A 72089-nucleotide genomic window follows, 5' to 3' on the forward strand; every position below is an offset into this window, starting at 1 on the left:
TGTTCCACAACTTGCGTATCAGAGTTTGTGGGCAGAAGTCCATGGGCTCTCCTGAAAACCTGACCCTAGGAGATCATTTTTACAGGACACTGACAGTGGGAAATTTGCAGTCCCCCATACAGATAAGCTGCATCTACACTACGAAGTTTGGCTACAGAAGAGACATTCTGTCGACAAAACTAGGGAGCATCCACACTACAAATGCGTTCTGTCTAGAATCTGTTAACAGAACACAACCTTTTTCCCAGCAGAGTTCTGTCTTGAAAGTTTGAGGCATATCGCCTCTGTAGGCAGAAGAATAGTGTAGATGCTCTGGGGGGCCCTCTGTTGACAGAGAGGGCTTCCAGTTCACCTGGCAGTCCTGTTTGCAGAGCTTCCAGTTGGCTGTTTTGTCAACAGAGGGCTGGGCAGTCTGGCTGCTCTCTGTTGACAGAGGGTGTCAACCAGGGGAGCCCCTATTAGGTGTGGGCGTGTTCTGCAGACAGAACTTCTGTTGGCAAAACTCTGTTGACAGTGACTTCTGGAGACAGGATTCTTTAGTGTAGACCCAGCTATACAGAGACATTTTGTGCTAAAGGCCTGTTTACCTAGGTATTTATATGATGTTCATCACCATGACACTAAATATAAAAGAACAGATGCTGTTTTATAGGCACAGGTCTTGAAACTGACTAAGAATGTCAGGGATCTGACAAACCAATTATAGAGGCGCTTCAGCTGAATCAGTGCTTGAAGAAGAAACTTTTTTTTTTAAATCCTCTTTTGCAATCCTTGCTTGTTTGACAGGCTCAAGCTAAATTACATCACTTCCTAAAAGCAATCAAACATCTTCTTAAGAAATTTAGCTCAGACACACCGGCAGGAAACAGGAAACGTACGTGTTCCTGTAAAACAAGGAGAAACTAGAACTGAACATCATGTCTAATCAGAAAAAACATCACTTACAGACACAAAACTTCATGCTGGTTTTTGTCCTGTTTTTCATTGCAAGATCTGTCAGTTATGGTAAGTAATAGAGTGCCTTTCATGTTCTGAGGGAGAACTATGCAAACATGTTTTATGCCTAAAGCTACAGAACTCTGTTAGAGGGTAACACCCTGAAAACCTAATCTGTGAAGGAGGTTTGTGAAAACTTGCATTGTTTGTTTTAGCTCTGTTTAACTTTGCAGCTCTCTCTTTCTGGTTTGTCTTTTGTTTAGTAGAGATCAGCTTGAGCTGCAAAATATGTATCCAGACAAAACCTTAGATGTTTTTAGGTATGGGAGTTTGGTTAACACCCATCTTATTTTCTATTACGATTTCCATCATTTGGTGCATTTGGTCTGTAAAAGTCCTATGTCCTTCACGACAGCATTTAATAGACAAAAAAATGAACCCTGATTACATTCATAGTTTTCAGTTGAAAATTTCAATTATCCATAATGAACAATTAATGTTAAGCAAAATAATTGAAGGATGATTCATAGTATTTGAAATACTTTATTATGTATTGCAGGCTTAGTTAATTTTTGAACAAAAATCACTAAAATGTTATATATATGATTCAGAGAGGTAGCCATGTTAATCTGTATCTTCGAGAACAGCAAGAAGTCCTGTGGCACCTTACAGACTGACAGATATTTTGGAGCATAAGCTTTCGTGGACAAAGACCTGCTTCGTCAGATGTTAGTCTCTAAGGTGCCACAGGACTTCTTGTTGTTCTCTGTATATATGATTGTTTCATTTCATTTGTATTTTGCACAAGAAACGGAGACAGTAACTGGACAATGTTGGTAGCTGTTTAAAAGAAAACTTATAAACTATTTTACTTATGTGCTTTTGGGTGTGAAACAAACCAACCACTGGTCAACTGCTTTAGTATATGGTTATACCCTGAGATACACCCATCTGGGTTACGAGAATTTGACTTTACGAGGAGTTTCACTTAATACCCCTACTTTGGCTTCTGAGGCATTTCTTCGCATTTATGAGGACTGATTTGGATTTCATGCACCTCAGTGGGACGCAGCCACCCTGCAGCAGGAGAAAGGCCGCAGCTCCAGGCAACGGCTGCCCGCAGCTGCTGCCCACCTGGCACATCTCTCCGCAGTGCCCGGCGGCAGTTTTCTGGAGCCCCAGGCCAGCCGCAGTGGGCGCCCACCTCCAGAACTGGGAGAGGAGGGGACAGCACCCATCTGCGGAGCCACCGCCCCAGGCACCTCAGCCCGCCCCCGCCTTTACCTTGGCACTGCTGTGGCTGGTCTGGGTCTCTGCCTCGGCATTGCAGCAGCGGCACGCCCTGGCCTTGCCAGTGGCCGCAGGCTCCCTGCACTCCTGGCAGTGTGGGCCGGGGCCGGGCGGAGCCTGGCAGCTCTGGTAGGCGAGCACTGAGGGGATGGAGTCGGCCACATCGGTCTTGACGAAGAGGCCATGCAGGGGGGTGGCGGTGCCCTGCGAGAGGGTGGTGGTCTGGTGCAGGGAGGTAGACTCATCCAAGTCCTGGAAGTAGATCACACCACTCCGTCAGACATGGATACTGGGTGCATAGCCCATCCTGGCCCCACCGCTGCCACTTGCCCTCCTGGGTGGCTAGGGGGCCGCCGCCACCCGCCCTGAGCAGCTGTGCCTCGGGTGCCGCTCGCCACCTGCGGCATTCCGTCCCATTTAGCACCTGGCTCACCCGCCACTGCCACCGCTGGCACGGCCTCTCTGCTGCGCAGCCCCGCACGAGCAAGGCATCACCCCTCGCCAGCCGGGGGTCCCCCTGTGCCTGCCTAGCTCCCCAGGCGGCCAGCCCCTGGCACCGCCCCCTCCCCACTTAACCTAAGCTGCGCTCAGGCCGGGCTGCCTCCCCGTGCCTTGCGCTGCCCTGCCCACCCCCTTGTACCAGCCCCGCTTCTGCAGCCGCAGGCAGCTACCTGGCTTTGCACCCCGCTCCCAGGCGCTCTTCGATTTCCATTACCCTCACAGCCCTGTCTCTGCACCTGGGACAGCCCCCGAACGCAGGTAAACCGCCATATTATAGAGTAATTAATGAAGGGGAAATGCCTTGTTAAGTTGTGTTATGATAACTAATGTTAACTATTTAACTAATTATTGACGTAATTGTGTTTATTTTAATGGGATTTGGTGGTGTTTTAGCATAAATGGGTGTAAATTTTGAGGCTCAGGAACACATGAAGTTTTTTTCACATTGAAATTAAAGGTAATTACGTTTTCAACTTACGAGAATTCACCCTAAGAGGGGTTTTTCAGGAACAAATTACCCTCCTAAGGCAGGGGAAGACTGAAAAATGACATTGTTAACTGCTTTCAAATTGCTGGATCAAGCAGTAGTTCTGCAGGCCTGGGGGATAAATGATAGTCATTCTGGTATTGCTACCTCACCTTTATTATATTTATAATAATCTTTGTGAAAGTGGATTTTTAAAAAAGTGTTATAACTGTGTTGTAAGTCTGGGTTATTGGCCCTGTCCTTTTTGCAAACCTTAGCAGCAGTTAAAGATAATGACTTTACACGCAAGTGCTATGACTGAATATAACATGGTTTGGTTTTGCTTGTATATATGGAAAAAAATCATGTTAGAGCCATGCTAAGGACACATATTCCAGCCATCAGACTTGTGTTATAACCCAAGTCGTTAGAAAAAAGTGCCCCTGTCCACAGTTATCAATGAAATTGTGCTAGAACAATCTCTTTCTAACTTTGGTCTAGTAGTAATTATCGCGGAGGGCAATGCTGTTAAGCAATGTGTGTGCACTTGGGGAAACTGAGGCACGACACAAATTTTAAATTTTTCTTGATTTTTTGCCCCCGAGACACCTAACCACACCCTTAGAGATTCTGGTAGAGTGTCTCACTGGATTTTATCCCGCAACCCAGCACGGTGTACACGGTGGTCACTCACAATGGGGTTTACAGGGTTGTGGTAGGATCCGCAGAAAAATGGTACTGAACACTGTCTGTCCTGAAAGAACAAATGAGTCCCTTTAAAGGTGCAACCACAAGAGGAATTTATTAAGGGGAGAGGAATTACACACGAGGATAAACCTAAATTGACTGACTACAGGTTTTCCCTTTCCTCTAGTAGTTTTTTAGCACGGAGTTTGTCTATTTATGACACCAGCCCTTGGATTATGTAAAACTACAATGAGAAGCACCCTCAAAATGTCCCACTACTTACAGCGAATCACAGGAATCCCATGACGTCTTCGCTGAGTGCTGCAAAGGGAAAGTAGTCAAAGCACAACATTACACAATCTTCTTCTATAGAGGTGCCAGTTAATGGCAAAGAATAAGAAACAACCTGCTGCAGGGAGTTATTCCCTCACAGGCAGGGGGGAGAGCCATGAGGCTCTCAACCCTAATTCCGGAATCACCTCTTATGATGATCCGGGCGCTCAACCTCCCTCTCGAACAGGGGGGAGCAGATGGAATGGGACCGCCTCCTACGACAGTTCCCGAGGTTTGGGGTCTCCTCTTACAACGACTCCCTTAAGGATCACCTCTTACGATGATTCCTGAGGTTTGGGGTCACCTCTTACGATGACTCCCCAGATTGGACTGCCAGTTAAACAGCTAGCCCAAGGTAAGAAACACCTTTCACGATAGTTTCCAAATACAATATCCGTCCCTATTATGGGCCAGTCAAATTAATCCTTGCCTCTTATTGGCAAAGTAAATTATGCTTTTAGAAAACTCTGTTGAAGGTATCTCGGGCTGGCTATAAATAGTGCCCCCTGTGCTTTACATGGGCTAGTAGAAACAAAGGGTTACACAGTTTGAATTGTTTTAGCAGAACTGGGGCAGTCCCAGCCTACCACCTATAATGCGTTGCTGCTATTGGTTAGCACATCCAGCAGTAAGCAAAAATACAACAACACGTGTAAAATACACACATTAACCAGGTCATTACAAGTACATTTGATTGTTACCTCTCCTTCCTTAGCCCTGTTTCCAGGTGCTGGGCCTGCAATTGCTTCTTTCAGGAGCTAGGAAAGTACGGCTGCACAGGTGCGTTTTTACAGCGCCGCGCTAGGCCTGACAGGAAAGAGGATTGAAGAAAAGAACCAGGAGGAAAAGAACCAACTTGAGATACAAAAACCTCCTGTAACAAATTTGCAAATAAGCAAGCAAATTTGTAGTGATTTCAGAACGGCCTTAGTTCTCCCGACTGGCCACGGCAATGGTCGAGGAGGAGAAGGGCAGGACCGCTGCTGCGGTTTGTCCCTGTCACAGGGCGCGCGCTCGTTAGGCGGCGTCACCTGCTGGAACAAACCCTCCAGGAAAAACTGGAGCCTTCAAAATGGTGGCAATCAGGAGCTCTTCTTTGTCCCTCGATGACTATGGGCACAAAGTCCGAGTTCCTGAAGGCATCCTCTTCGGGTCTTCGACATCCCTCGGCGGCTAGGGTATGACTACTGACACGAAGCTTGTCACCTTCTTTTCTTCTTTCTTCTTCAGCTCTTTAGTGATTTCAGCTCAGTCCAGGTCCAGGTCCCCAGAAGGAGTGAGAGCAAGGGCCTCAAGCTCCTAACTTTATAGGGCCTGTAAGGACCTGTTTGAAGTCCATGCTGAATTTTGGTTGCCATAGCAACCGAGGAAAGCTATATGTTACATATTTAGTAGGTATCCAAAACCAACCAACTAACTATTAGGATTTCAAACTGTAACTTATACATATTAACTGCCCCTCATAAATATTTACACCAACTGTCATTTTCTAACTGTCATTCTTGTTTACTTCATTCTAGACAGTTCTATATGGCGTTTTTCAAAGGGGATTTTTACAGTAGACTTTTATAAAGTGCTTCTATGGGCCTGACAGGGAAAAAAGTCATGAATTAATCAACACAGATGTTAAAATGCTCAGTTCCTAAGGCTTTTGGTTAAGATGTGGGGAGAAACACACAGACACCACAGCCCATGGCCAGGGACATATCAATCACCTCAGGTGAGGATATTTCAACAGTAATAAAGAACCTGGTGGGCTCTCAAAGGTCTCACCTTTTTGAGGATCCTTTACAACACAGTGGGTCTTAAAGATTATGAAAGCACAATTATGTGTAGCAGTGTAGATAGGATTATGTTATCAATAACATTTCCAAACTATGTTAGAGTCTTGCAAAGTCCAAATCTCATGAGTTGAATCCAGGTTAAAAGAAAATTTGATGCCAAGTACACTACAAGACAAAGCTGTAACAAACCCTGGGGAAAACTGTATTGTAACCCATCCCCGCACCACAGCCAGCTTTATAATGCAGATAAAGATTAGAACCAGGCTGTCCAGCTGTTACCTGAAGCGTTCAATGTATTTTTCTACTGCACTGAATCTTTAAAAAGTTACAGAAAAGACTTCCCCACTTACTGAGCTACGCCACAAGAACCTTACTCAGCCATAGAAATAACAATATTCAACAGTGCTTCATGTAGAGGATGTCAAGAACCGGAAGTGATAGAATTTGTGTGAAGTTCTCATGTTATTATTGCATTTAGCCATAATTCAAGAGGACCTCTCAATTCCAGAGCTAAATCTGATGTAGATACCCTATAAATTGCTGAAAAGAGCTCTTAGGTGAAGTCACATACATAACTAGGACCACTAGGGGATTTTTGTTCCTGACCTCTTATCTTCCTTATAAAGATGAATTTCAAAGTGGATCTGAACCCATGTCAACATTAATAAACACAAAAGGTTTGTTTTAATCTATAAGGAAGCTTAGTATAATTGCTGAAAATGTGAGTAAAATCAGATGTCTTTTCAGTCATATGAAGCTGTCTCCCTTTCATCCATTTGGTGACCAAATGTATGTGTTTATAAGTTTTTAGCAAAGTTATAAACCAAGAAATGAGGGTTTGCTAGGAGTCTTTCAAGTGGCATTGTGCAGTAAGTGCTTTGCTGCATCATCTCCTTTTCAAATACAGGTTGAATCTCTCTAATCCAGAACTCTGTCATCTGGCAAACTCCATAGGCTGGCATGATTTTTGTTAGCCGAACAACCGCTTATCATGAGTGTGGCCAAGTTTCCCATGGTCCCGTAAAGTTTATTTACAGACACCATTCCTTAGTCTCACTGCTCTGTGTTGTTTTTAGATGTAAGCCGTGGAAGTGTTGGTAATGTGCTACAAAATATTGACATCTTATTTTCCGGCAAATTCTCTCATCTGGCATGGGTCAGGTCTCAAGGGTGTCGGACGAGGGAGGGTCAACCTAATGCAATACTCTGAAAAGTGGCCACATAAAAATAGCACCCATTTTACTCAACAGATTCAATCTTTGTTGTATTCAGGCAGATATTTTCATTGGATTCACAAACAAGTTGTTATTGCTGTTTACTCCTGCATTAGAGAGCTATCTCAGAGCGAGAGAGGAAAAAGGATCCTTCTGACACAGCAGCTAGACTGTATATCAAATTCCTGTCAGCGACCCCTGTGCAGTGTTAGTGAGGGTATTTTATGAATTTTCTAGTGATGAACGCTTTAGCACATTTGGTCTTAAACACAGAGTTCCTCTTCACTGATGCCTTTCAAGAGAGATGATTCACATCACAAATTGGTGAGTGCAATGGAATTGCATGAAGTACCATTGAGGACAAAATTGGACGACTGTAAGGCTAGACAGGTGTAACTAAGTTCATAAATTGGTCTGCAGAACTTTTATTTCTGTTTATGACAAATGACCCCAGCTTGACTCCTTGATAGTGAGCTGAATGCGTAAGACTGGCTGTAGAAATGTCAGTTAGGTTGTCTGTACCAGAGATGAAGCCGTCCCATCATCTAGAAATAACCTAAGATATATTTCCCTTATGATTCACTCCTATCTGGACAAAACTTTTCATAAGCACCCATTTTTTACAGGATGTTTTCTGTTGGTTTACCCCCTCAAGTGTGAGGCTGTTTTACTCAGCCAGGACAACATAGCTATTAGCCAAGCTGGTTATTTGTTGCTTTAAAGATTCCTACGCGTCATATTGGAGGCATGTTTCAGCATGTTACCTAGACAAGCCTTGCCAATTTTAGAGAATGGCACTCCCTAATTCAACAGTTAAATGTAATTAGAGTAAGAGAGAAATGATGTAGGAAAAGGTTATTAGGCAGGAAGAAACATTTGAGCAAACTGGAGCTCCCTCCCAACAGTGTTTGATAATAAGAAGTCCAGTAGAAAACAAAGATCCTGCATAATGCCACCTGGAGAAAGTTTTAAAAGACTCTTACAAATATTGGGGTATGTTAACAAAGCCAGTTTGCCCAAATGTTTCTTTCAGTATATGTAATATTGTAGCTCTAAATTGTGGATTTTTTGATTTTTATAAAAAAGTTTGGGAAAACACAAAATTCCCTTTAAAAAGAACGCCAATTAGTCCATCAGTTGGAACTGTATTTTTTTTCTTTTCTTTTGTGCTTAGGCACAACACTGTAAATGTAAAACATTCTCTTCCAGGGACTTTTTAAAAGAATAATCTAGGCCTGTTCTGGTAATTTTATAGTAGAATGTATTCTTTAGAAACAGGAAGCTGATTGCATGGGTTTGTCCTCTCCAAATTAAAAAGAGAAGTCCCTCGTTCACCTGCTTACTTTATCAAGAAAGCAAACCACTCAGGGCAGGAAATGCAGCATGCATTGTGTTCAGTTATGGCAACAAAATATCATTTGTGTAGATAAATGTGGTCTAATTTGCCTGGTCAGTGATGATAAAGTGTCAGTCAAGATTCACCAGTTCATCCACAGCTTTGAAAAGGAAAAGACACTAAGGAAGACTTCAGACTGTATTGTACGTGTCTGCAAATGACGCTGCTTGTCCTTTTCAAAATTTGAATGAAGAACTTCATTCACTTGCTAGCAAAACAAGTAGTAATAAAAGTCCTATTGTGAAATGTAAAGCCATTTTTCAGTGGCTGCTTAATCTTACTAAATTATAAAGGGCGCAATCCAGATACTCTTACTCATGCTGTGCAATATTGTATTCTGTGAGGAATCACATTATTTTTTGTGGATTAAGATGCTGCTCACTGTGTGTCAGGATATCTGAGTCTGGCCCAAAGAGAGGAACTAATAGCACTCATCTGAGTCCCACAAAATGAATGCTAGTTCTGTGCAAGCTTATGGGCTCAGGGCTGCCGATGAATTTCAACACTGATCTGTCTCTCCCTCCCACTGAATAAACAGCTGTGTTGTACTGTGCAGTGACTGTGTGATATTGACTGTGAGATCATCACAGTCATCATCTATTATTTGAGACTTCAGGATATGTCTTCACTGCAGGAAAGATCAATCCTACTGCAGTTAATCTTCCAGGATTTTGATTTTGTGCACCTAGTAGGGACATGCTAAATTGAACTTATAGGGTGCCTGCACAGGCACTGGTAACTCATGCATCTTAATACTTCCAGTACTCACTGGTACTCATTAGAAGTAAGGGAAATTGATGGGCATGCACTCCTGCTGACCTCCCTTAGTGGAGACAGGGCAGAAGCCTGAATTCAGGTTTGTCGATTCCAGCTATGTAATTAATGTAGCTGGACTTGTGTACCTTATTTAGACCTTCCACTGTAGTGTAGACCTGCCCCAGTCAACTCTGGCAGCAGTTAAAATGTCATTTCTAAATGCAACAGTTACAGGAGAAAACAATATGCTGGAATCAGTATTGTATAACTGACAACTGAACTGCTGAAGTATATATTTAATTCTCCCAAATGAAATCACATAGGAAAAAGAAAGTGGGGATAGAATCATAGACTCAAAGGCTGGAGGAAACTTTGAGAGGTCATCAAGTCCAGTTCCCTATGCTCATGGCCAGACCAAGCACTATCTAGTTCATCCCTGACAGGTGTTTGTCTAACCTGCTCTTAAAAATCTCCAGTGATAGAGATTCCACAACTTCCCTACACAATTTATTCCAGTGGTTAACAATCCTGACAGGAATTTTTTCCTAATGTCCAATCTAAACCTTCTGTGCTGCAATTTAAACTTATTGCTTCTTGTCCTATCACCATAAGTGCAGGAGAATAATTTTCTCCCTCCTCCTCGTAACAACCTTTTAGATACTTGAACCCTGTTATCATGTCCTCTCCCCTCCAAACCCAGTCTTCTATTTCCCAGACTATACAAACCCAGTTCTCTCAATCTTCCCTCATAGGTCATGTTTTCTAGATCTCTAATCATATTTGTTGGTCTTTGAGCTTTTTCCAATTTGCCCACATCTCCACTGAAATGCGGTGCCCATAACTGGGCACACTGTTCCAGCTGATGCCTAATCAGTGCAGAGTGGAAGAATTACTTCTCATGTCTTGCTTACAACACTCCCAGAATGATGGCTTGTTGTTTTGCTTTTGTGCATTTGTTTGTGTTTGTTTGCAACAAAGTCACACTGACTCATATTTAGCAGTGGTCCACTATGATAGATGCTGTTTTGTCTCTAGAATTATAGGAAGTGAACAGATGTACATTCACCCTCAGGTATCTGGAATTCTCTTTGGCTGAAGACTGGGAAGGGGAATATTACTTAACAAACAGACAAGTGATCTGAAATCTGTTGTATAGTTTGGACACACCAAATAAAGAGCTGAAAAGACATTAGAGCAGCCTCTCTGGGACATCAAATGCAAGATGCATCTGATAGTTTAGCAGTGTGATTAGTGAAATGTTACTATTTGTTCTTGCTTTGAAGTATAAATCATGCGTCAGATATTTGAAAAGCTTTTATAAATTATTTGCTCCAAAAACCAGAAGCCTAAACTATTCCCCACCCATGCACACGCCTTTCCCTCTTGTACTGTTTTTAGCCGTGGCCTTCTTGCTATCGGTGCGTTAAGCAGAGGAAGTGAATTTATTCCAAGGGAAGGATGATTAGAGGAGGGATAATTAAGCAAATGCAGGTAAATGGTTCTATGTCACTGAGTTTATCTGTTACGTCTGTATTATACTTAGCTGTGCAAAAGTCGGCAGTATGCATGGCTGTTCTGGTATGTTGACACATCATACTAGATGATCATGATGGCTGTCAAATGGAATTTCTGCCAACACTGGTGGTAACTAGAAACAATTTATGAGGAGGTGAATCAGGAAGAACTAGGTTGGAATAACTAATAGTGCAGTACAGTAATTCCTGTACCAGTGGCTCCTCTTGATGGTGTTTAAGCAGAACCAGGTATATAATGGGTTATGAATGCACGCAAAAATAAGAGAATACATGTAAGAAGTTACATGAAGCGTATTACCTACAAATGTGGCATAGACTGGTTTGCTGCTGAATGCAGATGGAAACAATAAAATATAGAAGTTAAATTTTATGAACTAATATTTTGTAACATGCTTTGAAGAAGACTGGTTAGAAGTTGCTGCTGTGTTTGAAATGAAATAGTCTGACAATTTATTTTTAATACTAAACATTTGCACTGATAATTTTTAGTAAAGGATAAAATGACCATGTACACAGGCGATGAATATAGAATAAATGCCTAGACAGAGAAATCATCACTACCATAACAATTGAATAAGCAAATTATGTTAATAATTAAAAATGCTGCTGCCTAGGTTATAGCTTCAAGAGATGTTTATCTCATTTCAAACATCTAGTAATAAGGAGAAACAATGTGGTCCAGTAGATTAAGAATGAGCTAGATATCTCAAGTTCTAATCCTGGCTTGCTCACTGTGAGCCTGGGCAAGTCACTTCATTTGCCTCCCTTTACCTCCTCATTTGAACAATTATACAATTGTTCCTCTTGCAGCCCTGTAATGATGATTAATGTGTTGATAAAACAATTAATGTGTGAAGTACTATTGGCCCCATCCAGTGGAGGTTCTGAGTGCCTCTACCATGGGGGCTGAGAATCTTTAGCTCTCATTTACCTCAGTGGAAGCTAAGGAGGATCAGCACCTTGCAGAAAGGTATTTAGCGCTGCACAGATTCAAATCCACAAAGTTATTAAAACAGCCTTGTTGTTTTATCCTCATATATTCAGTACAATGAAAGCCACGTAACATATGGGACTGTCTAAAATAGCTGACAACACTGAGCAGTCACCATTTCAGCTCATTTAGCAAGGGAGGTTTAGGTTGGACATTAGGAAAAATTTTCTAACTCTCAGGGTGGTTAAGTAGTGGAATAAATTGTCTAGGGAGATTGTAAAATATTCATCATTGGAGATATTTTAGAACAGGTTGGATAAATATCAAACAAAGATGATACAGACGGTGCTTAGTCCTGCCATGCAGGCAGGGACTGGACTTGATGACCTCTTGAGGTCTCTTCCAGTTTTAGTCTTCTGTGATTTTATGCTGGAAGTTATTAAAGTCTTGATCCATGGAAACGTACAAAGGATTCATTTCTGCACCTTTTACTCAGACACAAGCTCCTGTTCACATCAACAGGAGGTTTTGCCCCACAGGAGTACACTATAGGGCCCACAGCCTGTATGTGTTCAAGTGAAAAACATCACAACAGTTAGGAAAATCTGTCTGGGGGAGCCTTGAATAATCCTGCTCACCCACAACAGGCAGGAAGATTTCCCACATCATTATGACCAATGTAATAAACTGTAGCCCCCAAAAGAAAAAAACCCTATGGCATTTGAAATAAAGGTAACCAGAACTGTAACAAACACCTCCGTGAAGCCTCTGTGAGCTCCATGCCAGTCTCAAGCCTGGATGAAGAAGGAGGGTTGGTCAGATGAGTGTCGATGCGCTGACTGTCAAACAACAATACGAATCAAATCTGATGCCAGTACAACTAAATGATAAAAGATGCCGGCTCGGACGTTGCACAGATAAACAAGGTCTGTAACACCAGTCGAGTAATTGGGCTTGGGTGGATAAGTTGGCTACTGAAAAAAAATTATGGCTATCACATATGCTATCAATTGGAGCATGGAACATCTGAACACTATGGGCAACTGGAAAATTAGAACTGCTTCGGAAGGAGATGGAAAGATACCAATGTGGTACACTTGGACTGGCGGAGATGCGTTAGATGGCATCAGGAGAGATGTGCGGTTGTGAAGTCATTTGGTCAGGAAACAAAAGGAAACATGAAGCAGGAGTCAGATTCCTTCTTAGCAAAAGAGCTAGAAGAGCATTATTAGGATACAAACCGGTGAGTGAGTCATGAGGCTGTCTATTCTAGAGAAATAAGTCAATTTCAGATACACAGTTCTAGCTACGGCATTTGTGTAGCTAGAATCAACATATTGGAATCGACTTACTTCCACAGGGAAGATTGAGCCTATGTAGTCTCACGTCAATGCCCTTGCCCCTTGTGATAGCGTGGCATACAGGAGTTGATGGCTGAGCCCAGAGAGGTTGATTTTGCTGCATCTTCACCAGATGTGCAAAATCGAACTCCAGAAGATCGACTGCCAGCCTGTCAATCTTCCAGTAAGTACAGATAAGCTCTCAGAGAGCCAGACTGGTTGAGTGGATGGAGGGTATGAAAGAGGATAAATTTAGGCCTCAGTCCGGGGAGAAGAGGAAATGGCAGCGTGGCGTGTGAGAGAATTTATGTTGTGTCAGAGCAAGTGGGTTGTGAATGTGGTTGTCTGGGAACGGTGGTTACATATATTGCTCATAAGAAGAACAAATCAGCAGAATTTTGTCTGGATCATAAGTTTTCTCGAAAAATTGGCAAGGCTGGTTTGGTTATGTACGAAGTGCCCATCACTGTGATCAGTCAATCTGTAGACAGTCAAATGTGGTTTAAAAAGCCCCCCAACAGAATGAGTACAGGAAAAATAAAGAGGCAATTTTAAAACCATATACTTTGATTATTTTGATTACCCAGTTAAAATGGAAAAATGTTTAGCTGTTTATATTTGTTTGGCAGGCTCTGAAACAGAAGACACCTCAGGAGCTGGTGCACTAGTTACAGTGTCAACATCCAGACCAGAGAGATCTGCAGAATATTTTACAACTGCAGGTGACCATGATCTGAAACCTGCCATCACACCAACAGGAACTGAGATAAATTCCGAAACAGAATATAACACAAGTATTGAGTTAGATCACATGAATGGAGACGGAGCCTCATACGGGGAAGGTGTACAGGCTACCTTAATGTTTGGCATTCCTGTGGTGATAATAGTCCTACTAATTCTGCTGATTATTTTCTTTGTGATACATCATACAAGGAAAAAGTCCAAGCAAGGTAAAATTTAGTGCTTTTTTCCTTAATCTTTAGAAGGCTCTTTTTTTAGAAAATATTGGATGTGACCAGGAAGGGATTTCAGGGAATGGAATTCAATGTTTATGATGTATTTATCTAGTGAGATTTAAATATTCATATGCAGAAATGGAATGTATTATGAAACTCTAGATTTTTGTTTTCCTCTCTAAATCGAAGCACAATATGTACAGACTGCACCTTCCAAAACCAGAATCATCTCAGACGACAGCATCCAGGGTCTGGCAGAACCACAGGTGTTCCTGGAACAGAAAGCCCCAGACTGGGAGGTGGGCCAGTGGCTGAAAGCCCCGTTGGGCAGAAGCCCAATGACAGGTGGGCCAGAGGCCCTGCACATGGGAAGCCCAGTGGGACTTGTGTCCCTGGGGCCAGTGTTGGCAATATGGATGGTGTCTCAGGCCAGGGCTGGGGCCAGAGCTGGCATTCATGGGGCTGGAACTGGCATCTGCAGGGCTGGGGCTGGTGACAGCCTGGCCAGTGCTGCCAGAAGGGTTACCACCAGGGCTGGAGATTAGAGGGGCTGGAGGCAGGGGGGCCAGTGAGAGTGGAATCAGGAGCTGGTGGGCAGGGAGGGGCAGTAAGGAGGGATGGAGGCAGGGGACCCCCCCGGACTAGCAAATTCCCTCACTTGTGACCAGTCAGGCCCCGAGGCTGCTGGATCAAGGAGGTGCAACCTGTGCACTATATCCCATTTAAATGGATCGAGTTCTGCTTCTTAGCACCTTCTGCTTCTCTCTCACATCCATGACAGGGCTATAGTAAGAGCCTCTGGCATCTCAGTCCCACAGTAACAGATAAGGGCCATGAGAACTATTTGACCATGAATGTGTTTTCTTGTTCTTTTCTTATGCTTACGGTTGAGGGGACTTCTCTGATAAACAATTTACTTCCTTCATTACTGACAGAGAGAAACTAACGGAGAATACAAGCAAAATCTTGATCAGAGGAAATTTATCTTAGCATTTCAAAGGAACCTCTCACAGAGCCCTTGTAATATGATTGCTATTAGGCAACCACATGTTCAGATCAAACTGCTTAAGAATCATGTGATCAGGGTAACTGTATTCTGCTGTCAGAAGATGCAATTTCAGGAAGCTACATGCAGCCTGTCTCAATAACTTTGCTGTGTGAAACAACAGGAAACTGAACAGAGAAAGGGCCTCAAAGACATAGTGAGGTAGAACTTTTGAAGGAGGTATGCTGATATATCTTGGAATATAATTTTGTGTTATGCAAAGTATGTTGGCTTGCAAAAAAGAAATCATAAATAAACATGTAAGACCAAACTTTCAGTGTGCCTCTGAAAGTGCCCCTCCACTAGTGTTGGATACATTGCTTACGCACACCAGATGGGTAAAGATGCTTCTGCCTGGCTGCTCATATGTGGGGGGAGGTTTTCTTATAAATATGGGGGTAGAATTTCAGAGACCCACTGGAAATTAGATCCTAAAGATGACAGTTCTGAGTTCCTGCTCACTTTTGCTTGGAAGCAATACATTGGGTGTCTTAGCTTACCCACTGCTTCTGACATGACTCAATGACAGACAGCCAAGATGAGTGCACTGGAGTGGATTGGAGGCTTTGGGGTCTTCAGGCAGGGCTGAATTTCAAATGAACTGATTTGACCCATAAAATAATTGTACAGTGTGGCTATAACATCCAGCCTTTCATTCTCTTTATTACATGCTAGGACTCATAAAGCAAGCTGAGGCCCAGAAAATGAGTTTATCTCTCTGTAGAGTGGCCTGCTGTGCCACCACCTGACTTCTCTCACACATTCTCTCTCCGATATAGCTATCTGTATATGCACATTTCTCTTTTGTTCTTCCCAGTTCTAGTATTCTAGTAACAGAGAGGGAGCCGTGCTAGTCTATACACTATCAAAACAAAAAGCAGTCAAGTAGCACTTTAAAGACTAGCAAAATAGCTAAAGCTCACCTAATAAACTATTTTGCTAGTCTTTAAAGTGCTACTTGACTGCTTTTCTAGTATTCTGTAATAATTCATCCTACCCTCAGTCCTTTGTCATTGCCTGTCTGACATGTGGTTTCCCATCCAGCTTTCTAGCAACTATTTCCTGTGCTCTCTGTAACTTAGCACTCCAAGATTTCAAGCTTCTTCACTCTTTCTGCCAGTGTGGAAACCAGCTCCTAAGATCTTCTTTCGTAAATAGGTGCACTGCATGTGGTCTGTGTCAAAACTTGCAATAAACCAATTTTATACCAGTTGTTACTTTTCCAGGATATTCCTTTCCTTCCGGGAACCAGTTAGGTTCTAGGAACACTGTGTTTGCCCAGAATGTTACCCGCCACTGCACTGATCTGTATCTTAGCTTTACTGCAGCTACCGATGCTCAAGCCAAGCAGATCACTCTAGTGCTAACTGCCTTATTTAGTTATTATGTATGTTAATAACTAGCAAAAGTTGCTGGTGATCAGCTACTCTTAGTACAGGGATGGGCATAATGGCCCAGTCTGGCTCCTTGTCTTCCATGCCCCGCACACTGCTCAAAGGGGCTTTCTGCGCTGGGTCATGTCTTCTCTGAATGCTGTGTCAGTGGGGGGAGGAGCATTGTGGGGAAACCAGCCCAAGGGAGCTGCGTGGGCCATGCTTGTGGCCCAGGCAGCACACAAACTAGCCCCCCAGCAGGGGCACATGGTGCACAGAGAACACATGGCCCCTGCAGCTGGCCGCTCTGAGCAACGTGTGGGGGTGTGGAAGTTGGGAGCCTGTCTGAGGGTCCCACTGAGCTGCTGGCCAGGCACCACCTAAGAAGGCCAGTGTCTCTCAGCCAGAGCCTGTCTTTGGCACCCCAGTCCCTCTCTCCCCCCCAACTCTCTTCTCACCCTCCTGCACCTTTGCCCCAGGTCACAACCCAAACCCTCTGCTCTCCCACTCCTGGGCCCATACCCCCACAACCCTGCACCCCAATCCCCTGTTCCTGATCACTACCCAGATCCCTGCACTCCCTCCTGCATCGCTGCCCCAGCTTGTAACCTCTCCCAGACCCTGAACCTCATCCCACACCCTTCCTCCAGGTAAGAGTCCTCTCCTGCACCATACCTCTTCTGGACCCAGTGCCCCCTCTCCTCCACCCCAATCCCCTGTCCCAGGTCACACTCCTTCTGCACCCAGCTTCCATCCCAGACCCTGCAACTCCTCCATTAATATCATAGAAGAGTGCAGCCCTTGACCACTTGCCAATTCTTGGAATGGCCTCCTATCAAAAATTATTGTCCACCCCTATCTTAATACAGGAGATAAAAATCTTGATTAAAAGCAGTCAGTACCTATGTAAACTAGACTACATAGTTAATGGAAAAAATATTGAAATTTAAGCTAAATGATAACCAGTTATATATTTAAAATTGTCAGGTATTTAAAATAAAGCAGCTAAAGAATTTTTCTAGCTATTTGGGACATCAGTGAAGAGAAAATGAAAAGTTAAAGACAAGTTTTCAAAAGTTTCAACTTTATACCTTATTTTATTTCAGGTGAACTGGGAAGTGAAAATGTCAAAAGGTAACATTTACAGACGTTGCTCTTTGTTTTGGCTTTTTGTTGTTGTTGTTATTAAAGTAGACCATGTTAATTTTTATGGCCTTATTTTTGTGCTTGTAAACATAATGCATATCCTGCACATCCTTGAGGAGTTTATATTTTGCAATTTCAACTCTCTTACCCTTTCTCATTAATTATCACAAGAGGAGGATTAAGTACCCTAAGTCACATCAAATAATAACCATTGTTGTATTTTGTGGTTATATATTATAGAGTTCAGTGCTTCCTGATAACACGTGCAGGCTCCCCTGGTGACTCTAGCTGCTCCTGTGGGACTGCTACTCTTTGGCTGCTACTGTGGGACATCTGGTCCTTCAGCACATAGCCTGCAGACAGCAGAGGGAGGTGGCACTGAACAGTGTATATCAGCTTCTGTTGGATTTATTTCAGCCACAGAGGCTGAACTCCGGAAGATTGATCACAGTGCAGCAATCTTCCCAGAAGTATAGACAAGCCCTAAGAGAAATCACTGTTTACTCATAGCCCATAGCACAGTTTACTCAGTAGACTGCTTCCAGGATCATCTTCTTGGATCATCACTATGATTATATCACCATCCTTTGCACCCTTCCATTGGCTCCTTATCAGCTACTGCATCAAACACAAGTCCCTTCACCATTTATACTCCACGGTATCTTTCAGAAATAAGCTGCTGGCCTCCCCCTTTGCTCTGACATGAATGGCAGCCTCCTGTGTGGCCTTTGATCCAGCCTGCTGCCTACAGCCCCAGCCCTTGTTTTGGGTACAAGCTCCCATTGGTTGTCTTACTTTAAATATGGATGCCATAGGACACAATTGTACTTAACAGGGACAGGCTTCCTAGCTCTGTTCATAAGTTCTATCTGCTCAGAATAAGCTTTATGCCATGCTGAGTTAATTTGCAATTTTGCTTGCTCATTATTACATGGCATGGAAGGCTTCCCTACATGTACTGACTAGGCCAGGTCCAGTAAAAACAAGCAAGGCTGCAAAGTAGTTTTCATTGATTTAATAGTTGTTTTCTTGTCATTTATTTTACTGAGATCCTTCCAAATGCAAAGTGCTATAAGTTATTAACATGGATTTATGGCTGCGGAAAAGATTCCCTTTAATTCATGCTAAAACTACAAAATAAAGTTAACGGTAATCTGTCAACCATCAGGCTGGCTCTAAAAATTGTCAGTAAAAGAAAGAGTAAAATTAGTAGCCTGTAGGTATGACCTTTCCTTTTTAGGTCATTGTTGAAACCAGCCTCTGGGTTGAAATAACATTTCTAACTTGGGGCTCTATCTTGCTTCCATTGAAGCAATGGGATTTTCACCATGGACTTTAAGGAGTATGATCAGACCCTTTGTTTTCTAATTTTAAATCCATGGCCTCTAGTTAAGATTCTATTTGTTCTTTTTGTGACTTAAGATTATTTGTTTCCTAACTCCGATGCTTTTTCAGAAAGCAAACTCACTAAACCAGCACAGGTGTCCTATAATTAAGGCCCAGAATTATATAAGATTGATACAAAGCTGTTCTCTTACATGTGTATTTGTGTGAAACCCATTGTCTAACCCATCTTTTGTTTCCTGGATCAAGTCCTATTTTTGAAGAAGATACGCCCTCGGTTATGGAAATAGAAATGGAAGAGCTTGATAAATGGATGAATAGCATGAACAAAAATGGTACGTGGTAATCCCTCCACGCCTCCATCATTTCTCTCTCTGTCTGAGATAGCCTCCATGAATAGAAAAATACCAGAGAGCTATTTTATATTTGTGTTACTAATTTTCCTAAAACATGTCTAGTCCTGATCTGAAGCCTATAATGCTATAATAGTAGCACAAGCAAATGCCAGTGATATCTTTGGCTGGCTGGATACTTATATTTAATCAACTGGGATACTACAGTTATTATTCCATAAAGGTTTCAGTTTTCAGTAGATGCTTTTATTAAACACGTCATGTGTTTATATTTTTAAATAAAAATTGTTTTTTAGGGATGCATACATGTCACTTTAAAATATCAAGCTCTTTCAGTATTCACGGTGTCTGTACGAGTGTGCTGCTGATTGTGCCATTCTAAGGCCTGGTCTACACACGGGCAGAAAGTCGATCCCAGGTGCATTGATTCTAGCTACACTAATGGTGTAGCTAGAATTGTGTATCAGAATCAACTTTCTGGTCTTGTGTAGATCAGGATTCTTAGGCTCACACCACCATGCCTTGCTCCGTGCGATAGCCTGGAGTACCAGGGTCGATGGCCGAGCCCAGAGAGATCAGTTTTGCTGTGTCTTCACACACGTGACAAAATCAAACTCCAGAAGCTTGATTGCAAGTGCAGCAATCTTCCCATAAGTATAGACACACCCTAAGAGAAATCACTGTTAACTGATAGCCCACAGCACTGCTTACTCAGTACACTGCTTCCAGGATCATCATCTTGGATCATCACTACGATTATATCACCACTCTTTGCAACCCATCCATTGGCTCCTTATCAGCTACTGCACCAAACACAAGCCCCTTCACCATATATACTCCACCGTATCTTTCAGAAATAAGCTGCTGGCCTCCACCTTTGCTCTGACATGAATGGCAGCCTCAGCAGTGACCCACTTCTTCTGAAAACACCACTCTACTTTCTCTTGTGCTGCCCCACTGCATGAAAAGAGTTCCCAGTCAAAATTCTCAGTTATTAATCCACCTTCATGTCAAGTCTCAAAATTCACCTCTTCCTTAATGCATAAGGTTAATGGCAACCTGATTACAGTTACAAAACTGGGAGGCAAGACCAAATCAATGTCTGAGATGCCTATATACAAATGCAAGAAGTATGGGAAATAAACAAGAAGAATTGGAAGTACTAATAAATGAATACAACTATGATATTGTTGGCATCACAGAAACTTGGTGGCATAATACTCATGATTGGAATGTTGGTATTGAAGGGTACAGCCTGCTTAGGAAGGACAGGCAGGGAAAGAAGGGAGGAGGTGTTGCCTTGTATATTAAAAATGTACACACCTGGACAGAGGTGGAGATGGACGTAGGAGATGGATGGGTTGAAAGTCTCTGAGTTAGATTCACAGGAGTTAAAAACAAGGATGAGGTCCTACTAGGCGTCTACTACAGGCCCCCTAGCCAGGTGGAAGAGGCTTTCTTTAAACAGCTAACAAAATCATCCAGGGCCCAGAATTTGGTGGTGATGGGGAACTTCAACTATCCAGGTATATGTTGGGAAACCAATACAGCAGGGGACAGACTGTCCAATAAATTCTTGGATGGCATTGCAGACAACGTTTTATTCCAAAAGGTTGAAAAAAGCTACCGGGGGGGAAGCTGTTCTAGATTTAATTTTAACAAATAGGTAGGAAATTATTGAGAATTTGAAAGTGGAAGGATGCTTGGGTGAAAGCAATCATGAAATCATAGAGTTCACAATTCTAAGGAAGGGTAGAAGGGAAAACAGTACAATAGAGATAATGGATTTCAGGAAGGCAGATTTTGGTAAACTCAGACAGCTGGTAGGTAAGGTCCAATGGGAAGCTAAACTGAGGGGAAAAACGGCTGAGGAGAGTTGGCAGTTTTTCAAAGGGACATTATTAAAGGTCCAAAAGCAAGCTATCCCGCCACGTAGGAAAGATAGAAAACATGGCAAAAGACTGCCTTGGCTTAACCAGGAGATCTTGCATGATCTCAAAATAAAAAAGGAATCGTATAAGAAATGGAAACTAGGACAAATTACAAAGGATGAATATAGGCAAACAACACGAGCGTGCAGGAGCAAGATTAGAAAGGCTAAGGCACAAAATGAGCTCAAGATAGCTACAAGCATAAAGGGAAACAAGAAGGCTTTTTACAAATACATTGGTAACAAGAGGAAGACCAAGGAGAGGGTAGGGCCATTGGTCAGTGAGGAGGGAGGAACAGTAACAGGGAATTTGGAAATGGCAGAGATGTTTAATGATTTCTTTGCTTCGGTCTTCACTGAGAAATCTGAAGGAATGCCTGACATAGAGAATGCTAGTGAAAAAGGGGTAGGTTTAGAAGTTGAAATATGAAAAGAACAAATTAAAATTTACTTAGAAAAATTAGATGCCTGTAAATCACCAGGGCCTGATGAAATGCATCCTAGAATCCTCAAGGAGCTGATAGAAGAGGTATCTGAGCCTTTAGCAATCATTTTTGGAAAATCATTAGAGACGGGAGAGATTCCAGAAGACTGGAAAAGGGCAAATATAGTACCCATTTATAAAAAGGGGAACAAGATAACCCGGGAAACTACAGGCCAGTCAGCTTAACTTCTGTGCCGGGAAAGATAATGGAGGAGGTCATTAAAGAAATCATCTGCAAGCAATTGGAAGGTGGTAAGGTGATAGGGAACAGCCAGCATGGTTTTGTTAAAAACAGATCACATCAAACCAATCTAATAGCCTTCTTTGATAGAATAACGAGCCTTGTGGATAAGGGAGAAGCGGTGGACGTGATATACCTAGACTTCAGTAAAGCATTTGACACGTTCTCACATAATATACTTATCAATAAGCTACTCAAATACAACTTAGATGGGGCTACTATAAGGTGGGTGAACAACTGGCTGGATAACTGTACCCAGAGAGTAGTTATTAATGGCTCTCAATCCTGCTGGAAAAGTATAACTAGTAGGGTTCCGCAGGGGTCTGTTTTGGGACCGGTTCTGTTCAATATCTTCATTAACGATTTAGATATTGACATAGAAAGTACACTTATTAAGTTTGCAGATGATACCAAGCTGGGAGGGGTTGCAACTTCTTTGGAGGATAGGGTCATAATTCAAAAGGATCTGGATAAACTGGAGAAATGGGCTGAGGTAAACAGGATGAAGTTTAATAAGGACAAATGCAAAGTGCTCCACTCAGGAAGGAACAATCAGTGTCACACATACAGAATGGGAAAGGACTGCCTAGGAATGAGTACAGCAGAAAGGGATCTAGGGGTTATAGTGGACCACAAGTTAAATATGAGTCAACAGTGTGATGCTGTTGCGAAAAAAGCAAACATGATTCTAGGATGCATAAACAGGTGTGTTGTGAACAAAACACGAGAAGTCATTCTCCTGCTCTACTCTGCGCGGGTTAGGCCTCAGCTGGAGTATTGTGTCCAGTTCTGGGCACCGCAGTTCAGGAAGGATGTGGAGAAATTGGAGAGGGTCCAGAGGAGAGCAACGAGAATGATCAAAGGTCTAGAGAACATGACCTATGAAGGAAGGCTGAGGGAACTGGGCTTGTTTAGTTTGGAAAAGAGAAGATTGAGGGGGCACATGATAGCAGTTTTCAGGTATCTAAAAGGGTGTCATAAGGCAGAGGGAGGGAACTTGTTCTTCCTTGCCTCTGAGGATAGAACAAGAGACAATGGACTTAAATTGCAGCAGGGGAGGTTCAGGTTGGACATTAGGAAAAAGTTCCTAACTGTCAGGGTGATCAAACACTGGTATGAATTGCCAAGGGAGGTGGTAGAATCTCCATCACTGGAGCTATTTAAGAAGAGGTTAGACAGATGGCTTTCAGGGATGGTCTAGAAAGTGGTTGGTCCTGCCCTGGGGGCAGGGGGCTGGACTCGATGGCCTCTCGAGGTCCCTTCCAGTCCTACTATTCTATGATTCTACACAGGCTGTGGCACTGAGAACTGCACATATTCTAGTATTTTTGTTGCCCTTTCCTTGCTACATGCCCCAAAATGCTTGTTTGTATCATCCACCTGTTGTGTGTCTTTCAGATGGTAAGCTCTTTTGGTAGACACCTATAATTTCTTGTAGGTTTGTACAGTGTTTAGCAATATGTTTTCCTGAACTCGTTAGTACATAGGTACTGCCGAAGTATAAATATTAAATAATAACAGTGTTATGTCACTGGCTTTCAATAAATAGGAGAGATATTTATTGTAAAAAGATGTTACATTTTTTAAGTCAGCAACATTTCACATATTTCTTCAGCAGTATTGCCATGTACAAAAATATCCAAAATTGCTGGGTGTACTAATCTTGTGAAACAAATGTGAATGTAAACAGTTATTTTACAGTGAATAGCTAACAAGCAGCCCTTGCAGTCTGAGTTTATAGCAAAAACGCATACAGGCAAGGAAAGGCACTTTCTGTGTTTATATACCCACATGCACTGGAACAACTGAAATAGATAAAAGACTAACAGGACCTCCATTACAGCCACAATGGCAGGAACTTTAAAATAGCTGATAATTGTATTAAATAAAACCTATGAATGCACAAATATTAAAGATACAAAGATCTATACCTGTGCCCTGGAGTTTTCTGTTTCATAGTCACTCTTTTGAAAGCAAATACATTTTTGAAATGTCTGGAAAGAATTACCAAAGGTAACAATCAGGTTGTCTGTTCTCTTCTTAGCTGAATGTGAATGTTTACCTACTGTAAAAGAAGAAGAAAAGGAATCAAATGTTTTCACAAGGTACTTTCTGTTCTATTAGTATATTACTCAAAAAACCACTGTCAACGTTAGTATTTTGAAAATCTGATTTACTTTTTTTTTTTCTTTTTTGTCTGTTTCTAGCATTAGTTTATTTAATTATTTTTTCTGGACTTCAGTTTCTCTTCAAATTACTCAATGTTCTTTTATCTTTAAAAAAGTTCCTACTTGTAGCTTTGTACTCACAGAAAACCCTGTAACAACTAAACCTGTGTGTGAGAAAAACAGAATAGTGCAAACAGAAAATTTCATTAGTTGATCAAATTTTATTGCCATTTCTCAAGATGTTAATATAAGCATTTTGAAAAATCTGTTGTGAGTTGTCAATAAGGCTATGTCAACACAGTGAACACTATTTCGGGATAGGAAGGTATCCCAAAATAGCTGCCCATGTCTAAGCAATACACCCATTTTCCTGAAACAGTTTTCAAGGTAGTGCGTGCGCTATTCCAGCATCCCTGTACACCCTCATTGCATGAGGCATACAGAGGTGCCTCAAAATAGGGCTTTATTTTGGCATATGGCATCATTTAGACAGCACCACAGGCCAAAATAGCTACACAATTTGCATGGTACAAATTGTGAAGCTTATTTCAAGCTTACGGTGCCATGTAGACAGAGCCTAACAGAAGTCAGACAGCATAAGAAAAAACGATTCTGATCTTTTACCACTAGGTGGCTCTACTTGACTGAGAATTATTATGACACCTTTTGGCTTGGGTAAACAATTACTGTGCTTTGTGTTTAGTTACTAACATCAGCTATTATGAGAAGTTAATGTGTATCTCATTTGTCTGCAGCAACTATACTATACTGGGTTCTGAATGTGTCCAGTCTCACAAGCCAAAAAACGTCAAGCCTGTCAGATCAGTAGCTTGATAGAGCTTAAGAGAAAACCAGCAGTGCAATAGAAATGGTTTTGTTGCTCAAGAAGGTGAGACTCTCACCTCTGAGTCAATACTGAGTTCATCTCCTCTATGGTATTAAGGGGATGAGGGAAACACTGTGCTGCTTTCATTTGGACGAGGTTTAAATATCAAAATCCTGACGTCTTGGTAGAAAGTAAAATTCTCTTGTCAGTTATCGTGAGGGTAAGGTCCTGAGCTCTGATATCTTGAATAAATGGGCCATTCCCTTCTTCCTACCTAAAATCGCTCCTATGTTTTTCAGTGGCTCCTTCGCTTCTTGTCATGTTCCTGCATTTCCACCCTTGAGGTGGCAGCATTTCAGTGGTAGATGGAGGAGTTTCTCTCTCTAAGAGATAATCATGGTGAACAATGACACAGGCACAAACAGTTGCACATAGATGGCAGTGGATCCAGATGCCATGTCATAGTTGCAGTTGAAAAGAGTTGCCAATAAGTCAGTTGGGGGAAAGCCTGTGAGTCCACACAAGTCCTCCTCATTGATGTTCTCAGCCTCCACAGATCTCTGGGAATCCAGCAACGTAGGCGTGAAACCCAAGAATTTTTGGTAGGGAAGCAAAATCCATGCCTGCAGATGAGATGCAATCAGATTGTGCTCAGCAGGTGAAAAAGCATATGTAATAGCCCTCCTGTTCTCAGTTCCTTACCATGTCTGGAACCTACCCTGATGACAGATAAAGAAGAAGGGAGCAGTATTGAGAAGCCATGGGCTGCAAAGATAACTACATTCTTTTGGTAAAGGTTAGATTTATCGTAGGTTTTTGCTTGCCCAGACTATTGCTTGCATTAACAAGTAGAATAAGATCAAGAATTCTTGAACACCTGCTAATACCAATACAAGAAGTGTTGCTGTAAAAGCCATTTTAAGGCATAACATTCCCTAACATTAATTTAGTTCTCCAAAATTACATAGCAATAAAATTACAACTTTTGGTATTTTCTTAAGTATTCATTTTCAAAAGTATCATCTTGACCTACCAATTTGATTGGATATTGTATTATAATAGATCTAGTTAGGATGGTCTTGCCCCACAGTTCAGAATACGGTACTCACCACAGTGCTGCACTGAAATTCCCCCATGTGATTCTAGAGACACAAACAAAAACATTCCTACTCTGCATTTAGGTAATCCTATACGACAAGTGCTAGACTAAAAATGTTTTTGTTCATTGAAGCAAATCCACAGGAGGAAGTTTCAGCCCTTTGACGTAGACACTTACTCATACCCCTGGCATCCAACTTCAGTAGACAAACCCCAGATCAGGAGAGCGGAGTTCTTTCCTGCTAGGCCCTAGATTTCCTCTGTGACTTTTTGGGCAAGAGGTCATTGCCTCAGTGTCCCCATCTGTAAAACAGGGACATTACTACCTCACAGTGTTGCTGTGAGGCTTATGCCCTAAGTCATGAAAAACAAATCAGTTCAGGAAAACACTAAAATACATTGACATCAACAGGAGGTTAAGCATTTCCATTAAAGCATTTGTTAATTGTGTTCTGAGATTTGTTTGTTTTAATATTGGTAGACACCTTGAGATGCTCAGTTGAGGCATATTGTAGAAGTATAAAGTGTTATGACCGATTCTCTTAAATTGAGTGCCAGGATCAGGAAGACAAGCTTATTTAGGCAATTTTTTTTTAAATTATGTAATTCTCTTTTTAGATTTAATGGAACATAATTCTATAATGCAGACAATCTTAGCCAAATTTCAGTGCCTTCCTGGAAAGAAGTGGTGCCCTTTTCATTAGGGTGCTTTGTTTTTTGGGTTTTTTTTAAATGGACAAAATTCCATTTTTCATCAAAGTCCAAATGTTCTGAAAAATGTGGTGATTTCACTTACAATTTCTTATGAGCAAAAATGCTTCATTTAATTTTTTTCAAACTGAAAAAAACATTTCAGCATTTTTGGAACAGACCATTTGTTTTTCCTTTTGAAAGATTTTTTCAAACACAATCCATTGTTTTCATATTAAAGCAATGTAGATAAAGGTTCAAAATCAGAACTAAATACTTGCATTGACCCCAAACTACATTTTCATAGTTTTCATTTGTGTGAAAGTCTTAAATACGTGTGGTTTTGTTCCATTTTGCAATAGAAATAAAAATCATGGAATTTCTTGCCCTCTCCTCCCTCCAAAAAGAAAAGAAATCTGGTTCTATGCTCAGTTCTATTATTGAACCTTACCAAAACAAATATCATTTGCTGACAGTGCATCCTAGGTCACTTAACCAGAGGAAAGAGAAGTACATAGAATTATTTTAACAGCTCATTTGAGGAAGCGTGTTATTCAAGCAAATAAAATAGCTATAATTAAATGAAAACAATACTGTTAATCCAGTTAAGGTCCTAGATTTCAGCACACCAGGCAGGAAATTACAGTACATCAGCAAGCTGCTAGCCAGCCCTGAGTTCTGCAGGAATACTTCTTCAGAACAGTCATTACCGATGCTAGCTAGATCCAACTCAGACAAGTAGACCTAGCCAAGCTGCGATCACATATTCACTTGCAGTGTAGATATACAATGAGTAACAGAAAAATATTTTGGAGTTACAATAAACAAAACGGGTTACTGAGTAAATCTCACAGAGTAAGTTGTTTATGTAGAAAACACAAGGACAGAATGGAAAAAAAGGAAGTGAAACAAATTGGCTTATATGAGAATGGATTTACAAAATGAATTCCATCTGTTTCCCATACCTCAGAAGCTGGGGTGGTGTTTTGGGAAATATGATTTGTCAGGGCTTGCCTGTAAGCAGGAGAGAGCTTTCACTGAAGCATCACCTTAGACTACAGAGAAATCAAATCAGCACCCTGGCTCATTCTGCCAGGATCACAAACATGTTCATTGCATGGAATCTTGTCTTTATTTTCAGTCCTCAAGATAATCATTACAAAACACTGTTCTGCCACTACCACTGAATAAACTTAATTGGAAAACTGTAGTGACACAAGCTGTTTCTTTCTTTAATACATATACAGTGACTGCGAATCATGAAGTCCAAACAGCTCTGAACTGGTTAAAGGGAAGCGATATACAAGGCTCCTGGTCCTATCCCAAGATACCAGGTGAACTCGGTGTGCACTTAATTCATCTCAAACAGTGAGAGAAGCAAATGCTATTGTTGTTTCCTGTTGTATGCATTCTTTGTTATGGAAGCATCACCAATAAAAATAAGAAAATGCCAATCCAGTTAGAATGAGGTTTTGACTTCAACTCGTATTGCCGTGAAATTTTGGCATTAATATAACAAGAACAGTCCATGTTCCACCTTATCCTTTATCTGTGTGTGGCTGTGATATGTATGATCACTCCTGTACCTGGGTTCCATAAAAGTATTGCTGCAGCCCTAACGCTCAATTTCCTTGTATAACGTGCAGGGGTTCTCAAACTGCATTGCTCCATGACCTTCTTCTGACCACAAAAATTATTACAGGACTCAGGAGGGCAGACAGAAGCATGAAGCTGTCCAAGCCACACGGCCGCTCTGGGATGTATATGTGAGGAAGTGGGGGCAAAGGCCCCTCTGATCCAGGCAGGGGCCTGTAACCTAAGCCCTGCCACCCAGGGCTGAAGCCCTTGGGCTTAGGCTTTGGCCTGAGCTCCAGCAAATGTAAGCCAAGCTTGGTGACCCCATTAAAACAAAGGCCACTGAACTGAAGCAGTTTGATTCTCGGGGACATACTTGTAGCACTTGTTCAACTCTGTTAGCAATTTAGGAGAACGTGCATGTTACGAGGCATTTTTCACTCCTTGCAAAAAGTAATTCTGAAAAAGTAGCCTGATTTCTAGAACAGAACATTGTGGAAGCTGTAGTCTGACAATTGTAATAACTGTAGAGTCCTATGGCAGTCAGCTCCAGTTTTTAGAGCAAGGCTAAGCATTCACTAGAGCACCCCACTTTCTTCATTTCCCTCAATATCCTTATCTTCCATCCCCCACCTCCTGTCTTCCCCATTGCATGAGGCTCCTGTCACTCACCCCTTTCTCCTTCTTAAGCTCCATGTAACTGTCAGAAGCAGGGACACAAGTGGAACAGACGTGGGGTGCCCAGGCTCCACCACTGTGCCAGGTCTCTCCGCAGCACAGCCTGCTGCCCCATTGTCTTCCCCAGAGCATCCCCTGGCCCCCGCCTATCTACACCTGCACATCTCTCCCAACCATCCCTGCCAGCTGCCTCACCTGACCTGCACCCTGTCCTACCTGAAGCAAGCAATTCTGCCCTTGGTCTTCAGCCCCAGACAGAGGGCCTGTACCATGCCATGCCAGCTAACAGAGAAGGGGAGAAGACGTTTAGCAGTCCCCCAACCCTTAGACGAGTGGACTGTTTCCTGCCTGGCGCTTGGGTGAGTTTGTACCATGCTGGGAAGGGGGACAAAGGAGAGGGATGGGAGAGAGACGGAAGGGGAAGCTCTAGCTCCTCCCACACTCCTAGCCTCTCATTCCCACCCCCATGTGAGTTAGAACTGTCACCCTTAAATCTGCCACAGTGTCCAGGGAGATTGAAATGCTCTCCCACAGGCTTCTGTACATGACCGTTCCTGATGTCTGATTTATGTCCATTTATTCTTATACAGAGAGACTGTCCAGTTTGGCCAATGTAAATTGGAGTGGGCCATTGCTGGCACATAACGACGTATAATATGTCAGTAGATGTGCAGGTAAAGGAGCCCCTGATGGTATAGTTGATGTTAGGTCCTGTGATGATGTCACTGGTGTAGATATGTGAGCAGAGTTGGCAGCAAGGACTGTTACAGAGAGCTTTTCAATTTTCCTGGACACTCAGTGGCAGATTTAAGGATGACAGTTCTGAAACAAAAAAAATTCAGAAATCAAATGGAGACAAATCATTGAGCTGCAATTTATTTGCAAATTTGACTCCATTAACCATGGATTAAACAGAGACAGAGTGGCTCACATCTTACAAAGACAAAAAGCAGTCAAGTAGCGCTTTAAAGACTAGCAAAATAGTTTATTAGGTGAGCTTTTGTGGGACAGACCCACTTCTTCAGACCATAGCCAGACCAGAACAGACTCAATATTTCAGGCACAGAGAACCAAACGCAGTAAGCAAGGAGGACAAATCAGAAAAAGATATTCAAGGTGAGCAAATCAGAGAGTGGAGGGGTCGGGGGGTGTCAAGAATTTGGTTAAGCCAAGTATGCAGACAAGCCCCTATGGTGACTCAGAAAGTTCCCGTCCCGGTTTAAACCCTGTGTTAATGTGCCAAATTTGAATATAAAAGCGAGCTCAGCTGCTTCCGTTTGAAGAACGGTGCGAAAGTTCTTTTTCAGTAACACACATACCTTTAGGTCATTAATAGAATGCCCCATTCCATTAAAATGTTGACTAAGTGGTTTGTGGATCTGGAGTGTTTTGATGTCTGTTTTGTGCCCATTGACCCTTTTTCTAAGGGAGTTAGAAGTCTGTCCAATATGCAAAGCATCTGGGCATTGTTGGCACATGATGGCATATGTGATGTGAGTAGAGGAGCATGAGAAAGTGCCCGTGATTCTGTGAGTAACCTGGTTAGGTCCAGTGATGGTATTTCCAGAAAAGATATGTGGACAAAGCTGGCAGCGGGGTCTTTCCTTCTGCCCTACCTCCTTCATGAACTTAATACAATTCTGTGGTGACCTTGAAGCCTTCTTTCGCCGCCTCCGTCTAAAGGAGTTTTTCCAGCACACCTATGAACAACAGTCTGACTCTCTCGACGCCCCCCCCACCAACAACAAAAGAAGAAGAACTCTATGTGGACTCCCCCGAGGGGAGTAGTGAAAGTCTGGATTTCTACGTACAGTGCTTCCACAACCGTGCTCAGACTGACATTATACACAAACAATGCCAAATGAGACACAATCTCAACTATGCTGAACGCTACGCTGTCCAGAGTCTCAAAACTAACCCAGACATCATAATCAAACCAGCTGACAAAGGGGGTGCTGTTGTCATCCTGAATAAGTCAGACTATGAACAGGAGGCAGCCAGACAACTCTCCAACACCACATTTTACAGACTTCTCTCCACTGATCCCACTTTGGAATTCCAAAGGAAATTACAACTACTGAAGGAACTCCCTGCTGCTACTCAGGACCTCATTCACTCAGACACACCATCTGAGCCGCAGCCTGGATTATTCTATTTACTTCCCAAAATCCACAAACCTGGAAACCCTGGACACCCTATCATTTAAGGTATTGGCACCCTTACCACCGACTATCCAGTTACGTGGACTCCCTCCGCAAACCCTATGCCACCAACGCTCCCAGCTATATCCGAGATACCACCGACTTCCTGAGGAAATTACAAAACATCAGAGAATTTCCTGATAACTTCATCCTTGCCACAATGGATATAGAGGCTCTGTACACTAATATTCCACATAAAGACAGATTACAAGCAATCAGGAATACCATCCCTGATGCCACCACAGCCAATCTGGTGTCTGACCTCTGTAACTTTGTTCTCACACGCAATCATTTCCAATCTGGGGACAATTTATACCTCCAGATTAGTGGAACTGCTATGGGCACCCGCATGGCCCCACAATATGCTAATATATTATGGCTCACCTGGAACAACGATTCCTCAGCTCTCATCCCCTATTACCCCTCCTCTACTTAAGATACATTGATGACATCTTTATGATTTGGACCCATGGTACAGAGACTCTAGAAGAATTCCACAGAGACTTTAACAATCTACACCCCACCATCAACTTATGCCTCAATTACAACATGCAAGAGATACATTTCCTGGACACTACAGTATTAATCAAGGATGGCCTGATCAGTACCACACTGTACTGAAAACCTACTGATCGCTATACTTACCTACACCCTTCTAGCTTCCATCCTGCACACATGACTAGATCCATTGTTTACAGTCAAGCTCTTAGATACAGTCACATTTGCTCTGATCCAACTGACAGAGACCAAAAACTACAAGATCTTTACCAAATATTCATAAACCTGAATTACCCACCAGGGCTACGTCTACACGTGCACCCAACATCGAAATAGCTTATTTCAATGTTGCGACATCAAAATAGTCTATTTCGATGAATAACGTCTACACGTCCTCCAGGGCCGGCAACGTCGATGTTCAACTTCGACGTTGCTCAGCCCAACATCGAAATAGGCGCAGCGAGGGAACGTCTACACGTCAAAGTAGCACACATCAAAATAGGGATGCCAGGCACAGCTGCACACAGGGTCAACGGGCGGACTAGTGCTTCCGGCGCAACAGCTAGCCGCTCCCTTAAAGGGCCCCTCCCACATACACTCAGCCTGCACAGCACGCGGTCTGAGGAGCCATATAGGCACACAGACCCCGAGCGCCGCAGTCATGGACCCCCAGCAGCAGCAGCAGCAGCAGCAGCAGCAGCAGCAGCTAGAGGTCCACCCAGCCCTCCCGGCAGGAGCAGGGCTTGCCCTGGCTCATGCCATGTTGGGGGCAGCTGAGCACCTTCTTGCCCCAGGGGAGGAGATGCCCCCAGGGCAGCGGGGCTCAGCCCCTACCCCTGCAGCACCCCGCCCCCCCCCGCCTCACACGCCGGCGGCTGTGGAGCTACCCCACCAGCACCGACTGGTGGGAGCGGCTGGTGCTTGGGGAGTGGGACGACGACCACTGGCTCAGGAACTTCAGGATGACCCGCCAGACATTCCTGGAGCTGTGCCAGTGGCTCACCCCCGCACTCAGGCACCGGGACACTGCCATGCGGCATGCCCTCCCTGTGGAGAAATGGGTCGGCATCGCTGTCTGGAAGCTGGCCACTCCGGACAGCTACCGATCCGTGGGGCAGCAGTTTGGTGTTGGAAAGGCCACTGTCGGGGCTGTCTTCATGGAGGTAAGAGAACCCACAGGGGGAGGCCAGGGCAGGGCAGGGGGGCCAGAGCAGGCCAGGGTAGGGCAGGGCAGGGCAGGGCAGGGCAGGGGGGCCAGGGCAGGGGGGCCAGGGCAGGGCAGAGCAGGGCAGGGCAGAGCAGGGCAGGGGGGCCAGGGCAGGGCAGGGCCACGCACACCCTGCTCACCCCTCATTGGGGCTGTCCCATGTGCTTTCTCTGCAGGTCGTGCATGCCATCAACGCCATGCTCCTGCACAGGCTCATGAGGCTGGGGGACCCACATGCCACTGTCGCCACCTTTGCCACCCTGGGCTTCCCCAACTGCTTCAGGGCTCTGGATGGGACTCACATCCCCATCCGCGCCCCGCACCACAGTGGAGGCCGATACCTCAATCAGAAGGGCTACCATTCAGTCGTCCTGCAGGCCTTGGTGGACAGCCGGGGATGGTTCCAGGACATTTACGTGGGCTGGCCTGGCAGCACCCAAGATGCCCGGGTTTTCCGGAACTCGGGCCTGTGCCGCCGGCTGGAGGCGGGGAACTACATCCCCCAGCGGGAGATCCCTCTGGGGGACACCACCATGCCCTTCTGCATCATTGCGGATGCGGCCTACCCCCTCCGGCCGTGGCTCATGCGCCCCTACACGGGCCACCTCTCCGCCAGCCAGGAGCACTTCAACGAGTGCCTGAACCGTGCGCGCCAGGTGGTGGAGCGCTCATTTGGCCGCCTCAAGGGACGCTGGCGATGTCTCCTGACCCGCCTGGATGCCAGCCCCAACAACATCCCCCAGATTGTGGGTGCCTGCTGCACCCTGCACAACCTCGTGGAGAGCAAGGGGGAGAGCTTTCTTCAGGGCTGGGCCGCCGAGGCCGGCAGGGCACACGTGCAGCCACCTGCTGCCCCCAGTCGGCAGGTGGACCCAGAGGGGACCCGGGTCCGGGAGGCCCTGCGGGCCCACTTCAAGCAACAGGCTGCGGGGTGAACTCTGCCCAGGCCCCCTACTGCCCGTCCCTTCCTCCCCCACACTCCTGCCCCAACGCCCACACCATGGAGAACCCCACCGCCCCCCCCACTTGTCCAGGAGAAATAACAGCACGAACTTGTGGGTGAACGTTAATTTTTTTTTTGTCTTAACGAAATTTTTTTTTTTTTTAAAAAAAATAAATATATATGTGAAACAGAAACCAAAAAGGAGGGACAAACGTTCAACAAAAGCAAGATGTGCACAAATAAAACAATATACAACAACAAATCAAAGAACTGTGCGCCATCAACAAAAAAGAAAAGCAGGGAGGAGAATGGGGAGAACTATTTACGGGGGGGGACGGGGCAAACAGGGGCAACAACAACAGAAACAGTCCACAAAAAAATATGTCCAACAAGGGGGGGGGGGGGGGGCCACGTCCCGGGCCCCTCGCCCCTACAGCCCAGCAGTGGGCGTGCCCGGCCGGGAGCTCCGCCGGGCCTGCAGTCTGGTCCGCGGCTGGGTGGGAGCGGGCTCCACCGGAAGGTAGTGGCGCCGGCGAGTCTCGGGTGGCTCCAGGGGTCCCTCGGCGCGGTGGCCCTCGCGGGGAGGTGGTGGGGCGACGGTGGATGGCCCGGTGACGGCTGGAGCAGCTGGTGGTGGGGCTGCAGGAGCGGGCATGGCGGGCGGTGGCTCGGCCGGCGCGGCACGGGGGGCCAGGGAGTCAACCAGCCGGTTGATGCTCTCCATATAGGCCCCCCATGCCTCCCTGCTCCAGGCCAGCGCCTGCTCCTGCAGCCGGAGGTGCTGCTCCGACACCTCCAGCTGCCGGCGGAGGATGGCCAGCAGCTGGGGGTCCGTGGCCGCCGCCGGTAGCAGGCGCGGGGTCCGCCGTCTGGCCCTCCGCGGGGCCGGTCGTTCCTCGGCCGAGGGGCTGCCCTGGAGCGAGGGTCCCGGAGGGCTCTCTGGGACAACCGAGGCCTCGCCGGCGCTCTCTTCCGGTCCTTCGGATGGTGCAGGTGCAGGTGCAGGACACAGGAGAGGAGGGGGGAAAGAAGAATGGAGACAGGCATTAGTGTGGGCCCCGAGCCGTGGCCTTTGCCCCCCCCGCCCTGTGCTGCAGGTTCCCCATCCCCGTCCCCGGGAGATGCTGCTGTGATGGATGGGGTTCAGGGGTCCCCCTGCCCTGCACCCCGTCCCCTGGTGGGAGCGACTCTCACTTCACCCCGCAGGGTCTGACAGCAGGAGAGCTTTCTTAGGCCACAGATGGCCAGTTTCTGGCAGGAGTGACAGCCCCAGCTGTCGGAAGAGACAGTCCTTCCAACCCGTCGTGGGGAGAAGACCCCAAGGGGGGCCCCTCTGGGATGCAGCTTTCCCCCTCCTCTGGCTGGCTGCCTACCAGCTCTCCCTTCCCCTAGCCTCTATCTGTGGCCCCCGCCCTCGCCCCCCAATTCCAAGCCGGCTCGGCTCCTCCCTCCTGTTTGCTCAGGGCAGAGGTGTCACCTGCCAGTTGTAGCGCCAGGATCCTCCTTTGGCCCTGGGAGCTCCTCGGCTCTGGTGGCTCATATGTAGGCTGAGTCTCCCTTTGGCACTCCCCCCACTCCATCACATGCTGCTGCTGCGGGGTGTCCCACCCCCTCCTCCCGGGGGCCCCTCGAGGTTCCGCTCCCCCCTGGCCCGGGGATGGGGCATGGCACTGTCATGCAGGGTGGCGGGGGGCAGGGGCTGATGGCTGCAGTGCTGTGAGGGCCATGGCCCTGGTGTCCTTGGGGCCATGGCCATGTGAGCGTGTGGGGGGCCCTGGACACATCTCTGTTCCCCCCGCCCCTCCAGCCCCGGGGTGTCCACCAGAGAGGGGTACCTACCTGTGGGTCTGCTCCCACGGTCCGGAGATCCCCGGGGGTTGGAGGCCCTGCTGCTGCTCCGGGATGGCAGGAGGAGGATCTGCAGGCTGGATTCTGCGGAGGAGGAGCCCCCCTCCTCCTCCTCCTCCTGCTGCGATGTCCCGGGGATGGCCTCCGGGGGGGGGGGCCCCCGGGGTGCGGGGCTTGCCTCCGGGGCGGAGTCCGGCTGCAGGGCCTGCTCGGGCTCGTCAGCCGAGGTGTCAAGGGTGGCCGGAGGGGAGGAGGTGTGCCGGGAGCCCAGGATGTCCCTGAGCTCCCTGTAAAAGGGGCAAGTGACGGGGGCGGCCCCAGATCGGCTGGCCGCATCCCGGGCCCGGGCATAACCCTGCCGCAGCTCCTTGACCTTACTCCTGACGTGGTCAGGAGTGCGGGCAGGGTGACCCCGGGCAGCCAGGCCGTCGGCCAGCCGAGCGAACGCATCTGCGTTCCGCCTCTTGCTCCCCATTACCTGGAGCACCTCCTCCTCGCTCCAGAGCCCCAGCAGGTCCCGCATCTCGGCCTCCGTCCAAGAGGGGCCCCGCTGCCGCTTCCCAGACTGCGTGGCCCTCTGGCTGGGCTGGCTGCCCTGGCTGCCCTTGGGGGGGGTCCCCTGGGGGCGCTGGGGGGGCTGCTGGGCAGCCATGGCCGGTGTCAGGGGCTGAGGGCTGTGCAGGCTCACCGCGTGTCCAGGCAGGAGCCTGCACGTTCCCTCAGCCTCCTGTAGTCAGGGCGGGGGAGGGGCCCTTTAAGGGGCCGCTCCACGCGGCCACCAGTGAGCTGAGGGGCTGGAGAGAGCGTCTCTCAACCCCCCAGCTGATGGCCGCCATGGAGGACCCGGCAATTTCGACGTTGCGGGACGCGGCTCGTCTACACTGTCCCTACTTCGACGTTGAACGTCGAAGTAGGGCGCTATTCCTATCTCCTCATGAGGTTAGCGACTTCGACGTCTCGCCGCCTAACGTCGAAGTTAACTTCGAAATAGCGCCCGACGCGTGTAGACGCGACGGGCGCTATTTCGAAGTTGGTGCCGCTACTTCGAAGTAGCGTGCACGTGTAGACGCAGCTCAGGAGAAGTAAAAAAACAAAATCGACAGGGCCAGATGAATACCCAGAGACCAGCTACTCCAAGATTGGCCCAAAAAAGCCAAGAACAGAACACCACTGGTCATCACCTACAGCCCCCGACTCAGACCACTGCAACAAGTTATTAAAGATCTACAACCTATCCTTAATCAAGATGCCACACTCCAGAAGGCCCTGGGTGACATGCCTATTCTCTCCTACAGACAACCTCCCAACCTTACGAGGATCCTCACTAACAGCCACAGTCGATACCCCAGGAATACCAGTCCTGGAAACTTTCCCTGCAACAAAGCCCGCTGCCAGCTTTGTCCACATATCTTCTCTGGAAATACCATCACTGGACCTAACCACGTTACTCACAGAAACATGGGCACTTTCTCATGCCCCTCTACTAACATCATATATGCCATCATGTGCCAACAATGCCCAGATGCTTTGTATATTGGACAGACTTCTAACTCCCTTAGACAAAGGGTCAATGGGCACAAAACAGACATCAAAACACTCCAGATCCACAAACCACTTAGTCAACATTTTAATGGAATGGGGCATTCTATTAATGACCTAAAGGTATGTGTGTTACTGAAAAAGAACTTTCGCACTGTTCTTCAAAGGGAAGCAGCTGAGCTGGCTTTTATATTCAAATTCAGCACATTAACACATGGTTTAAACCGGGACGGGAACTTTCTGAGTCACTATAGCTGCGTCTACACGTGCATGCTACTTCGAAGTAGCGGCACTAACTTCGAAATAGCGCCCGTCACGTCTACACGCGTCGGGCGCTATTTCGAAGTTGAAATCGACGTTAGGCGGCGAGACGTCGAAGTCGCTAACCCCATGAGGGGATGGGAATAGCGCCCTACTTCGACGTTCAACATCGAAGTAGGGACGTGTAGACGATCCGCGTCCCGCAACATCGAAATAGCGGGGTCCTCCATGGCGGCCATCAGCTGGGGGGTTGAGAGATACTCTCTCTCCAGCCCTTGCGGGGCTCTGTGGTCACCGTGGGCAGCAGCCCTTAGCCCAGGGCTTCTGGCTGCTGCTGCTGCAGCTGGGGGTCCGTGCTGCATATACAGGGTCTGCAACTAGTTGTTGGCTCTGTGTATCTTGCACTGTTTAATGAAAGTGTGTCTGGGAGGGGCCCTTTAAGGGAGCGACTTGCTGTTGAGTCCGCCCCGTGACCCTGTCTGCAGCTGTGCCTGGCTCCCTTATTTCGATGTGTGCTACTTTGCCGTGTAGACGTTCCCTCGCTGTGCCTATTTTGATGTTGGGCTGAGCAACGTCGAAGTTGAACATCGACGTTGCCAGCCCTGGAGGACGTGTAGACGTTATTCATCGAAATAGCCTATTTCGATGTCGCAACAGCCTATTTCGATGTCGCAACATCGAAATAAGCTATTTCTAAGTTGGGTGCACGTGTAGACGTAGCCTATAGGGGCTTGTCTGCATACTTGGCTTAATCTAATTCTTGACCTTCCCCCCCTAACCCTCCACTCTCTGATTTGCTCACCTCGATTATCTTTTTCTGATTTGTCCTCCTTGCTTACTGTTTTTGGTTCTCTGTGTCTTAAAAATATTGAGTCTGTTCTGGTCTGGCTATGGTCTGAAGAAGTGGGTCTGTCCCACGAAAGCTCACCTAATAAACCATTTTGCTAGTCTTTAAAGTGCTACTTGACTGCTTTTTGTTTTGACTTCAGAACGTTTGAGTCAGGCCCCACATGGGTTGGTTTCTGTGTTTTCCCCCAAGCACTGTTCTCACATAGCTTAGTGGCAAAGATCCTTCTCTTAACATCACCCCTTACTTAATATAGCACTTACCATCATCCATTGCTCCTACAGTTTCCATTGCTCTTACGTTCTCCTACAATACTGTCCATCTGAACATGCAGACATTTGCTTTTCATGCATCTGTTTCCATCATTTCTGATGTTCTCACTGCTGAGAACTTCTGAACAGAATTCAGGGACCATAAATGACATCACATTTCTTTCAGTTCTGCCTTTTTCTTTGATAAGCCAGTTTGCTCCTCCTCCATGCTTCACTTCTCTTCCTTCTTCATGAATAATTTCTAAGTGGGGCAGAATAATCAGTGGGGTCATCAGATAATACATTACCTGTATGTCTATAAACATCATAATACCACTGGGATCAGAACATGTCTGAGACATCTTTGTATATAATGCTGATTGTTAACCTGCTCTGACGTAAGTCACTACTGTTTTGTGCCATTACTGCCACTCACCATAGATTGAGAAAAAGTATTTTTTTAAAACAATTATAAGTACAAAGTTATACTAAAATGTCTCCTACTTTCATGCCTACGTGTTTGAATTGTTGCCTCCTTTTTAATTTTCTTCGGTTCTTCCACTAATTATCAGGCACTGATCTAATACAGTTCATTATAAATTAGTTAAACTTATTTGTTCTGTAAAATGGGGAGGGACTGCAATGCATCAGCCTGGCTCCCCAGCCACCCAGTTATCTGTGTTGAGGTTGTATTATGTCCTGCACCATATAATCAGAAAAATATCACATTGTGCTGTAGTTCAACTGTATTTAAGGTTGTATCATGACATCTGTTTAAAAAAATAGCCATTTCTAAAAATGTTTCTAGGGAGGAGAGCTAGCCTGAAACAGTTTAAACTATAATTTTGCTAGACAGAAGATGGACTTCCTGCAGAATTCTGTCTCCTCTGCATCCATCATTGGTTTGGTGTAGTTAAAACACAGGTAAGTTGGGTTAAAATAACTGGATTTTTATTTCATAATGCAAACAAAAATAGGATTTAATAAAACAAATGAAACTAGGACTCCCTATAACGGAAGAATAATGTCTCGGTTGTTATATTAGCCCTAACCCTTACACTAGGACCAAGCGTAGAAGGAGAAAAACTGTACCATATCCTGGGTGATGGGGAGGACACAGGAACTGAACACTGGGGATGTCAGGGACTGGATACTGGGAACATCAGGAACCTGGGGTGCCGAGGCTCCACCACTGTGGGAGCCAGGTCTCTCCCCAGCCCAGCCTGCTGCCCCATGTCTTCCCCAGAGCATCCCCTGGCCCTGCCTATCTAGTCATCTGCCTTCTGCTTTCTGCGCTTGACCTCTTTAGTCTTCTGCCTTCCGCTCTTGACTGCCATCCTGTGTGTAGTGAATGGACCCTACCTACGTGCTTTGTGCTTGTGGGTAAGAGACAGGATCCTTCCGAGGTGATTTTTTCTCAGCAGGCTGTCACTTATTGGGAGGGTCTCTGTGTCTCACTGGGATGACCTGCCAGTGCAGCACCCAGCAACCCAGAGCACCAAAAGCCTGGAGGAGAAGGGGTACCAAAATGGAGGCCAGGTTGTTCTCTTACACATCCAGGATGGCTACCAAGATGGTGACCCTTAACCAAGATAACAATAATCCACTTTTCTCCAACAGGAGGGTTTCGTGGAAAACTAGAAAGCTATTTTTTGACAAACTATACATCAACGTTGTTTTAATCTATGGAATATTTGGATTTCTAGTGCAGAGCAGGGGTCCTGTAAATTTTTGTGGGACCCAAACTGACTGTGATACTCAAGCAAATGTATCATTTTTTCACACTGTGTATGTTCCAATGTGGAAAAATGGTTAGAGAGTTTCAATTCCTGCCATTTAATATGTTTAAAATTTGACTCCTGTAAGTGCTCAGATATCTGAGTGGTTAATTGGATTACTTTAAAATGTGGTGTGCCTCATGTGGACATGGGGCAATATTAGAGGTCCAGATTTGGGGCCATATAAACAAAAGGTTCCCAAGTTACAATACCCCAAACCTTATTTCCTGCTGTTGCCTGCTAATGGTAAACTGAGAAGTACGAATGACTGGATGAATCAGACCTTTGGGTGGCTGAGAACTCACCGCTAAATTAATCTACCTAAGGAGAAGTTAATAAGAAACCAACACTTCAGACAAAAGGAGTTTTTAACTGAGTGGTGGGAGCATGTTGCACTTCGTCAATATTAAGTGGCAATTTTATTTTTGGGGCACTGTAATGCAGTGGGACTAACAACCTCTCCATGCCCCTGGAAAAGCTGGTAACTGCTCTTTGCCCCTGGATGGGGTGGGGCCTTGGAAGGAAAGGTTGTGGCAGCCAGCCCTCAGTGCCACCCAAACTACAATGTGCACCTCCAGGCCTCAGTGGGGCCCAGAGCACGTTGTGTGGTACTCCAGAAGTGATTTAAAGGGCCCAAGGCTTGGGAGCCGTTGTGGCAGCCAGGAGCTCCGGGCCCTTTTGTATTACTGGGCCCTGAGGCAACTGCCCCCTTTGCCCGCCTTTCCATCCCCCTCTCCCCTGCATCAGCAAGCCTGCTGTTATCAAGGTATTTGAGAACTAAAATAAGACTTGTAACTGCTTCTGGGAAAGGGAGGGATAGCAGAGGGAGGAGGAATGGAGGGATACTGAAGAAAGAGTTTGTGGCTGCAGTGAAGTTATGAGAAGGGGAATATGTGGGGACGCATGGCAGGGGAGGAGAGAGAGAGGTTGGGGGCTCATGTGAGGAAGGCATTATATCCCCCTAGCTCTGCTGGTACACCCTAACTCCATTCTCTGTCAACCTCATTTGTCCAGTGACAACGTGCACCTTCAACTTTGTAAATCAGATGCTAATAAGTCAATCTGAATAAATTAAACCTAGTTACATAGTGTTGACACACCCCATGAAAATATTCCTTTGTCTAGGATAGATGGGCTTAGACACTGCTAAGCACACAATTTAGGAACATATTTGCAGCACACACCTATAATTCTTTATCCACAGCCTGTGCATACCTGCCACAATAACATTGATGAGAAGCATGATACCATTTTGCAAATCACACCTTACACAAGACCTTTTAAACATAGATTATTGCAAGAGTAAATTGGAATGACCAGTATGTCAGATGTGATGAGAGTTATGGTATGGTGTGTGCTCTCAGTTGGCATAGATGGCCTTTGTGGATCACAGATATGCATCCAAGTGGACTGCACAGAACCTTCATGTTTTTGATTGCTGTTGACACCGTTTAAAGTGACTAGAAGTTTTCAGAAAGACTTCTGCTGCAGCTACCAAGACCCTTGGACATGTTCATACCTTGTTTAGCCAGTCTGGTCTATCATTAAATTTGGAGAGTAACAGTGGACTTCAATTCTGTTTGGAAGAGTTTCAGAAATGCCTAGTCAGAAATACAAAATTCAGCACATTCACTTTGGCCGTGTCTACACTAGCCTGTTGTTTTGAAATATCCCACGGAGCATCTACGCACAAAATGCATTATTTCGAAAGGAATTTCAAGAGAAATTGCTCTTCCATTCCTGTTTCACGAACAGCACCTTCTTTTGAAATGCAATTTCGAAAGACAATGTGAGTAGCTGCTCCGTGGGCTGCTCTTTTGAAAGGGCAGTCCTCCATGGCACCAGCCAACTGGAGCGCAGACACTCCCCTGCCAGCACAAGTGGGGCTCTGTGATCTCTGCATCCAGCTGCATTTAAAGACACAGGGACCCAGAAACCTCATGGCAGGAAGCTGAGAGCATGGTGGCTGCAGGAGCCCCACAAGCCTCCAGGAGCATGCTTGCCTGGCAATGCTACAGCCCAGCAAGGCACCCCATCAGCAGTATGTCCAGTGGCCAGGAGTCCACGGCCCCAGGGGCCCCCCTCCCAGCCAGGTGAAGGCTCCCAGGAGGCCCGCTGGGAGCCTAAGAAGAGCCCCTCCTGGAGTATGGTGGAGGGTATTAGTCCACCCGCAATTTCTACATCGGTTTTGTGTTAACTTTGTAAATGATAATGTATTTGGACAATGTTTTAAAGCTGGGTGAAGAAATGTGATGTTCTTCCCTTTTAAAGATTTGGGCTCCCTGTAACCACCCTGTGCAGAAACTCATTTTTGTTTCTTCCTGTTTCTTGCAAGAACTAAAAAAATCACCACAACAAGCACAGCCACCAGCTTCCCTTATGTCAGTCTCTGTCACTACTGGGTCTGAATATAACCTGGGAAACCTCAAGTTTGCATTTCCTGATTTACAGAAGTCTGAATTTTGCTCAAGACAATCTGCTGCAAGGGGACAATATACAACAAAGAAACCTTAAAACTTGTTAAAAATTACATGACAAAATGTATATTTTATGAATCTTACATATGTAATCCTCTCCTTATTCAGTCCTCTTCTCCAGGCAATGAAGGCTGAGAGTTAATCTGACATGTAATACCTAGGAGATTAAAGGATCCGAGGCCACATCAACACAGCCTTATCCTGTGTGGCAAACTGCACTCAACTTCTTGTAACAAACTCTCTTAGTTTCTTGAATACACTAGGGTGGATGAACTAGAATTTTTATGCAGAATTCGGTAAATTTAGAACTTGAGGATTCTAGTCCATAAGAACACGTATAATGCACGACACTTTTCAGTGAACTCTTTCATATCTGGCATTTTATCATCCAGGGCCATGTCTACACTAGCCAAAAACTTCAAAATGGCCATGCAAATGGCCATTTTGAAGTTTACTAATGAAGCGCTGAAATACATATTCAGCACCTCATTAGCATGTGGGTGGCCGTGGCACTTCGAAATTGACGCAGCTCGTCGCTGCGCGGCTCATCCAGATGGGGCTCCTTTTTGAAAGGACCCCGGCTATTTCAAAGTCCCCTTATTCCCATCTGCTCATAGGAATAAGGGGACTTCAAAGTAGCTGGGGTCCTTTCGAAAAGGAGCCCCTTCTGGACGAGCCACGTGGCGGCGAGCCGCATCAATTTCAAAGTGCCGCGGCCGCCCGCATGCTAATGAGGTGCTGAATATGTATTTCAGTGCTTCATTAGTAAACTTCGAAATGGCCATTTGCATGGCCATTTCGAAGTTTTTGGCTAGTGTAGACATGGCCAATAGCATTTTGGCAATGGAGGTGAAATTCCAGGCTCTTTTCTTCATACTGGAGATAACATGACTTTTGGGAAGAGGACTAGAGGAAGGTGACTTAAATTGCTAGTTCTTTTTCCTAATCATCTGTGGGGTAGTACACTGATTTACAGCCCACAAAATAAGTCAGGTGGGCTTTAGGCAATGTGGGCCTTTCCTCCTAGAGCCATTGTTATGAGAACTTAGAGGCTGCATCTACACTACATTCCCCTTTTGAGAGTGGAATGCAAATAAGAGATTGGAAATGCAAATGAGGTGCAGAGTTACATATCTCATCTCATTTGCATATTCTTGCGCAATCTCGCTTCCAAAAGAGACTGTTTTTAAAACAAAAACAACTGTGTAGATGGGGTTCCTTTGAAAACAAACCCCATTTTCAAAAGAATCTTTCTTCCTATTTTGTTTCAGGAAGAAGAATGCTTTTGAAAGTGGGGTTTCCTTTCAAATAAACCCTCTTTACACAGCAGTTTTGGCTTTCAAAAACAGCTGTTCTGGAAGCGAGATCCCACAAAAGTATGCAGATGAGGTGAGATATTTAAATCCATGCCTCATCTGCATTTCCAATTTGCCACATTTGCATGTCCCTTCTGAAAGGGAGGGGCAGTGTCACCATGGCCTGTATGTCTCAGGATTGTCATTTCATGCTCTCTGCAGACTACGGGAGACAGTATTAGCTTACATATGGTTCATATTGCACATAAGGGGGTGGGGGGGGCATGCACACACCTAGAATCTACCTTATAATCCTGTGATAGATGGAATCTGGATGGAGTGTGGAATACATTGGGCCTCACTTATAAAAACAAGTCTTTTTTTTTTTTTTCTGTGCAGTCTGTTGTCAGGAGCAAAGAAAATATTTTTGCTGCTTCCATCAGGGTCTAGTAAGCATGGAATTAAAATGAGTTCCAGTTCCTAGTAGAAGAGCCATTTTGTTCATTCTCTATGCAGGAAGCGTTCTACTGGGAATCACTTTGATTTTCCATAGTAACAGAGCAGTAGCCGTGTTAGCCTGTGTCCTAACAAAACAAAACAGCAGTCAAGTAGCACTTTAAAGACTAACAAAATAATTTATTAGGTGATGAGCTTTCATGGGACAGACCCAGTTCATCTGTCTATTAAAAGTGTTATATGACTGCTGTTTTGTTTTGTTTCATTTTGCATATTAGTTTTCACTGTTGTTTTGCCATATAACTTTTTTTTTAAAAAAAGTATATTTACATCTCCTTGGTTGTAAATATGTCTCTGCATAGAATATGGAACTATTTTGGGGCTTTTCTGGTTCCCTGAGGGCTGTGGAGTCGTGTTGGTATCACAAATATATGGTAGGAAGCACATTTGCTGATGAAAATAACTTACCTGCCTCAGATTATTTGAGAGACAAGCTGGGTGAGAGAAGATCTTTCAATGGACCAACTTCTTTTACACAGACCTCTTCAGATAATTTTAGTAGATTTATGATATTGATGTGTCTTTTTCCTGCCACTGGTCCGGCTCCAATCCTGGCTGCTGGTCCCCTGCTGCTGGACTTCCAGCCAGCCCCGACTCCCAGCTGCTGGCCCTTGTCAGGTGCTGTGCCCCACCAACAGCTTCTGGGCTCTCTGGGTTGGCAACATGCATGGTCCCCACTGAGTGTTCCATCCTTGGAGCATGCACAGGGTCCCTAAGGATGCTGGACTATGGATGTTACTTGGGTAGAGTGTCCTGGACTAGAGAGAGTGCTCAGGTTAAAAGAGTTAGTTATCTTCTTCGCTTTTGCTTTGTTTAAAGCTTGTTTCAGAATACAGCACGCTCTGTGTAAAAGTGCAGGAAAAAAGAGCCCTGTGCTATGGAGAAACCTATAAAGATGAGCCTTAGATAAAAATGAATATTACCTAAAAGAACCTTACCAGGCTTTCTCAGACATCTACAACTCTACTCAGTCATAACACAGAGTTAAGCCACTGCAGTGGTACCACTAACTCAGCTAGCAATATCGTCAATCTGTCCAGCTACACACTCAGCTCAGCAGAAGAGTCTGCTCTTTTTCGGGGACTTTCTTTTTGCCCCACCACCCGCACAAACATAATACAGTTCTGTGGTGATCTGGAAGCTTACTTTTGCCTTCTCAGACTCAGAGAATACTTTCAACACAACACTGACCAGCACACTGTTACACAGACACCCTCCCAGCAGCACAAGAAGAATAACTCCACGTGGACTCCTCCTGAGGGTAGAAATAACAGTCTGGACCTATACATAGAATGCTTCTGCTGACAGGCACAGGCAGAAATTGTGGAGAAACACCATCGTTTGCCTCACAACCTCAGTCGTGCAGAACGCAATGCCATCCACAGCCTCAGAAACAACTCTGACATTATAATCAAAGAGGCAGATAAAGGAGGAGCTACTGTCATCATGAACAGGTCTGACTACCAGAAGGAGGCTTCCAGACAACTCTCCAATACCAGATTGTACAGGCTACTTTCCTCAGATCCCACCGAGGAATACACTAAGAAACTACACCATCTGCTCAGGACACTCCCTACACAAGCACAAGAACAGATTTATACCAACATACCTCCAGAGCCCCATCCGGGGCTATTCTACCAACTACCCAAGATCCACAAACCTGGAAATCCTGGACACCCCATCATCTCGGGCATTGGCACTCTCACTGAAGGACTATCTGGCTATCTGGACTCCCTCCTCAGACCCTGTGCCACCAGCACCCCCAGCTATCTCTGAGACACCACTGACTTCCTGAGAAAACTCCAAGACATTGATGACCTACCAGAAAACACTATCCTAGCCACCATGGATGTAGAGGCTCTCTATACCAACATCCCACACAAAGATGGAATAAATGCTGTCCGGAACAGTATCCCTGATGATGCTACAGCACATCTGATGGCTGAGCTCTGTAACTTTATCCTCACACACAACTATTTCAGATTTGGTGACGATATATACCTTCAAATCAGTGGCAAAGCTATGGGTACCCGCATGGCCCCACAATATGCCAATATTTTCATGGTTGACCTGGAACAGCACTTCCTTAGCTCTCATCCACTAACACCCCATCTCTGCTTATGCTACATTGATGACATCTTCATCATCTGGACCCATGGGAAGGAGACCCTGGAGGAATTCCACCGGGACTTCAACAACTTTCACCCCAGCCTGGAACAGTCTACACAGGAGATGCACTTCCTGGACACCAAGGTGCTAACACATGATGCCCACATCAATACCACCCTGTACCGTAAACCCATTGACCACTACACCTACCTTCATGCCTCCAGCTTCCATCCCAGACACACCACCTGGTCCATTGTCTACAGCCAAGCACTAAGATATAACCACATTTGCTCCAACCCCTCTGATAGAGACAAACACCTACAGGATCTCTACCAAGCATTCTTGAAACTGCAACACCCACCTGAGGAAGTAAAAAAAAACAGATCAACAGAGCCAGACGTGTGCCACGAAGCTTCTTACTACAGGACAAGCCCAAGAGAGAAACCAACAGAACACCACTAGCCATCACCTACAGTCCTCAGCTAGAACCACTACAGCACGTCATCAAGGATATACAACCCATCCTGGGCAATGATCCCCCACTTTCACAGGCCTTGGGAGGCAGACCAGTCCTTGCCCACAGACAACCTGCCACCCTGAGGCAAATCCTAACCAGCAACTATAAACCACACCACAGTCACTCTAACTCAGGGACCCATCCATGCAACAAACCTCGCTGCCAGCTCTGCCCACATATCTACACCAGCAACACCATTCCAGGACCTAACCAGATCAGCCACACCACCGTGGGTTCATCCAGCTGCACATCTACCAATATAATTTATGCCATCATGTGCCAGCAATGCCCCTCTGCTATATATATCAAACAAACTGGACAGTCTCTACATAAAAGAATATACGCACACAAATCTGATATCAGAAATGGCAATATTCAAAAACCCGTAGGAGAGCACTTCAATCTCCCAGGTCACACAGTAGCAGACTTAAAAGTAGCTATCCTACAGCAAAGAAATTTCAGGACCAGACTCCAAAGAGAAATTGCTGAGCTACAATTCTTCTGCAAATTCAACACTCTCAGCTCAGGCTTAAACAAAGACTGCAAATGGCTGGCTAAATACAAAAGCAGCTTCCCCTCCCTTGGTGTTCACACCTCCAGACCAGCTGCTGGTAGTAAGCCTCACCCTTGCTGACTGAGCTAACCTTGTTATTTGCACCCTTGCTCTGGCTTATTTATACCTGGCCCTGCAGATTTCCATGACCAGCATCTGATGAAGTGAGTCTGTGCTCAGGAAAGCTCATGCTCAAAACTTTTCTGTTAGTCTATAAGGTGCCACAGAACCCTTCGTTGCTGCATTATTTTAGTGAGGGCTCAGTTGATCTACTATTATATTTAAGTGGACACATTGTGAAATGAATGTTCTAGATGGTGATTGTGACAATAATACTTCTCCCGATGCTATTTTTATGATGCATATTTCAAATAAGTTAAATAAATTGAGAGCTGTTTAGAAATGTTATGAGGAATATCACTTTCAAACTGTTACCTATTTTCAGTTGTCAAAGCCATCCGGTTTTAAGCAGCTTTAAGTTTTTTATTTTTATTGAAATATATTACTCTGTGTAAGTCTCCCAGACCCAAAAACCCAAAACAAAAACAACAAAAAATGAAGCCTCTAGGTCTATTTTCCCTCCAGAAACTGTAACAACATGCCTCAGTTTTCTACCATGTTCTTCTGCATTTTTAACAGGGTTGTACAATCCTACTGTATGTTACATTTTCTCACCATGTCTGATAGCAACCACCCAGGTCTGTGATTTGTTTGCTTTTTGCGGTGTTGGGAGTGTTGATTTTTTAAAAAATAATTCATATCACTTCATGCTCTTTTATGCCCACAGTAAACAAACCTTACAACAAAATGTAACTAGATCTAGATCACTACAAGCCAGTCTATTTCGAATGGATCAAGGGACAATGTGTTCAGAATTCTGGTTATAAGGATAATTAGGGTCAGTAATGCTCTCAACATCTGGAACTGTTACAGTTGTCAAGATCTGAGAGGACACATTGTGCTGTGAGGACTGTATCTCTAATGTCAACACTAATCATAAGGGAAACGGTCGACAGGGATGAAACTGTCATAGCTGAAGGAAAATGTTCAGCAAGAAAAAAGAGGAAGAGGCCTTCTTTGACTTAATATTTTTTCCACACAGAAAAATAAGATGCTCTGACTCTCACCAAACCCGAGTGTTATGTGATTGCTATGAGTTGCAGCCAGCACTGAGAGTGCATTTCCTCATGTTTTCAGTCCAAACTAGAGCTTGCATAGATTCTTACGTACAATCCCTAGAGACCTTTGTTTTACTATGCGCTGCATAAAAAACAAAAATCAATCAAATACACAACAACAAAAAGAAAACCCCATGAACCTACGGTCTGGTAAAACAGTCATTGAAGTAAATGAGAGCATTGGCCAAGTTAAGGCAGCAAAATGTGGCCCTGGATAATCAAAGCAATGATTAGTGTGAGGAATTGTTTCACAAAATTAACATAATATGATTAAAGTAAAGCTTTAAAGGGCTTTTCTGGGAAAGGCTAAACTATTTAAGAAAGTGAAAACAAAATCTACAGAACTGTTTTGAGATTGTCTTTATAGAATCTATGGCTGTTTTGATTAGAAAAATGTAGTTAATATTTGTAAGGAAGTGTGAGAAGATATTTGAGAGTGGATTAATTTGAAAAGCATCAGTGCTGTACAAGAAAATCAGGCTTCTGAGTATAAACAAACATAGCAGAGACTGTGCTAAGAGCTAAATATATTCTCCTCAAACTGCATATAAGGAAAAGAAAACTGAGAGAGGCAGTAAACCACAAATCCTTTTGCAGAAGTAGCTCACAGTGTTTCAATGATAGTACTTTAAGGAATGTGCATCAGACATTGCTGTCTCTGTGGAACAGTGGCTGTCATAGTATACAAATAATTAACAGTGTAGCGAGGTGCAGTGGCCTCCCCCTGACTCAGAGGCAGAAGAGGCCTCTCAGAGACCTTGGTGGCTGGGGCCCAGAACACCTGTGAGACAGACAGACAGACAGACAGACAGACACACACACACACACACACCCTGCAGCGCCTGGGTCTGGAATTACCAGGGGTGGGGCTCCAGGCTCATTAAAAGGCTGGCCTCTGTGGAAGGCACAGGCCTCTGACAGGGCTCCTAGGCCACAAAGGCAGGGGACAGCTGCCCTGACCAACTCAGAGGGCTGCAGCCAAGCCTGCCATTAGCCAGGTACCCAGACTTTCCTGATCTACTGGGGCCCTTGGGCCTGCAGCAAACCTCATGTCCTAGGCCCTGCTGGAGCCAGAGAGCCTGCCTGTGGCCAGCAACCCTTGGGGCCCAGATGGTTGCAGGCCTAGAGTCCTGCCTGCTGATGCCAACACTGAGGCCTCAGACCTGCAGGAGCCCACGGACCTGCCCCCAGTCAACCAACCAAATGACATGCAGATGCCTGACTGGTTGGACCTGCCAGCTGCTATCTACTCAGAGGAGACCTGCCTTCCTGAGCTTGCTGAGCACCAAACACTGATGGAGGCAGAGGTAGGAAACAGCCCGGGGGGATGCTCCACCTGAGCCCATGGTAGTGTGTTGCGGCCTGGATCCCCACTACCCAGCTCACGGTGCGAGCTGTTGCTAGGGTCCCAGGCTAGGATGCAGTGGAATGGGAGGGCCTGTGTCCCCTACCCCACCCCTGAGAGGCAGCCCCTGGCATCTCCTGAGCCACACCACTTGGGTAGCTAATTGGTTGCCTGCTGCCCTGCCCTGAATAAAGGGCTGGGCTCACCGACTGTTTGCCTCCCACCCTACCCTGAACCAGGGTCTAGGTGTCTATGGTGCTGGGCAGTAGCCCCATTAAAGGGGACAAGACCCCAAGGATATGGTCATTGGCTGTATCTAGAATGGGGCACGGTGCAAGGGGGGGTGCCCACTGCAGGCCAAGACTATTACACAGAGATAAAGGGAGTGGAAAAGATGAGCGGGGAATAAAAATTAAGAGAACCTAGCCATAAAGCTGAGGTTATATATATGTAACTTGCATTTAAAAGGTGAAGATATTTAACTTTTGCTTATAAGCCATTTTTATTTTAGAAGGCACTCAAACCCAAATGAGAGAGTTACTAACTGTAGTAAATGACCTGTACATCAAACAGAGCGTTATGCTTAATTTAGCCCTGGCTATTTCTTGCCAATCTGTACAGTAACATGAGTAACTTTAGAAGCAGCTTCCAAAACAGCCTAGTAGCTAAGAAAACTAGGACAGTTTGTGAAAGACATCAGTCTAAAAATGACTGATTCCTGTGTTAGCTGATTTAAAGCCAAATTGTCCAATGCAAAAGCAAATACTAGGCTGAACCAAAACACTGTATCTCTGAGGTGGCCAACTAGTTAGGAGTGCAAAGAGCCACATACTAAATATCTAGCTATCAACAGAATTAGGGTGACCATCTGTCCCATTTGAGCCAGGACTGTCCCTTTTTCTGGTTCCCTGGAGAGCACCCTGACTTTTTTGAAAACAGGCTAATTGTCCCATAAGCTGCAAACTAGGGGCCTGAATTTTAGAGTCACTTCCTTAAGCAGCAGGGGTTGCCTGTGTAAAGAACTATCTGGAGAGGTTGGAGGAGGAAGGTGGGCTCTTAAATAAATTGTTTTAACACACTGTTTCCAGCAGCTCCTGGGGCAATTGGGGTGGTAGTGTGGAGGAGGGGCAAGGGAGTCAGGCTACATGGCTGCTGTACACTCTTTGCTCATGCTGCCTGAGGAGGACAGAGTAGGCTGTGTCTCAGATTTCCCCCCCACAAACACTGCTGGAAGGTAATAGGATTGGTATAGGGAGGGCAGGGCCCTATGGTGTGGAATGGGGAGGGACAGCTGCTGGGGTGGGCGGTTGCACTTAGCTAGGTAGCCTACAGGCAGTGCAGACAGGCATACCTCTGCAGTAAAGGGCAACTTGACCTACCCAGGGGTGAGGTGGGGTTATTGGTTTGGAGGAGTCCCATGAAGGCAGGGCAAGCAGGGACAGGAAGAAGAAAAGGAAGGTGAATCATGGGGGAGGACTGGGAGGGCTGGATTAACTCTTCTGGAGGCCAGGGCTACTAGATTTTGTGGGTCCCCCTAGAACTGGGATGAGCCCAAAAATAATGGGTTAGAATATTGGAGGGGGATTGCTCCAGGCTGGGTCAGAAGGCTAGAGTGTGAGATGGGGTGAGGGTGCTCTAGCTAAGATCTCATCCTCTGAGGTAGAGCCTGGGATGAAGAGCTTTGGGTGCAGCAGGAGGGGGCTTCAAGCTGGGTCTAAGGATTTGGAGTATGGGAAAGGGCTCAGCCTGCCCCACTGATGAATGGGCAGCAGGAGCCCAGGCACTCTAAAAGTTCCTGGAGACTTTCCTCTCCCACCCCCAGTGCGCCCCACCCCCCGGAGAGGCCAGCCCCCTGCCCCATTCTTTCTGCCTGTGCCTTCTCTCAAAGGCCAGAGCCACAGCCCCTACCCTTCAAGAAGAGGTGGGAAAAGGTGAGGTGATGGGAGAAAGAGGGTGGGAGTAGGGAGTCAGACTTCCCCTGCTTTGCATTGGTGTTAATGGTTTAGAAGGGAAAGAATTCTTTTTACAGCTTAATTCTTTTGGAGTTTTCTAGCACTATGAAAACTGATCAATTGCTTTTTTTTTAAAAAGAGGAAAAAATCCTGTTACTTTACTAATTGATGCACAGTAAACTAAAAACTGGAAGAACTTTACCATAGGCCCTGTTGGTTTGTTTGACTTTTCAGTTGGAGCTGGATTTCCAGATAAGTGAGTTCCATCAAGTTCTAGCACTTGTTTGGGAACGGGTATTTGAACTACTTACCTTATCTTAATCTGGCCCTCTCCTGGGAAATGGGGGAGCTAGCTAGGACAGGACTGCAGAGGCGGGAGGAAGCGGTGGCTCACAGGCACCAGCTAGGAAACCGACAGGCATCATAACTTATCTGTTGTAAATCCACTGACTCCAGTGAGATTTAAATGAGGTGGGGAAGGTTACACTGGCCTAGTAGGTTTCATTCTCTTTTTATACTGCTGCAAAAGTATCCATGGATTACATTGTTCCAGAACCCAGCCCCAGGGCTCCTCCCTGCTTCTAGCCTCCTTTCCAGACTTCTGCCCCTTATCCCTGACTCCTGCCCTCCTGCAGACACACCCAGCCCTGATTTCCAGCTGCTCACTCACATACCTCAGTCCACTTCCACATTACCTCAACCCCCTGCTCTGGCTCCTGTGCCTGCCTCTCTCTCACTATGGAGACAGCAAGATGAGGAGAAGGCAGGCAGGCACTTCTATAAAGCAATAGCAACTTAATTGTGGGTATATATTCTTACCTATTTTTGTTATGATAATGCAGGATATCATTTCAATGGGTGCTCAGTCAACTTAATGTTATAGGCAATGTGTGTACTGCATAGTTCTAATGGATTGTAATTGAACTTGCTTAACTCCAAGCAGTTTTACCAGGTGTCCTGTATTTCCCTAGATATAATAGAGAAATAAATATATATGTGGCTTAATGCCCTCCTGGCATGCCCCCCTCGAGCCAGGCACCTTCCTACCCTTGCTCTAAACCAGTAGCTCTCCCCTCGCCCAGAGCCAGGCACCCCCAGCCCCCCTCATCTAATTAAATGCCAGTGACTCACCAGAGCTTCTGCCACGGCCACCACACACGTGACCCACTGCTTGGTGAGAGAAATGTGCAGAGCGGCGGATGGCACTCCCAGCACACAGCCCTGAAATAGGGCTGCTATGCATAAAAATGCTTATAGCACTTATCTATTTCAAAATGCATAGTCTGCACCCATAGCACTTATTCCAAACTAGTGCCTATTCCAAAACAACTCTCTCAAAAGAGGTGCTATTCAGACACGGAGTAGCGCTTGTTTCAAAATAAGTGCTAGTCCACATCTTAACAGCACCTGTTTTGAAACAGTTATTTTGGAATAGGTGCTGTTCTTCCTGCAGTGGGTTTACTGATTTCAAATAATGCACCTGCTATTTCAAATATACTTCAAAATACCAGTTGCGTAGTGTAGATGATGACCAAGTTATTTTGAAATAGTGGCTGACCTCTCAAAAGAACTTGGCTGTGTGGCCGTAGCCCTCCAGTCTAAACAAATACTGCTGCCAAACTGATCATTCTCACTGGACTCTCATCATATTATTCACTTTCTCCAAATCTCTGCCTAGCTTGGGTGCATTCTGCATAAGTTGCATATGCCTTCGCTTCATTTTCAAGGTTCTGTCCATTTCTCCTCACATCCATGTGTCTGCTTATTTAGTCTACAATGCTTCTGTTTCACTTCATGCTTACCAATTTACTTCCTGGTTTGTTCCCTCTCTCATATCTCACATATGCCCTGTGTACTTTCTCCAGTGGTACTCTTGCCCTGCCCTCAGAGTCAGTTTGTGTCCTCCCTGATCCGGGTATAGCATACACCAGCCCTTTCCACTTCCAGACCTCTTTTCCCCGCCCCCCACCACTCATCCTCCAGCAACAAGCCTCCAATTGCTAAAAAACACCCATTTCTCTTCCTCTTCCACCCTACCACGCACATACCTTGTGTAGGCAGTACTGGGGGAGAACAGTGGTAGGGGAAGGGGGCATACGGTACTCTGCCAGATCCCTGGCTAGCAGCGTAAGTGACTGAAGCCAAGGTAAGTTAGAAACAGCCTCAGGGCTCCTCTACATACACAGATGAATCTGCCTAAATTTGGTCTCAAGCTAACTTGTAGAGTGTCCCTGTTCCAGAGCACAGGGATTGTAATTGCATCACAGTACTGTAGAGTTATAGATTCCACTTTTGAAGGTGGTTGGTTGGAGAGGTGGGAAAAGTCACTCAAAAGTTACTTTAGTAAAAGTACAGCTGCCATGTGGGGGGCAGAGGAATGTACTTAAGCACAAGTCACTGGTGCCTCTCTGTAAAACTACTTGAGAAAGTATACACACACACCTGCATGCGCACGTGCACACAAACATACATTCTTTATTGTACTCAAGCACCCCAAAGTGAAAGCAGGTGCACTTCTACTCAGGTAACTTTTTTGGATACTTTTTCCACCTCTAGATGTTTGTTTAATTTTTCTTGTACACAATCACTGAAAAGCACTTCCTTTATTTTACACTTTAGCAAAATAGGCAATAGCTAGAAGGACTAACATTAGGTATTCAGGGGAAGGGGGTCTAACCTGTTTAGATGCACATTTGTGGATGTCATGGTACCAGAGAAATAGCTGCAAGAGGCTGGAGTCTAAGAACAGTAAAGTCACATGAGGAGATGGACAAGTTGACAAGAAGATGATGATGATGATGATGATGATAAGGAGCAGACACCAGACCTTCAGCTGTGTAAATCAATGTAGTTATAGTGAAGTCAGAACTTTGTCATTCTTTAAATGCATCTGTAAATACTTTAAAGGTATACATTTTTACCACTTTAGTGTTGCAGCAAATATTCATTACAACTGCCTATTAATTTGCATCAAATTAGTAAAGGCACCAAAAATTTTAGAGTAATCACTAATTAGGGATGTCCAGCCTGAGACACCTTGACCTGTCCAATAAGTTTCCATGACTGTACTTCAGGAGCACAGGGCAGCTGCATCTTGAACTTAATACCATGGGAGCTATGTGTATTTAACTTTTAAAAAATCAAACACAAACACTTCTCATATTGAGCACTCAAACGGCCATTACTCAAAAGCTTTGACCTAAGGTCCTCTGATAGTGACCTCTTTTTATGACTAGTTAAGGGCAATAGAAATAATTTAAAAAATTTAAAATAGCAAAATTGAAGATCACACCATTCCTCACACTGCTTCTAATTGTAAGCCTCCCCTTTGCTTCAGATCACTAAAAAGATAGTTATCAAAACATTTGTTGCCTGACATTCTTCTTTTCTTGTTATCAGTGTCCGAGTTATTTTCTCTGCTGTATGGCGCTCACCCAGTAACACTTCCAATAATCGACAACTTAATTTTAACAACATTTGAATGCTTCTGTTTCCATGTTGGTTTCTTGCACAAGTCTTCATATTTTGAGAACAAGTGGTTTGGGAAATGTAGTGTGGACAGATGCTGTTCCAGTTTCTTTTCCCACCACATCTGATGGAAAGTTTTCTTTACATTCAGAAAGGGAACTAACCCACCTCTCAATCTGCAGTGCTAGGCTTTCCTTGAACAGATTTTATTAATTATGTCTATTACAGAACAGATTTAAATAATGAAATTCATGTCATCTTGTCACATATGAGCCAATCTGAATTAGAACATGAATCTTCATCAGTAAAAAAACTAATGCATACCCTCCTGACATTCACTTTGTCATACATTTCTTAATTAAACATATTGCAGTTACATTTAAAAAGATGATGGACAACGGTGTAATTTATTTTAGGGCAATGCAAGCCTAATGAGACTTTTTTTTATTGAAGTAGGAAAACATGTCATACTAATTTTTCTACCGACCCCAGCACACTGACAACATCTGTGAGTTGAATAGTAACAGAGAGTAAGCCGTGCTAGTCTATACACTAAAAACAAAAAGCAGTCAAGTAGCACTTTAAAGACTAGCAAAATAGTTTATTAGGTGAAAGCTGACCTAATAAACTATCTGTGAGTTGGTTATTCAAAGACAAAGCCCTCCTGCAATGTATCTAGGTTGCATAGTGCGCTGTGGTGCAGTGACAATAAATTCCTTTGCCCTGGCCTAATAAATCATTTTGTTAGTCTTTAAAGTGCTACATTTCTGCTGCTTTGTTTTGTTGGAGTACAGACTAACACGGCTACCTCTCTGTTACTACATTAAGGGGTTATTTCTAAAGAACATTGGTTCTTTTGAAATAATGGGTTGTCCATGCTCATTAGACAACCTGTTATTTCAAAGTAACTAGGAGTTATTTTGAATAATGTAGTCCTGGTTTTGGGAGGAGTAAACACCTATTTTGAAATAGTTATTTCAAAATAGCCCCTGCCCGGGCACACTGGTGCTGGTTTTTCATAGTAACTGGCCTCCAGGGGCCTGACACAGTTGCAGATCTAGACATGCCTGTAGCCGCCTCCACAAAGCCTAGGAGGAGTCCAGCATTTCTAGGTCTGCACCCCACAAGTGCCACTCTTATGAGCAGCTGGACACTGTCCTGGGGAGGGGGCCACATCATAACTCAACACCTGCAGTTGTGGAATCCAGCCAGGATATGTCCTCAACAATGACCCGAGAATGACAATGTGAAGGATGTGGAGCAGGAGGAATCCAGCTACTCCACCGTGGCTGCCAGCCATGAGCACTTGATGACCATGGAGGTGGTCCCTTACACCCAGGACATCCCCCAGGATCCCAGCAAGGGCACTTCAGGAGAGTTAGAAGCCTTTCCCTATTGTAAGGAGAACAGGTGTCAGCTGGGGGTGGGGTGGGCTCATTCCTGTCATGGCCCCCTCAGCCTGGGGTTCACAGAACAGCCCAGCCACCTGTCTGCACTTGGCCCACCATCTGGAGCAATCGGCTTCAAGATATTCCCATATGTGAACCACATGGTCCCTCTATGAGGTTCCTGCAGAGGCCAGCCTTATTCTGGCCTCTCTGGTAGGACACCTTCCTGGGACAAGCCACCGCGAAGTTTTCTAGTGTCAATGACTCACACAGCAGTGCTGATCGTGGCCCACAATTAGGCCCACACCAAGGCAGCAGTCACTGCTGAAGTAGCACAGTTCTTCAAAGGAGGCTGATGTTGTACAGGGGAACCCATTGGGGGAGGGAGGGAGGCAGAGAAGGGGAACCTGGTGCCTCTCTCCCCAGCAAGTGGTGTCTGCCATTCACACCCACACACCCCCACCCTGTTCCCTCCAGTGAGTACAGATAGAAGTCTTCCCTGTGGACCCAGGGTATGAGGGACTTGAGCCGCCCAATCTCCCCTCCCACCTGTACGCCCATGACGTGGCAGGCATTTTCCAATTCCTGCTTGTCCCTGGGCCATCAGTGCAATGCTCCCCTGGGACCTCTCTGCCCAGTTGTCTGGGTAACATACAGCTGTACTCGAAGCACATCACCAGCATCTGAAGAAAAAACTTCAGTGATTCAGGGAGTGGGGCAGGGTGTCACACAGGGAGTCTCCCATGATGACAGTGCTCATAACATCCTGTCACAGCTGGGCCAGCTGCAGACATGGTATGTCACTCATCTCCCACCTGCGTGTGTGGGATCTGCAGGAGGAAGCTCTCCTGGGATGACCTGCTCTGGGAGCAGATACCTTGCCTGTGGACCATCACGGAGGGCCTGGAGGAGGAGCAGGCAGGGTGCTAAGAAGAACAAGAGACCTGATGCTCCTGGATTCTACAAACTCTTATTACAGTAAATTCCACTGTATGGAATGCAAAGTAGTACTTTGATGGAATGCAAAGTAGTACTTTGATTCATTTGTTTGATGGAATGCAAAGTAGTACTTTGATTCATTTGTTTATGCCAAGCTGTTCACTTGATCATATCAGATTATATCAAACTGTGTTGTTTTTACTATGCACTATGGTATTAAAAAGGAAGTAACTAATATAAACTATATGTTCTACATCATACACTTTTTTACATCATACTTGAGAATAACTATCTAGTCATATCTGCCCCACTTCAGCTGCACTAAGACTTTTCACCAAATCTATTTAATAGGGCCAATGCTGCAGCCAGTTCATTGAATTATTATGTAATGCAACAGCCTTCTCTGGAACCCTTCCTCCCGCTCCCCGCCAGAAGAATTTACAGTGGGCTTGATAATAAACAAGTGTTTTTTCATTAAATATAAGAAGTGGGATTTAAGTGGTTGAAAGTGAAAACAGATCAAAATTACTACATTCAAATGAACAAAAACACTTAGCTAGTTGTAATCCACTAAGGAGCTTGTTACATGAAAAGTCTTACTCTAAATAGCTGCTCTAACCATCTTTCAGAAGCTAAGCAGCCTCCTGCTTGTGTCTGATCCTTCCCCCTATTCAGGCTTAGATGTTTTCATCAGGCATTTTAGGTGGTAAAAGGGACATTTCCTGGCATCTGGCAACTCCCTTATTTTATTCCCCCTCTTACATTCCTTATGCCCAAGGCAGGAATTATTTGTGCTCAGTTCAAACTTTCCTTACCTTGAATAGGAAGATACTAGGTCCACAATAAATTTCAGCATCCAGTGGCCTGGCCACACATCTTTCTAGGACCAACCATAGTTTGGGCTTACAGGACAAGCAGGGCTCTTCACAGGTCAGTGACTCAATTACTAAGCCATATAGGTTCTAGGCCCTCAGTAATGCCCTGTAATAGCACATTTAGAACTATAAATAGATCCAAACTTTCTAGTTCTATATGAACATACAAGAATGGTGCATGCACAAAAGCAGGGTATACAGTTTCAGTAACTGTAAAATTGATGTTACATGACTGTCTTGCATAAAGCATCTCTGAGTTATGCATATTCATATCTTTAAGCCAATTCTCATAAAGCCTGGGCAACATGACAATTGTAACAACCTATTTAACATAAATGACTAAGAAGCATTTGTAAGAAAGGATGGCTCTATGGTTCAGCATCACTGCCTCTTCAGTTCAAGTGTGAAATGTTCAAACCTACATTTCTAAGTCTTCCTACAACTCCTGCTTGCAAAACAAGGGGAAATCAGATACTCCAGTTATTTATAGGGAGAAACCAAGCAGATTTTATCTTTCAGCATTTCTTTATACTGTACGTCCTAATTAAAAACACACACCTTATCTCTGTAGGTCAGCTTTAATTGTCTTGATAAACAATTCTAACATTAGAGAGAGAGAGAGAGAGAGCGATGGTTTTCTGTTACTCGCAGCTTCTTATCAACACCCTATCTAGCAACAGTTGCTAGGTAGGACAAGCCTTTCTTATACTGCATCATTAACACAGTAACTTGCAGACATAGAGGCCTTGCATACCTTATAATTCAAACTCCCATAGGAGGGAGGTGCTTAGGTGCATGATGTCTGATTTTTTTTTTTTTTTTTGAGGTAGGACCAGCCACAGGTAATGTTCTACATGAAAGAATTTTTACCAAATTCTGCCTTAGTTGCATTAGAGAGACTCCTAAATTAGCAACCACTGCATTGTTTGGAAAACTATCATGCAATCAGAATTCAGCAGAAACCCCTAAAGGCCCAAGGAATTTGTATAAAAATTCTTACAGTTGTAACACTGGATCACCTGCGTTACTATGAGCAATTCAGAGAACTAGAGTAAACAATTTGCCATATTCAGCTGCTGTTTTCAACATTGTGGCTACGTCTACACTAGGACACTATGCCAAAGTAGCCTATTTTGAAGTAACAACATCGAAACAGGCTACTTTGAGACACAGGCTACGTCTACACGTGAAGCCTACTTCGAAGTAGCTTATTTCGATGTAGCGACATCGAAATAGCCTATTTCGATGAATAATGTCTACACATCCTCCAGGGCTGGCAACGTCGATGTTCAACTTCGACGTTGCACAGCACCACATCGAAATAGGCGCAGTGAGGGAATGTCTACACGCCAAAGTAGCACACATCGAAATAAGGGTGCCAGGAACAGCTGCAGACAGGGTCACAGGGCGGACTCAACAGCAAGCCACTCCCTTAAAGGGCCCCTCCCAGACACAGTTGCACTAAACAACACAAGATCCACAGAGCCGACAACTGGTTGCAGACCCTGTGCATGCAGCATGGATCCCCAGCTGCGGCAGCAGCAGCCAGAAGCCCTGGGCTAAGGGCTGCTGCACACGATGACCATAGAGCCCTGCAGGGGCTGGAGAGAAAGCGTCTCTCAACCCCTCAGCTGATTGTCGCCATGGCGGACCCCGCAATTTCGATGTTGCGGGACGCGCAACGACTACACGCTCCCTACTTCGACGTTGAACGTCGAAGTAGGGCGCTATTCCCATCCCCTCATGGGGTTAGCGGCTTCGACGTCTCGCCGCCTAACGTCGAAGTTAACTTCGAAATAGCGCCCAACACGTGTAGCCGTGACGGGCGCTATTTCGAAGTTAGTGCCGCTACTTCGAAGTAGCGTGCGCGTGTAGACACGGCTACATTGTCCACACATCCCATGAGGCTGGTGCCATCAATGTTGAACATTGAACTAGCGACGGGCAATGTCGAATGGGGCCACCCTGAATGGAAAATCAGATCGTCTACACACACAAGCGACCCCTTTTGAAATAAGAGGCCAGGAAAGCCTGCAGATAGGGTCACACGGCAGACTAGCCCTTCCAGGGCAACAGCAAGCCACTCCTTTTAAAGGGCCCCTCCCAGACACACTTGGCCTGCACAGCACAAGGTCTGCAGAGTAATAGTCACACTCTCACAGACTGAGTCACAGCAGGCATAGACCCCAAGCAGCAGCAGCAGTACCGGGACGCTTTCCAGACTGTCACCTGAGGAGCAAGCGCCCTGCTAGGTGCTGCACAGGAGTCTGCCCAGCAGCTTCTGGCAGAGGAGCCCTCCCTGGGGGCAAATGGGGATGCCCTTGACCAGCAGTTCCTCCTCCACCAGGTGCTCTGCCACCTCTGAAGTTATCCCACCAGCTCCGAGTGGTGGGAGCACCTGGTCATGGGGGAGTGGGACGATGACATATGGCTGCAGAACTTCCACATGCACCAGCAGACCTTCCTGGAGCTCTGCCAGTGGCTCATCCCTGCACTGAGGCACCAGGACACCTGGACGTGGTATGCCCTCCCTGTAAAGAAGAAGGTCCCAGTAGTTGTCTGGAAGCTGGCCACTCAGACAGCTACCACTCTGTGGGCCACCAGTTTGGAGTGGGAAAGGGCACAGCCAGGGCCATCATCATGGAGGTAAGGAGGCCTGGGCAGGCACTCACCAGGGGGAGGTGGGGGGCTGAGTTTGGGGCCAGCAAGGGAAGGGAACTGGGGAGGGAGGGGCTTTGTCTGGGGGGTGCTCAGGAGGGGGGGCCTGGGGATCTGGGGGCACCCTGCACACCCTCATGGGCATTCATGTCCCCTCCCCACAGGTGATCCGTGTGCTCGATGCCTTGCTACTCCAGAAGGTTGTCCAAGTTGGGGACCTGGACATGGCCACTGCAGAATTCGCTGCTATGAGGCTCCCAAACTGCTTCGGGACCGTAGGCAAGACCCATATCCCCATCCATGCCCCAGACTACAGTGGGAGATGATACATAAACCAGAGGTGCTACCACTCAGTGGTCCTGCAGGCCATGGTGGACAGCTGGGGCTGCTTCCAGGATGCCTATGTGGGCTGGCCCGCCTGTACCCATGACCCCCAGAACTTGGGCTTGTGCCACTGGCTGGAGGCAGGGACTTACATCCCCCAGAGGGATCTCCCTCTGGGGGGCACCACCGTGCCCCTCTGCCTCATGGCAGATGTGGCTTACCCCCTCCAGCCCTGGCTCATGTGCCCATACACCGGCCACCTCAGCACCAGCCAGGAGCAGTTCAACAGCCGCCTGAACCACACCCACCAGGTGGTGGAGAGGACCTTCAGCCGCTTGAAGGGCCGGTGGCAGTGCCTCCTCACCCACCTGGACATCGGCCTCCAGAGCATCCCCCAGGTTGTGGGCGTGTGCTGGGCGTCCAGGGGCGGGTGGTCGACACTGGCACAGGCTTCCCCCAGCCGGCCACCTCACCCAGCTGCCAGGCCCACCAAGAAGGGGTACGGGTCCAAGAAACCCTGCAGGCCCATTTTGATCAGGGGACCCACTGAGCACCTCCCTGGCAATCCCTGGAGGGCCTTCCACACACCGCCCCCACCACCCACACACGTCTCACAGGGTTTTTTGAAAAATAAAACTGAATTATTGATTAAATGCTAAATGTGTAGTGTGGATTGCGAACAACAAACTGGAACTATTTTCATGGCGGGGCCAGCAGACGGTTTGGCCATTGGCCCATCACTCTGGGGTGGGGGTGGAGGGGCATGACCTCTTGCAGATTCGGGTCACAGGCCCTTCCCTTGTCTGCGGTCCTCGGCTCAGCAGGCTGGGAGCCAGGAGGGACCGGCAGGTAGGGCCAGGGATGCCTCCCCCAGCCAGTCTTCAGCCCCAGTGTCCTCCAATCCTGGGGAGCTGGCAGGTGGGGTGGCAGGTGGGGCAGCAGGCAAGTCGGTGGGTGGGGCAATGGGGGGATAGTGGAGGCTGGGAGCTGGGCCATGGCCTCCTGGAATGACCTGGCTATGTCCCGGAACACCCCCATAAAGTCCTGCCATGTTGCCTGGTGCCAGGCAGACTCCTCCCTGTCATACCGGAGCCTCTCCTCAGCTACCTCCACCTGACGCTGGAGAGTCGCCAGATGCTGGGGCGGCTGCCCCCTGGGTCCAGCGGGTGTGCACCCATCCTGGCATTTGTGGTGACCCCGGGTGCAGGTGGTCCTTGGCCTCCGGTGGGCTCTCTGGGATGAAAGATGGTGCCTGGCTATCTGGGGCCTCTGATGGTGTGGCTGCAGAAACGGGGATGGGGGGAGAGGGAGGCCCTTAGTACTGTGCCCTGGCCCGGGGCCCATGCCCCCTGCCCTCCTTTAGGTGCTGGGTCCCCATCCCCTGTGGCCCATCCATGGGCCTGGTGTCCCTGTGGGTGGCCCCATTGCGTGGTTGCCGCCCCCCCCCGGGATTAGGGCACAGCACTGTCCGCGGGAGCGGGTGCTGACGGTCGTGCCACCATCCCGGGGCTGTGCTGTGGCCGGGCTGTTGCGGGTTGGGGATCTGTTGGGAGTGTGGGGAGCCCCCAGTCATGTCTGGTGCCCCCACCCCATGGCCCGGGGTGTGTGTCCTGTGGGGTACATACCTCATGGTCCGCTGCCACAGTCAGGGGATGCCTGTCAGCCAGACACCCGGCTGGAGCTTCGGGACAGGAGGTCGATGAGGAGCTCCCCCTCCTCACTGCTGGACCTCTCCTCAGCGGTTCCATGGGCTGGCTCCTCCAGTGGACCCTGGGGTGCAGGGCTCGCCTCCAGGCTGGACTCCAGCTCTGAGGCCTGCTGGGGCTCCTTGGCCACGGTGTCAAGAATGGCTGTGGGGGAGGAGGTGGCCCAGGATGGCCCTGAGCTCCCTGTAATAGGAGCAAGAGGCAGGGGCGGCCCCAGACCGGGTGTCCAAGTCCCGGGCCCGGGCATAACCCTACCACAACTCCTTCACCTTGCTCTGGACATGATTCAGAGCATGGGTAAGATGACCTCGGCCAGCTGGGCAAATGCTTCTGCAGTCCACCGCTTGCTCCCCATTACTTGGAGCACCTCCTCCTCACCCCAGAACCCCAGCAGGTCTCAGACCTCAGTCTTCCAGCAGGGATCCCTGCCGCTTCTTGGCCCTCCGTCAGGCTGCCTGGGGGCCCTGGGTCCCCTCAGGGGGTAGTCCTGAGGGTGGTCTGGGGGCTGGCTGGCTGCCATGGGTATTTGGGGGGGGTAGATTGGGACCTCTGGAGGACATGCTGGGCTGGCACATGTATGTGCTGCTGGCTACATGCTCTCAGCTTCCTGCCACAGGAAATCTGGGTTTGTGGGGCTTTAAGGGCTACTGCATGCAGTGATCATAGAGTCCTGCAGGGGCTGGACAGAGCGTCTCAACGTCTCAGCTGATTGCCGCCATATTTCAAAGTAGCGGGACATGGATTGTCTACACACACACTACTTCAATGTTTAACGTCGAAGTAGGGCGCTATTCCCATCATCTGATACGAATAGCAATTTCGACGTTGTGCCGCCTAACATTGATTTCAACTTCGAAGTAGCATGCGGCATGTGTAGACACGACATGCACTATTTTGAAGTTGTGCTGGCTACTTTAAGGTAGCTGTCTAGTGTAGATGCAGCCTGTGTGAATCAGACATGTACCTAGACAGTATAATTGGCATGGAGCTAAAAATAGCTAGTGAAGTTTGGGAGCCATCTATATTACGGCTTTCCACATTGCTAATATTCACGCAGGTGAAGCAATGCTACTAACACTGTGTGAATTTTTTGTACAAATTCCATGGATCTTCATGCCAAGGAAGATACGTATGTAGAGAAGAAGATTACTATTTTAACTCCCGTATTTTTGCCCTATATATGCTTTCTTTGGATAATGTATCTGGGTTACAATGTCATTGTCAGAGTTAGGAAGTGCCACTCCCTGCAAAAAAACAATGAGATACTGCATGCACTGAGGAAATGTCTTTTCAGGAAATTGTTGTGGTTTGCTGTCTTTATCAAGCAGGAGTACTACATCTGTAAATTAACACATGCCAGAACACTATCTCGCAGCCCTGGAAGCACCACAAAAACCACCATTATAAGGAAGAGTCTTCCGACTACACATCTTCATCAGCACAACAAAGAAAATATCAATATAAAACAAAAATTCAGTCTAGCAGGAAATCTGTGGAAAATGTGCTTGCACCAGTATTAATTAGCCTTAATTAGCCAGCTACTCCCCAAAACATGCAGCCTCTCCCTTTTCTGCATAACCCATAGGTCTTAATGCAGTGTAAGAAAGGCTTGAAAAGACCTATGCAAGAATCTGAAATGCATCCATCACTGTGACAGGATTATAAACATTAATGACTATTCGAAAAATTACAGTATTTCCATTGATTTTGTGATGTGGTGAGAAATGAAACAAAGGAGTGTTTGTTTAATTACATCATAAGAGATCCTCAGGAAATTAGAGGGGTAAGGTGAAGAGATGGGTGTGATGGAACATGCCCCTGTATACACACCCTTCACACTATTGTGGTAATCGTTATACAAGATATACCTTTTGAGGTATCATTTAAAACTCATAACTTGCTAATCAGTAATATGATAGACTGCATGTACCAACACTTTGATGACATTAGGCTTTTTTAAAGCAACTAACAAAATCATCCAAAGCACAGAACTTGGTGGTGACGGGGAACTTCAGCTATCCAGACATCCGTTGGGAGAACACAGCGAGGCACAGATTATCCAACAAGTTATTGCAATGCATTGGAGACATTTTTTTTTATTTCAGAAGGTGGAGAAACTAGGAGGGAGTAATCTGGTTTATATTTGATTTTAACGAACAGGGAGAACCTGGCTGAGAATTTGAAGGTGGCAGGCAGCTTGGATGGAAGTGATCATGAAATGATAGAGTTCATGATTCTAAGGATGGCAGAAGGGAGAACCACAAAATAAAGAGAATGGATTTCAGGAAGGCAGACTTCAGTAAACTCAGATAGTGTTAGGTGAGGTCCCATGGAAACCTAAACTATGGAGAAAAACAGTTGACAAAAGCTGGCAATTTTTCGTAGGGTGCAAAAGTAAAAGCAATCCACTCTTCTGCATAGAAAGGATAGGAGGAGTGACAAGAGACCAGCTTGGCTAAACCTTGATATCTTGAATGACCTAAATATCAAAAAGGAATTGTATAGAAAGTGGAAACTAGGTCAAAATACAAAGGAGGACTACAAACAAATAATGTACGGGCAAAATTAGGAAGGTGAAAGCACAAAATGAGCTTAGTCTTGCTTCAGAAATAAAGGGAAACAGGAAAACATTCTGCAAGTATATTGGAAGCAAGATGAAGCCCAAGGACAGGGTAGGCCCATTGCTCAATGAAGAGGGAGAAACAGTAACACAAAACATGAAAATGGCAGAGGTACAGTAAACTCTTGTTTATCCCATACTTGATCAATTGGAACTCTCAGATAACTGGCATAATGCTGGCAAACACAGCTTCCTTTTTCTTTCCTGAGAGTCCTGGGCTGTGGCTGTGCCCACTCCACCACACGCAGCTCCTCGTGCTGTGTGGCAATGGCTGCATTGGTGTCTGCTGCCCTGCAAGTGGCTCCTGCTGTCCCCACTAAAAGGTAAACGGGGCAGTGGCTGAGAGGGAGCTGGCACTGGGGAGAGGGAGGAGCTGAATTTTCTTATGGGGGGGCCACTGGCCAATGCCTATGCTTCTCCCCCCAGCAACTCTCCAGTACCTGGAATATTTGAATATCCAGCAACCTCCCAGTACCATGTCTGCCAGATATCAAAGTTTACTGTACTTAATTATTTATTTGTTTCAGTTTTCAACAAGAAGGTTGATGGAGATTGATGAATATGTTGCTTTCAACCAAATACAGTTTATTAAGTTAGGTGCAGAAAACATTTTATTTTTATTTTTCTTGTAACTATTTCTAACCCTTATGCCTCGTTACTTGTACTCCTATAGAAGCTGTCTCTTTGTAATTAATAAACTTGCTTTATCTGTTTGAATGTGCTGAAATTAAAGTGCATGGGTAACCTAATTTAGGGTGGAGAATTGTGTGCGTATTAGTCCCTTAAAGACAGTGAAGCCAACTGCCGTCATGGGCCCCTGGGCAAGGTGGGAGGGGAGCCTGGCTCCATGCCCCAGTGAGGCAGATCCAAGCAAGACTGGAAAGGGTGAGGCCATGGGCAGTCAACTGTCAGTATTACCTGGACCATGGCACTGGGTCCGTGCTACCAAGGTAGAAGCGGCTGTGGCCAGAGCTCCACGCCCCTTTGAAATGCCAGGCCAGGGGGCAATGTCCCCTTGTATGCACATCTCTTCCCCCAGCAGGCCATCTTAAAGGACTAATGGATTTAATATATTGGGACTATCCAGAAGAGGGCTCGGCCGTGCAGGACATACATTCCTGTGGGAAAACACAGGACTTGGAGTGTTAGATTAACACTTCTGTGTAACCACAGCTGGTGAGAGGCAGAGTGTGACTGGCAAGCAGCAGTTCCACAAACGCATTTGGGTGTGACCTTTGTGCTGGAGGCTCTTTGTGAGTGCACCAGGTTGGAAGTTACAACAGTATAGCATTTCAAGGCATCCCAGGTTGCAGGGCAAGTGTGATGCAGTCCCACTTAGTCGGTATTGCAGCCTTGTGTGTCACAATGGGTAGGGCATTTTAATCTGAAGGTGATCAGATCTGCAGTCATCTAATAACTTGCGGAAGGGTGTTTCAGTGCTGCAGGACCAACCCCTTGTACACCTTGATTGTTTCAATTCCAGAGTCCGTGAGGAGTGAGGCTGTCATCATCATGAATGAGTTCTAACTCCTCCTGATAGAATAGGAGGGGAATTTGGGCAGAAAGACATTGTTGGCATAATCATTGACTTTGAATTGTTGTTTCTGTGCTAGGCTCAGGCTTAATCAGCTATGCAGGGTGGTCTTGTATCTTTGCAGCCACAGAGGCTGTCAGTCATTTCATGGAGGAGCATACCAGAGTGCATGAAGATATAAAAGCTATGGATTTAGACATTGCACAGGGGTTTATTTTGCTCAGAATGTCATACTTTTCTTCACAGCTTAATTTTGTGATTAAAATGATCATCAGTGTCTCTAGTAACATGATTCGATGTTTTCAGAAACGTACTGTATTGACAATTGATTGGCTTCTGCTGTTTATCATGTTCTGGAGAAGGAGCTATGAAGCTATAAAGACAAGGTAACTAGCTCTTTTGGAGTTTAAACTGTTTGCTATCTACTGGCTAGTGCTGCTTCCTCTCTCTGAAGCTGAAGTACATTGCTAAGGGGATGATTTTGCCCTATGATTCTGTGATTCTATGATAAGAACAGTCAGATTACAGAAGTCCATTTAGCTCCTGCCATAAACAGAGAAGATTGCCCAATGGACTCAAGTAACAGCTTTTGGTTCCTGGCTTTGAAATAACTACGTCTGTATATGACTTAAGATAAAAACATTCTGTTGTTTTCTCTCTGTTGGGTTATCGGGCTTAAGGAAAAAAATGATTTTTTCAAACTTTAATAGTCAGCATCCCCTTATTCCTGAAATACACATATTGCTGGTGGATGTCCTTGGACAAGAATTATGGACTTATCTTACAAGAAACAGTATTGTCTTTCAGAAGATGAAGAATATGCCACTCTACGTTAAATCTGCAATGCAGAGTTCATTCTCTATGGCTACGTTTACGTTACAGCGATCTTTTGAAAGAAGTTCTTCCAGAAAAGCTGATTCCAAAAAATCGTCTTTCGAAAGAGCACATCCACACGCAAAAAGGCAGATTAAAAAAACCAATCTGGCTTTTGATAGAAGGCATCCACACAGTCCTCAGTCTTTTGAAAGAATGGGCCAAGGATCTAAAAATTCAGTGTCATGAGGACTGCCCTTTTGAAAAACAGGCCCATGGAGCATCTACACATTCTTTTTTTAAAGAAGCTTTTGAAATCAGGCACTCTTCCTGATCTGGGAGTGGAAGAGAGCTTCTAGAAGAAGCACTGCATTTTTTCAATCAGCCCCCTGCATGGCCCCATCCTACCACCACAATTAACCCCCACTGATCCCTTGGCCCCCTACCCACTGCAGCCTTAACCACCCCTCCTCCTCCCCACCAACCATCACAGCCTTAACTGCCCCCTGCCCCCCCGTGGCTCCAACCCAACACCAGCCTTAATCCCCTGCCCCTGAAGTGCCAGGCTTTAACCCCCGTCCCTCCCATGGCCCCAACCCCACCCCCTGAGGCCCCTACCCACTTCAGCCTTAACTGCCTGCCCCCCCCCAGCCCCAAACCACCACCAGGCTTTAACCCCCTCCACCCTCCCTGCAGCCCCAACCTGCAGCCAGGCTTTAACAGCAAATCCCTCTCCCCTGCCCCCATGGCCCCAACCTGCCATCAGCCTTAATCCCCCAGACTCCCCCAGCGACAGGCTTTAACCATCCTGCTCCTCCATGGCCAGTCACCAACCCCCCACCCCCTGCATGGCCAGGCTTTAACCCTCCCCCCAACTGGCCCCAAACCCACCCCAGCCTTTCAGACCCCACAACTGACCCCCCAAAACCCAGGATTCACTTACATTTCAAAAGGAGCACCACATGCTGCTGCTCCTTTGCCAGTTGTCATGTTCCCTTCCACATGGTTGTGTGGCTCCCCTACATACTGTGCAGCAGGGGTAGCTCCCTAACCTGCAACACTGAACAAGCAGGGCTCAATTTAATTGGTTTAACAGCTGGTGCCGGCCATTAAACCAATTAAACTGAGTCCTGCTCTTTCATCAGCCGGCAGGGAGCTGCAGGGAGGAGGAGCTGCGGCAGCGGCAGGAGCCACAAGTGGCTGCTTAAAGAGCCACATGAGGTTCAGAGCTGCCCACCTGCCTTTTAAAAATGGCAGCCCCAGGAAAAAAGGTGGAATGCAATTCCTCTGGAAAAAAAGCCCTGGTGTAGACACCCCATGTGTTCTTTTGAAAAAGGGCCAGGTTTTCTGAAAGAACTTGCTAGTGTAGACACAGCCTGTTTGTTTACTGTTCTATTTTATTCATAACTTTGTATTAGTCGATTATTAAATAACTGGAAAACATACTACAAAAACTATACAACAGTAGCAGTCAGAAAATAAAATTTTCACAGAAAGATTAGGAAGTATAAATTGGCTCAATAAGCTGTCAAATATAAATATCTACAATTCCACTGTGGGTGTTTTTTTATTGAGAGGAGGAAGGTGTTCACAGTTGAAACTACATTAATTGCATAAGCGCTCTACCGTCTTTAAATAAGAGTGATTGCTTTGGACCCATATAATTAAAGTGTTTTAATTCCACTCAATGTGCGCTAAAATCCGCCCCCTTCAGAAGAATGAAGCCTCAGACAATGGTGCATGCACACCATTTTTGTCTGCCTCTATGCTACAAGATAAATTCAAATTTAAGGCAGTTAGCATGATTTAACCAAGTCACTGTCTTAACTGTAAATACCACTAGCTCGATTTAGGGAGCACCAATATTGATATAGTATCGAAATCATAATATCATCAAAACTGGGTAGGTGTAGCCTCAAGTTCAAATTTAAAATCTCGAATTGAGGCCAGTGTGGACATGCCATGTCTTTAAATCGAATTTATTAGCATCCAGAAGTGTCTCGTATGTATCCTATGAAGCTAAGCAGTTACCTGCCAAGTATGGTCACTTCCTTCTCCACTACTCTCCATCCAGATGTGCAGGAAGAAGGTCACAGGAAGCCCACAAATTTTTGACTAATTTGGATTTGAATTTTGCAGAACCCAGGCATGCAAATATAAAGGGTGCTCATAATGGAAAAACTCTTTCACCCATCGCCATCGCTGTGCACCACATTGATAGCCATTGCACCACATTCGTAGCAATCACATTGTTAGCCATCTCCTGCTATCAGGAGCACTCAGGGTAGTGATCTGCCTAGTAGTTCTCAGGCTTGCAAGAGAGCTCCAGTGCAGACATATCAGGAGATTCTGGATCTTCTTGCAGCTTGGGGCCGGGGAATCAGTAGTGAGGAGACTTCAGGTGGCCAAGAGAAATGCAGACTTCTATGATAATATGTCGCACAAGATGACTGAAAGAGGTTACTCCTGGGACTCTACGCAATGCTGGGTGAAGGTGAAAGAACTCTGGCAGGCCTATCACAGAATCAAGGAAGCCAACCAGCAGTGAGGTCATCTCCACAGACCTGCTGCTATTATGAACAGTTGCACGTGCTTATTGGGACCGACCCCACCACAGAGCCTGGTCTTAATTATGACACTTGTGGAGGCCCTGGTCTAGAGTCAGAGGTGATCCAAGAGGACCTGGGGACCCAGGAGGAAGAGGCCAATAAACAGGAAGAAGGGGCCAATGAGCAGGGGCCCGAGGAAGTTCTTCCCAACAGCTCGGAGCTCTTTGCCCTAGAACTGGAACCAGTCCCCACTAGGCTGGTACCCGCCCCCCCCGCCCCGCGCCTGTGCCAGTCCCTGAGCCTCGGGGACCAAGTTGTGTCCCCGAGACCCCAGGTGAGTATTTTCTTCTGAAGACTACAAGTGGGTTGTGGGTGGATATAGGTATGAGTACAGGTTTTCAATGGATCTGTGTCCCTCAGAACCGCTTTTTAATATTTCTGGGGATGGAGGCTTCTCCTTTTTTGGAGATGTCCTCAAAGGCCTCATCCACGCACTGTTGTATTTTTTGCATAAGTTTTCTGACCAGGCCTGATTTATTGCAGCTTCCATGTTAGCACACCTTGCCACGCCAGGCAGCTAAATAGTGATCTGGTGTCAAGGTGCCAATAGCAATTTGGCTGATTTTCCAGGCTTGTGGTCACACAGGATAAGCAGCTCTTCTTTGTTGACATCTGTTAGTTTCAGGAGGGTGATGTCTTATTTGGCAACCTAAAGAAGCATGGGAACATGGATCAGATTTTTTCGTATGCTTCCTGTCCTTTTACATTTCCCTGGAGCCTAGTGCCGCACTACATAGCTGGCGGGCACTCTCCTCAAACCCCCA

The 72089-nt window shown here is 46.0% G+C and overlaps 1 protein-coding gene across 1 annotated transcript; it reads left to right on the plus strand.

Moving 5' to 3' along the window:
• Positions 1 to 876: 876 nt before the first annotated feature.
• On the plus strand, positions 877 to 28301 carry TMEM154 (transmembrane protein 154). Its single transcript, XM_074993172.1, has 6 exons — positions 877 to 1005; positions 13799 to 14119; positions 17650 to 17677; positions 19283 to 19368; positions 24086 to 24146; positions 28071 to 28301. The coding sequence occupies exons 1-6, from the start codon at positions 918 to 920 to the stop codon at positions 28084 to 28086; spliced, it is 600 nt and encodes a 199-aa protein (XP_074849273.1). The 5' UTR covers positions 877 to 917; the 3' UTR covers positions 28087 to 28301.
• The last annotated feature ends 43788 nt before the right edge of the window (positions 28302 to 72089 follow it).

Source organism: Carettochelys insculpta, chromosome 4, assembly GCF_033958435.1.
Source record: "Carettochelys insculpta isolate YL-2023 chromosome 4, ASM3395843v1, whole genome shotgun sequence".
Lineage (NCBI taxonomy): Eukaryota > Metazoa > Chordata > Testudines > Carettochelyidae > Carettochelys > Carettochelys insculpta.

What these genes read in the sequence shown, in the direction of transcription:
- TMEM154 (XM_074993172.1), top strand. Translation starts at nt 918, where the DNA reads ATGTCTAATCAGAAAAAACATCACTTACAGACACAAAACTTCATGCTG. An exon ending in TGCAAGATCTGTCAGTTATG is followed by an intron (nt 1,006 to 13,798) that starts GTAAGTAATAGA and finishes TTTGTTTGGCAG; the next exon opens with GCTCTGAAACAGAAGACACC. An exon ending in GGAAGTGAAAATGTCAAAAG is followed by an intron (nt 17,678 to 19,282) that starts GTAACATTTACA and finishes TCCTGGATCAAG; the next exon opens with TCCTATTTTTGAAGAAGATA.